Source organism: Heteronotia binoei, chromosome 8 (assembly GCF_032191835.1).
Source record: "Heteronotia binoei isolate CCM8104 ecotype False Entrance Well chromosome 8, APGP_CSIRO_Hbin_v1, whole genome shotgun sequence".
NCBI lineage: Eukaryota > Metazoa > Chordata > Lepidosauria > Squamata > Gekkonidae > Heteronotia > Heteronotia binoei.
In genome coordinates this window covers 64,197,886-64,269,974 of record NC_083230.1, presented here as the reverse complement: position 1 = coordinate 64,269,974, position 72,089 = coordinate 64,197,886, and the positions used below count along the sequence as shown (strand labels likewise).

The window sequence follows — 72,089 nt, the reverse complement described above, 5'->3', positions numbered from 1 at the left end:
TGTGCCGGATGGTGGAGGGCGTGTAACCCATCGTAGCAGCTGTGGAGGCCGCTCCAATCCGGAAAGAGTGCGTCCCAAACTTGAAGCCCTTCAAACCCAGCCTAGCCAGGGCCCTGCTTGTCACAGCCCAAAACTGATATTTGGTGAGGGGGGATCCATCATCGTGCCTAAAGAAGGGGCCCCCAACTTCGCCCCTAAGCTGAGCATAATGCCTAATAGCCTTAACCGGACACAGTTCCGGTAAGGCGCACAGTCCAATCGTGATGATGGATCCCCTCTGCCATTGATCAGTCTTGGACCGCCGAATTGTCAGAACAATCTGACTCTGTTCAATTTTAGACTGTACTACCAGCTCGCTAACACGCAAAGCGCCAAAAAAGGCCAACAGCGAGGCCACGTGAAACAGTGCCGCCTCAAAAAGGAAAGAACATACGCTCGGCCAACTCCCAAACAACCCCTTAAGAACAGAAGGGGATATGGGTTGCCTGGCGTCCACCCGTGGACTGCGCTCCCTAGCCCAACCCTCTAGCATCTTCCTAACCCTAAAATCACCCGTATTCTCTGAGAGCCCATGGGCTTTACTAACAAAGGCCAATGCCGCCAACTGGCCTCTAATAGTTTTCAGCCCCAGGCCTCTCCCTTTCTGATACACACTAAACTGCATGATGTGAGCCGTCGGAATCGGCCAACAATCCAGCAGTGCAGCGGCACTCCTAAACTCCCGGAATTGGGAAACTGCTCTATCGTACGCCCTTCTAGTACTAGGAGCTAAAGCCAGCTGAATGGCCCTACCGGCTTCTGCTTCCCAAGCCGCCAGAGGTCCAAGGGCATTCGCGCCGGCCGCGGGTCCGCTTCTGGGGCCAGTTGCCGAAAATGCTCCATCTGTTGGCGAGATAGAGCGTCCGCCACCCCAGAAGCAGACCCGCGCGTACGTGCCTTGCCAGGAATAAAATATTCAACCAAAGGCAACGTAGGGTGAATGACCTGACCAGGTTCATCACCAACACTGACTTGGAGGTCAAGGGGTTGATAACATGTATTACAGCCATGTTATCGCACCACAGGAGCACCGAATGGTTGGCAAGCTGTTCACCCCAAAGCCAAACGGCAACCAAAATAGGGAAAAATTCTAAAAATGTCAAATCACTGCAGAGTCCACTGGCCAACCATTCCGCGGGCCATTGCTCCGCGCACCAGTGCCCCCTAAAGTATACCCCAAACCTGCTAGCTCCAGATGCATTCGAAGAGATCTGCAGCTCGGCTTCGATCTTCAGATCCTCCCTCCAAAAGAAAACGCCGTTAAAAGACTCCAAAAACCCCTCCCAAACCTCCAGGTCCGCCCGCATTCCAGCGGTCACTCAGACCCGACGATGAGGGAGCCGCAACTGACTCATAGTGTCACAAAGACGCCTCAAGAATGCCCTACCTCGCGCCACCACTTTGCATGCAAAGTTAAGGTGACCCACCACCTGCTGTAATTCCAACAGCGAAACCTTCCGTTGCCCCCTCAGGGTGACTAACCGGACCTTAAGATCAGCAACCTTATTCTCCGGCAGTTGGAAAGCTTGCTGATGGGTGTCGAGCTCGATGCCTAAAAATGTCAGCACCGTACTGGGCCCCTCGGTCTTCTTGTGTGCCAAAGGCACCCCGAGTTCGAGGGCTAATTCTTGGAAGGAGTGTAACAACCTAGCGCATTGTCCTGATCCCGCTGGACCGACGAAAAGATAGTCGTCCAGATAATGTGCCGTATCGCTAAGCCCCGTCCTGTCCCTCAACGCCCATTCCACAAAGGAACTAAAGCGCTCGAATGCGGCACAGAATACCGAACAACCCATCGGTAGGGCATGATCCATGTAAAATTTCCCTTCAAAAGAAAAACCCAGGAGCTCAAAATCCTCAGGATGGACAGGCAAGAAGTGAAATGCCGACTTGATGTCGCATTTTGCCATCTCAGCCCCAACCCCGCAGCCCCGCACTACTTTGACTGCCTGGTCAAAGGAAGTGTACCACACTGAACATAAATCCTCAGGGATGGTGTCGTTCACTGACGCCCCCCTGGGGTAAGACAGGTGGTGAATAAGGCGATATTCACCAGGTGCCTTCTTAGGCACCACGCCCAAAGGAGATACCCTTAACGTGGGTACAGGCAGCGTATCGAAAGGTCCTAAGACCCTGCCCTCCTGGCACTCCTTAGCTATTTTGGCCCGAACAACGTGCTCAAGACCAGCCACTGAACGGAGGTTAGGAGCTAAAAAGGGGGCCCTAGTCCCCTTGTAAGGAATCCGAAAACCGTAAGTAAACCCATCCTGCATATACCGGCCATCCGCCTTATGTGGGTACGTACTCAATAACCTATTGAGTACCGTCAGATGAATGGTGCTGGGCCCCTGTACCAGGGGGCTGCTGTCCGCCACCGCCACCCCCGGGGCACTTACCCCCGGCCCTAGGCTTCGACCTGCTACAGGCGGAGAGGGCATGAGCCCCACTACAAAGTGGGAACTCATGTTTAAACTTACAGGGTTTCCTGGGGCACACACCCTTAGATGCGAATTCCCAGCATAACAGCCGAGTTTGAATCGGCTGCCTGCAGTAACGTGGGCCCCTGCAGTGAACTGTTGTTGTTGCTGTTTTTGTACCAAATGCTCGCTATCGGACCTATCCCCCGCGTTCGGCTTCACCGGGGACATCAACTGCAGCCACAGCTGCTGGTTGATCTGGTCCCATGGCAGCCCCGGGTTAACGGCGGCCCTCATGCGGAAGGCCTCATTGTATTGCAGCCATGCCGCACCGACGAAATCCGTATATGCCCGGTAAACAATGTCTATGTACTGGAACAGCGCGGCCGCGCGGGCCGGCTGCACCCTAGCAATGACACCAGCATAAATAAAAAATCCAGGCAACCAGTTTGCCCATGTCCTATCCACCTTTCTACGTTTTAATTTCTCTTTTTCCTTCTCATCGAGCTCATCCTTACTCTTCTTTTCAAGCTCCCTGAAAAGGAGGCTGAACACATCAACATACTCCCCATGGAGGATTTTTTCACGTGTAACAGCCGCTAAATGATCCCCCAAAGGCAATGAAGTGTCGCCATAAGGAAGGATGTGAAAAGGAATACTGGCATAAGGGTTTGGTGGGTAGAACCACCCACCACCCTGGACCCCAGGCCACACCCCCTGCCCTTGAGCATATTGTTGCCTGCCCCAGGGCAGAACGCCAGGGGTGGGCGAAGCAGCAGGGACTGCAGGTGTCACCACCGAGCCCGCCTGCTGGCCAACGATTGGGAAACCTGCACTGCCTAAGGGGGCTGCTCCCTGAAGACCCCAAGCCCATGGCAGCCCTGGGCCCCGCTGCTCGGACGTCCCAAACTGCCCGATACCCCAAGCTGCTCCTCCCGTTGCTGGCGGGGGGAGGGGCATTTGTATAGGGCCCCACAGCCACCCCTGTACCGGCTGAATAGGAAAACTCCAGGGGTCTGCCGCACACCACCTCCGGACGCGCTGCCGCTCATCAGCTCTCACGACGGACCCTCCTCTGGATCCTCCTCCTGGTCCGGTTCTGGCTGTGGTTCAGGCCCAGATGGCCCGCCCTGTAATGCAGATAAGCGGGCCAGCACTTCTGACTCAAAAGTCAGCTGCGCCGACCGTCCAGATGTGCGGCGACGCCCCTCCCAAATGGGAGCACCCATAGCCACCCTTTCCTGTTCCAGGGCCTCCAACTGGTTCATGATGGCAAGTCGCACCAGCTCCCCTTGCCCCGGCTCCTCAACAGGATTCGTCTGCTGGCCCCGCCCCCGAGATGGGCGAGCGGGCTGCTTTCCTTTGGACTTGCCCTGCCCCTTCTTAGGCACCATCCGGATGCCCTTATTCAACCACCAGGCCACGAGACTAGCAGTGCTAGCCTATCCCCGATGACCAAAAGCTCCCCCTGCACACTCCCCCAGACCAATGATACAGTAGCCAAAGGGGTGCTATAATGGTGAGTTAACCCCTATCCACTCGCCCAGCCCAAGGGGAAGGGAAGCCCAGTGCCAGCCCTGAGCAGCCGCCCAGAAACCAACGAGCTCCACAAACTTGGCGAGGGGGGGGGGGAAGGTGACTGGCAGAAGAAAGGTGACTGGAAAATACAAGCCCAAGCACTGCACTGCACCCCTTTAACAGGGAAGGTGAGCTCCAGCCACCCTGGCCTGGAAGGGGGAGTGGGGGAGATGTTAACCACCCACCAAGGACCACCCAATACCAATTATGGCCACCAAAATTAGCCAACCAAATGGCTTCATGCAGCAGACAAAATGGCCACCGCGCGCGCTTTTTCAACCCCCTTGCCGCCCAGGACTTAAAATGGCCGCCGCATGCGAACCACCCGCCGCACGTTTTACCCGGTCCCAAGGGACGAAGATAAGCTGGCCAGCGCTCGTGCTACTCGACCGCCGCTTGCGCTCCACTGCCGCCAGCGCCAAACCGCCGCACGTTCCTCCAACTCCCCCAGGCAGCGCGCTGAAAAGCCCCATCCTCCGCGCGCTCCGCACGTGGCTCTCCAAACAGAGAGCCAAGAGAACTGCGACGTTCTGGGCGGGGCTGGGGCTTATATAGCCCTGACGCCACGCCCAGCTCCAGACCCGGATACGGGCCTATAGCTCTGCTCCTCCCTCCTTCTGAGGGGGCAAAGACGGCCCCCAGCCTGAACGCCGGCGAGCCGGCTTGGCTGGGAAGGGGCTGGACCAAGTTGTGCTAATGAGCCCTAGAAACCTTTTTCCCTATTAAATGGCCCCTGAAAACAATAGTAACAGAACCTGCAGTGCACTATTTGCATTAAAATTGGAGAAGAGAGCCTGTCAGAGCTTCAAAACTTTGTCTGCAAAAAAGTCCACAAATGAGTCACAGCTAAAGGCCAAATCAGTATCACTTTGGAACTTTCCCATCATGGAATTCAGCTGTTGAACCACTCTAAATAATTGCACTAGACATGAACAAACACAATGGAAGCAGTATTGAGAACCAGTTTTGTGTAGTGGTTAAGAGCGTGGATTCTAATCTGGGAGAACTAGGTTTGCTTCTCCAGTCGTCCACATGCAGCTGCTAGTGTGATCTTGAGTCAGTCACAAGTTTTCTCAGACCTGTTCTGTCAAGAGCAGTTCTTGGAAGAGCTCTCTCAGCCCCATCTACCTCACAGAGTATCTGTTGTGGGGAGGGAAAGGAAATTGTAATACGCCCTGAGATTCCAAGTGAAGGGTGGGGTATAAATCCAGTCTCATGTTCTCTTCTTCTTCTTAGCTGCTTTCATTGCCATTTGTCCACATACTGGTCCTTGGAGTTAATGGCACGGTGAACAATCACTGGCTCTTTTTTACAAACAGGTGTGTGTTCATACATGCAGGATGTACATGCATGCATTATAATAATACTTTTGTTCCCTTGTCCTCTTGAGCCCTTTTGTTGCTTGGCTCTAATCCCCTAACTGTCTAGCAGTCACTTGGGGGCAAAGGAAAGGCAGGCCACTGGCCAGGTAGGGCTGCTCTGGAGGGAGATAGAGAAAGGGGGCCACCCCAGGATCTTGCACAGCTCATCAGGGCTGCTCCCCCTCTGGCCCAGATGTTGCCCTCAATGCGGCTTCAAGGGAAGAGGAGCAGCTAGGGCTTAGCTGCCACTGGCCTCAGGTTCTCTCCCGAGGAAGGCTCCACTGCTCCATGCAGAAGAGGTGGCCCGAAAATACTTAGATTGAGATCTTTGCCCCTCTATGGCCTAAATGAGAACCTGGGCCTTTTATACTTGGTCATGGTAACTAAGCATTTTTGAGATCTGCAATCCTTTAAGGGAAGGTAGAAAGATCCCTGGGTCTACTGCATAATACGTGTGTATTAAATATAATGAGCTCTACTGAACTCATTTGCTTGTTCAAAGTGGAAGCCAGCCACACCTTCTCTTTTTCTACTTTTATGGACCTTGCATAAATATTTTCCAGTTGCTTTATACTTATCAGTATAAAAGAATTTTTGGTTACAAACTATGTAATTTCTGTATCACATTAAAGAAAAATGTAAGATAACCCTATACCATGTTCAGACTGTTTTAATTCATTGTACAAGTTATTTTAAGTTTTAAGTTTTTCATTTTTATTCTGTATGCACATTTTAATTGAATTAATGACTGTATATTTTAATTTGTACTAGATAATTGTATATTTTAATTTGTACTAGATTCTCTGGCAAAGCATATAGCAAAATGTGTAGGATATAGAAGATCTAATAATACTGCTCAACCTTGCTTGTTGTTTTTCTTTTCTCCTGTATGAGTTCACTGTGAATTGAGCTACTGAATCAAATAGGGTTGCCAAGCCCTAGTTGGGGGCAGGGGATCCCCTGGGTTGGAGACCCCCCACCCCACTTCAGGGTTATCAGAAAGCTTGGGGAGGGGGAAGAGAAATGTCTTCTGGGCATTCCATTATATTCTATGGAGACCAATTTCCATAGGGTATAATGGAGAATTGATCTGTGGGCATCTGGGGCTCAGGGGGCTGTTTTTTGAGGTAGAGGCACCAAATGTTTAGCATAACATCCTGTGCATCTCCTCAAAACATCCCCCAAGTTTCAAAAAGATTGGACCCGGGGGTCCAATTTTATGCCCCAAAAGAAGGTGCCCCATTTTTCATTATTTCCAAATGGAGGGAAAGCATTTAAAAGTCATGCAGTCCTTTTAAATGTGATTGCCAGAACTCCCTTTGGAGTTCAATCATGTATGTCACACTTTTGCTCCTGGTTCCATTCCCAAAGTCTCCTGGCTCCACCCCCAAAGTCCCTAGATATTTATTGAGTCGGACCTGGCAACCCTAGAATCAGACTATTGCTGTCTCAAGTTCAGTATACGCTGACTGGCAGCAGCTCTCTAGGGCTCACATGGAGGTCTTTCACATCACCTGCTACCTTGTTCTTTTAATCCAAGGTGCTAAGGATGGGATCTGGGACCTTCTGCATACAAAGCAGATTGTTGCTAAACCAGTGCTCCTCCCGTGAATCCAAAGTGATTCAGGATAGATTATGAACTACAAGCATGGCTGCAGGGTATCAGTCACATTCCTAAACTAGTATTGCAGCATAATTTCTTGTACCTTTAGAGTCTACAGAATTCAATTTTGAGGCCTTCTACCTTACATTTTATCTTACTCAGTTCTATGTTTCTTCTAGATACTAGTTTTAATGATGGTTTGAGGTTTGGGAACATAATATTATGAGCTAAACCTATGTTTTACTGGATCAAGCATATCATTTCCACATCCCGGCAAGAGAGAACAAGTCAGCTGATCTCATCAGTACAGGCCCACACACCTGGTACCTGGTACTGGTGGAGCAGCTGCCCTAGGGCTACTCAGATATGTATTCGCTCTTCCACCATGTAGCTTGGCTGCACTACACAACCTATGAAATCAGTGAGTCAGGGCTGCCAAGAGCCACTCCAGACAAAGATTCCACCTGTCCTATTCCATATGACCCTGATTTAACCACATATCAAAATGAAACGAGTCACTCAGCTTGCTGTTACCATGTTTCTATAATTATAAAAAGATCTTCATCCAGCTATTCATTTGTGGCAGGTTTTCTGCCATCTTCTGGACATGGAACAAGGATCACTGGAGATGTATGTGTGGAGGGGGGAGGTATTTGTGAATTGCCTGCATTGTGGAGGGGGTTGTACTAGATGACCCTGGAGGTCCCTTCCAACTCTATGATTCTATGATTCTAGGTATTACTCATCAGAAAATAAAGCTAGGAATGCTAAAATTGGCCATGAGTTTCAGGATGATTGTGAGAGTTTCCAGGTCAAAAAATGAAAGGTGTGGGAACATCCTGACCAAGGTTATCTAGACAAGACACCACCCCTCCCCCCATGCTTTCACTTTCCCAGGCTTCTTCCCACCCCCAGTCAGCTGGCTGGCGGGGGGAAGCTCCGCCCCCACAGCCACCATGTGACTTTCCACCTCTGGAGGCTCCAGTTTCCGATTGGAAAGGCTTCCTCTTGGAATGGTGTGTCTGTGTTACTTTGAAGAAGCTGGCAGCAACTCGTGAGTAGAGATGTCAATCCCTCGCTTCAGAGTCACCAGAAACGGGGGTGGGGGGGAAAGGAAGGAAATGTCTGCTGGGCACTTCATTATTCCCTATGTGGAGATGGATTCTCATAGGGTATAACGGGGAATTGATCTGGAGGTATTGGGGGCTATGGGGGGGCTGTTTTTTGAGCTAGAGCACCAAATTTTCAGTATAGCATCTAGTGCCTCTCCCCAAAATAACCCCCAAGTTTCAAAATGAATGGACCAGGGGATCCAATTTTATGAGCCCCAAAAGAAGGTGCCCCTATCTTTCATTATTTCCTATGGAAGGAAGGCATTTAAAAAGGTGTGCTGCCCCTTTAAATGTGATGGCCAGAACTCCCTTGGCATTCAATTATGCTTGTGACACCCTTGCTCCTGGCTCTGCCCCCAATGTCTCCTGGTTCCACCCCCAAAGTCCCCAGATATTTCTTGAATTGGACTTGGCAACCCTAGTTCTACTGCAGACTAACATGGCTACCTTCAGAAAATACCTTCGTTCTGGAACAAAGTTTATAGTGTAATCCTAACCAGAATACCTCTTCTAAACCCAATGGATTTTGAATCACATTAACTCTGATTAGAATGGCACTGTTAGAGACTGTTATATATATATATTTAGTTGGTGTTCACATTACCATTGTTTTAAAACATTCCCCATTCTGACAGTTCTAGACTATTAACAGGGTTTTCTAACTGACAGAATGAAAGGTTGAGATTTAAACCAGCTGAAGATTTTCTTTCCCTTTCACTTTAAATATAATTTATAACATAAAAGAAAATTGTATAGAAGGAGACATGAATATGTGAATGAGAAGATCTGAAGATTTAATCTTGAGGAATTTGCCTCTGGGTGATCCACAAATATAATAAAAGCACCTACTAAACAGAACAATAGACTGGCATGGCCTAGTATGCAGCAAATTGTCTAACAATAGTCTAGCATCTCAGAGTTTTATAGTTTTGCCTGCTAATCTGTTGATGAAACTTCCAAGCAAGTGTGCTTTTGCCCTTATCGACTTTGTATATGATATCGTTATATGTGTTTGCTTGTTGCAAAATGGAATATTACACAGTCCATGAAAGTGTCTCTGTTAGGTACTTTCTTCCACTCATTGCCATTTCTTATTATAGTCTTATCAGTTTCCTCTAGAATATTGCCTCTAAGCCAAAGGGAATAACCAGCCACAACAGAGTTTTTAGTTGTACTGTCTCTGTGTTGTGTGCCATCAAGTCACTCTGACTTTTGGTGACCCTAGGAATTAATGACCTGACCTCCAAAGCATCCTATTATTGGTGGTATTGCTCAGGTTGTGCAGAATGAAGGCCATGGTTTCCTTTATCAAGTCAATCCATCTCATGTTAGATGCTCCTCTTTTCCTGCTGCCTTCAACTTTCCCTAGCATTATAGTCTTTTCCAGAGAATCTTATTTTCTCATGAAGTGACTAAATAAAATAGTCTCAGTTTAGTTATTTCAGTTTCTAAGGAGAGTTCAGGCTGAATTATATGAACTATTTAGAGCTCTGTTTCTACTTTACATTTTGAGACTGAGTGTAAGGTTTCACATATAAATTTTTTTCTTGTGCCAGCTTTCAAGAATTGAGTTGTTTGGGGTTTTTTTTTTGCGGGGGGGGGGGAGGTGGGTTTAGTAAGCATAGCCATTAATAGGAAAGTAAACACACCGGTGACTGCCTTACCTGACCTGATAGTTACTTCTAATACTAACAGTGCAATCACTCCTTAAAGTCATGTATTCAATTCAATTCCATTCCAATAACCACAGGTAAACTCATTTGTCACCAGTGAACCAACTGAGTTGCATATCTCCTCTTTTAAAATGCTGAGATGCTGTTACAAAAAAAAAAAGCTGTTGACTATTTTTAAACACTGAAGATGGAAACAGAATGCAGACGAACATCACTCTATATTTTCAGCACGGTTTTCACAGAAGTTACCTGCATAAATCCACATTACTCATGGACAATTTGCAAAGCTATCGCTGTACAAATTTTATGAGTGTCAAGACCAGACCTCACCCAAGTGCTTGTCTTTGAATTTAAAATCTAAAATGCACCAATTGGTCCATGATGACATCAGACACATAGTTGGAATCTGAGTCACAACTCAGTATGGTTGCTCTATCTTATCTCACAGCCTTTGTCTGCTGTAAATGATGGTCTTCTATAGACTTATATATGTTCAGTATTCTGCCAGTTCATTTTGGGTTAGATCGGGGTGTCAAACTAATTTGTTATGAGGGCCAGATCTGACATAAATGAGACCTTGTCGGGCTGGGCCATGTTAGGCCGGACTGTGTGTGTTCCTTCTTAAGATTAGGTAGCAGACATATAAACTTTATAAAGGACATAAAGGTAAAGGTCCCCTTTGCAAGCACCAGTTGTTTCTGACTCTGGGGTGATGTTGCTTTCACAATGTTTTCACGGCAGATTTTTTATGGAGGGGTTTGCCATTTCCTTCCCCAATCATCTACACTTTCCCCCCAGCAAGCTGGGTACTCATTTTACCGACTTATCACTAAGATCGTGAGCAGGGAGCTCAGACTTCAGTACTGCAGCTTTACCATTCTGTGCCACGGGGCTCTTATAAAGGACATAGACAAACACAATTATTATTATTATTTTAAAAAAAAACCCTTAAAGTAAAACATGCTTAAAACATTAGTACTCATTGATCTTAAAGGTGCTTTCTTTGTATTTCTCCCATGGGATCCAGGGAATTGGGCAAAGGAAGCTTCGGATCTTTTCTTCCTTTCATAGGGGACCAAGAGGGGGAGGAGCCTCAGCCAATAGAAGGAAGAGAGGCATGGCTCAGTAGCTCTTTTATGCAATTGAGAGACCCTAGCAAAGCAAGCTCTGCCTCTCCCCTTCCTCTCCAAGGAAGGAGCCTCAGCCAATGGAGAAAATAGAGGTTTTGTTCTGTAGCTCCTGTTTGATTGAGCAAGCCTGGCAAATAAGCTGTGATGCAGAAGAGAGCAAGATAGAAGGAGAAGGAAGCAGATGACAGCCAGTTGCTCAGGGGCCTGATAAGAACCCTCCAAGGGTCTGATTCAGCCCCTCCCAGGCCATATTTTTTAAACCCTGATTTTAGAGCATACTTTGCCAGCGATTTGAGCCCTGTGGTGCAGAGTGGTAAGCTTCAGTACTGTAGTCCAAGCTCTGCTCACAACCTGAGTTCGATCCCGGCGAAAGCTGGGTTCAGGTAACTGGCTCAAGGTTGACTCAGACTTCCATTTTTCTGAGGTCAGTCAAATGAGTACCCAGTTTGCTGGGGGTAAAGTATAGATGACTGGGGAAGGCAATGGCAAACCACCCCATAAAACGTCTGCCAAGAAAATGTCATGATGTGATGTTGGGTCGGTACTGACTTGGTGCTTGAAAAAGGGACTACTTTTACCTTTTTTACCAGTGATAGAACAAAAAAATTTGATCCTGCTCAAGAAAGAGGACTGGTATACTCTTTATAAAAATTAAATAAATATTTCCTTCATGATCAGTTGCTTGTATCTTTGGAGAGCATTGTGCCAGTCATTGAACAAAAGGTTTGGTAACTATTTAAGAAAAAGGACTGGCTTGCTCCTTATATTAAAAAGTTCAATTGCAACATTAGGTGAGTCTCAATAATAAATGTTCCCTTTAACAGTGAGGTTTCACAATTCTGAGAATGAAAAAAGTTTCAGTTGATTCATGGTCATTAATATGCACAATATCAATTCAGTAACAACCTTTATTAGAATATTATGTGTTTTTTAAAGATAGTTCCTTCTTGAAGGCTCAGTTGCTTGCACTTCTTGAGGACATTTTGCCAGCAATAGAACAGAAGGTTTTGCATTTACTTATTAAGGCTGTGGTCACACTTCAGGCTTGCAGTTTTACATGAGAGTTGCCCCATCAACGGGTACATTTACCCATATGTCAATCATTGGATGCTCTGAAACAGCAACTCTGGCACAGAAACAGGAGAGAGGGGTTTGGGGGGAGGGATTTGTTGTTCATAAAGAACTCTCCCAGGGACTCCCTATTCAGAATGACTACTTGGCCATGGTGACTGACAATGCCAGGGGCAATTATGTGCTTATGTGCACATCACTTTCTGATCCAAAGGGGGGGAAAGGGAGATGGAAACAGAAGGGAAGGTTCAGAATTCCCAAAGGGCTTGACTTTGCAAGACAGGAGTTCAGACAGCCGGAAATATGGTGTGGAAGCATGGGCATCCATAAAGACTGGACTTTTCCTGGTGTCTGTTAATTCCACTTCAAAGATGGGGCCGAATGGGGTGGCAATAACTAGGGCATGGAAGGCAGATGTTGCTGTCTGATCATGCTCTTTGTATTATGCAAGGGTACTGCAACAATATTGGATCAAACTGCTCATGTCACTACAGCTGTCACTACGGCTTGCTCCTTAGGTAAAAGCTTATGGTAGCAATAGGAAGGTCACAACAAAGCAACAAGAGGAACGTAATAAAGAATGAAAAGTTCTGAAGAAGTTGTAACACAAAGGCCGTTTTCCCACTCACGTTTTACTGGCGCCACGACCATCCTGACGCCGGCGAATCTGCCTGGATTTCGCAACAGAAGCGCCGGCGCTCCCAGAAGCGCCGGCGCTTTCCGTCGCTAAGCCAGCGCAAACGTTTTCCTGCATCTTTGCGATTTCCGTTTGCGCTGGCTTAGCGACGGAAGTAGCCGGCGCTTCTGGGAGCGCCGGAGCTTCTGATGCGAAATCCAGGCAGATTCGCCGGCGTCAGGATGGTCGTGGCGCCAGTAAAACGTGAGTGGGAAAACGGCCAAAATGACTTTACAACTAGTTACTCAATGCAAGGATAAGCCCTTTTGAAAATTGTGACATAAGATTATTTTAATGGTTGTTATTGTCATTTTTCCATGTTAATGATAATTGCCAAAATAGTAGCCTATACATTACAGTGGTAGTTTTTTTATTTAGTATTTATTGACAAATACCATGTGAAAAGGTTTAGTGGCACCTCAAAGACTAACAAATGTAATGTGATAGACTTTTATGAGACAGATCCATGTTCCACGGGGAAAATTCAATATAATGAAGAAACATGGGTTGAATTTTCTTAAGAGGGAAGCAAAAGTTACATGAAGACTGTCAAGTTAAAAGGCAGAAGTGAGAAATTCAGAATCATCCCTAGTTTCCACAGACCTGTGCTACTTCTTTAAGCTGAAAGTTGTACCTTAGTGATTCTACCAAGAAATATGCAGGACCAAGTTCAAACAGCTTTCTATCAATGCTGTTGAAAACCTTTTTCATCATTAACTTTCAGTAAGCTGAATCAGAGATGCTCTTTATAGCCAGTAAGCGCCAGGCATGTTTCTACTAGAAAAACACCAAACTATTTAAGTGAAGAGTTTTACAAGTACCATGTGACAGCTATCTAGTATTCATTTAGCACAAATAAAATGCTTTGAGCAGAGTACTTTAGATAGTGTCCACAATACAGTTGGTTTCCACACTCTATTGAAAACTATGACAAATAAGTGGAACCTTTTGGGAGATAGTATGTACAACCACAATGAACATTCAAAAACAGTTTTTATATCTAAACAGATCTCAAGGTCACACACTATGACATAAGCTGGAGAAATGTCAAGTCTCTTGAGAAGATAACAGATTTGTTCTTTCAAATATAATCCATAAATATTCAATCAGAAAATGTTTTTAGATGCAGCTTTTGTTGATATTACATCACTTTCTCCCTCCATAAACAGGAGTGTCTGTGATTCTAACTTTTGTGTATGGATATTTGCCACAGCTTACTCTTTCGTATGCTATACAAACTTTTACAAGGGTCATTTTGGGTCAAGAACAAATACTTTACATACATTATTCCTGCAATTAGTGGTGTCACCTGCCTTGCTGTGGTGGCTTTTAAACTGTGTCAATCTTGTCTGGGTAATTAAACTTTTAATTATTATGGAAAGACCAGTTACATGTCTGGTTTTAATGGTTAATTTTGCTCTTTTTCTGCATTCAGAATGTTATAATTATTGATCTTTACAAGAAAATAAACCAGCAATTTGCAAGAGGTTTAGTTGTAGCTTCATGCCCTTCTATATGGTGGGTACTGTGATGATAAATTAACTAACAATTGTAAAGTGCACTGCTTTGTACAGTGACTCTAGTAGCCATAACCACAACAGTCCTCTCAGTAAATTCAGACATTATTGCATCCATCCAAGAAATGGTGGAGTAGATAGCAGTTGACCTTTCTTCTAAAAAGAAGCCTTATGTAAATTATTATATGAGACATGTTACTTCAGGTTGACAAGGGTACATACAGTCTGTAACTTCCTTGCTCAGTCAGCATCATTGTCCATGGCCAGTAAACAATGAGGAGCCTTAAGCAATGGCTTCTCTATTAAAGTTACACAATCAACACCCAACTAATCACTTTGAGCCAAATGAAATTAAGTAGGTTTCCTCTGTGCTCTAAATTTCCATAATTCTTGTCTGGGATAAATAGGATGAAATTTACTGCTTTGTTATCCCATTTCTGGATGATCTTCTCTGAAAATACGGATACATACTATAATATAGTGGGTTCCATGCAATGACAAGACACTGTTGTAGTGATCTTAGCTCTTTTATTAAGTACAGCATGCTAAAGGCTGAACTCTAAGACTGGCAAACTGGGCCAACTATATACATTTCAAGGTTCCTGCACTAGGACGTCATTGGATCATTCAAACCAGCAGGGGGCCCATGATTGGAGCAGGGCAGCAGGAATTTGGATCCTGCTGCCCATTGTTCCTGAATCCCCAAGCTCAGTCCTGCAGGCTCCAATGAGCCAGGCAGGAACCTATTGATACATACTATTGATTAGCATACACAACATCCCTCCCCACAAAGTCTGCAAGCCTTAACATACATAGTCTCGGAGGTAGGCAGGCTTGTGGTGCTCCTGCATGGACTGCCTGAGCACCGAAGTGGACAGAGGAGCAGCTGCTACTTCAAGCATGGTGAGTGGAGGGGCTGGTGATGTTGGGGTCTCAACTGGCAAGGCAGAGTTCTCAGCCACCGGCGACTTGACCCCTGGACCGACAGACTGGCCTAGGTTTTGGCCAACTCAGTCAGCAGGGGTGGCAAGGATGCTGGTTGGGCATCTGGGCTATTGTCATCGATCTCATCTTCCATGGTCGCCTGGGACCTCAGCTGGTTGATGTGCCACCTAAGGGTGGACCCACCCTCTGTGGTCACCTCGAAGGAGACTGACCCTAAAACCCTAGTGACCCTGGCTAGAATCCATGCTGGACCTCCCCCAAAGTTCTTGGTGTAAACTAAGACACTTGTATCAAACTCAGGGGGTGCCCGGAGCACCTCCAGAAACTCTTGTACATCCAGGGCTTGGTCTGGGTGTAGCCAGTCCAATAGGGTGGACACCCTCCAGTCCATTAAGAGCTCTGCTGGGCTTTGGCCAGTGGCCATGCAAGGGATGGAATGCTGGGTCCAGAGGAACTCTATTGTGTGATATAGTGTTTGGGACATTGCAAATCCCAGGAGACAGCAGAATAAAAAAGACAGATGAGAAGGTCACACAATACCAAGACCTAGGAATAGAGTTAGAGTACCTTTGCAAGAAGAAGGTTACCATCATGCCAGTTGCCATTGGATCCCTTGAAGTCTCAAGAAACACTTAGACATTCTGGGTATTGAGCAAAAACACCAGCTCAGCTCCAGAAGACAGTGTTGCTTGGAACAGTAAGACCCCTAGATCTTGAAGGTACCTCTGCAATTCCCAAGAACTTGACTAGATCTTGAATTGTAGAACACCATCTACCAGTCAAATATCTGACTGTGGCAATTAACAACAACAACAACAGAACAGGAATGGAAGGGAGTAATAGTGCATTCTATCCAAGCAATTACAAATAAATACTGTATTACTTTGAGAGAATTTTATGGAAATTGAGACTGGGTGTCTGTCATCTCTGGTTCATTCTGTATTAGCATCTTTATTCCTTTATTTGGTTCATTTTCCCACAAGGCTTTGCAGCCTAGCTGTTCATAGGCATTGCTTTGTCTGTGCCCCCTTTGCCTAGAAACACAGCTTACATTCCAAAATAGATGGGTACCAGGCATAATCTAAACCAAGGCTCTTTTTCTAGCAGGAGCTCCTCTGCATATTAGGCCATGCCCCCTGATGTATTTTATTTATTTATTTGATTTATATCCCACCCTCCCTGCCAGGGCAGGCTCAGGGCGGCTCAGGGTAATGTAGCCAATCCTCCTGGAGCTTACAGTAGACCCTGTACTAAGAGCCCTCTAAGCTCTTGGAGGATTGGTTACATCAGGGGGCATGGCCTAATATGTAGAGGAACTCCTGCTAGAAAAAGAGCCCTGGTCTAAACATACTGATTGCCAGGCTGGGAGGCACCTTAGCCCCTCATCATGAGTTAAAAGCTGTCTATGGTTTCTTGACCTAACAGATAGTAATCTTTTTTTGAACAATGTTCAGATGGTCAACATATGTGGGGTTTGGTCTTGACAAGGTTCGGCCCCTTCCCAGCCGAGCCTGCTTGCAGGCCATAGGCTGGGGGCCGTCTTTGCTCCTCCGGAAGGAGGGAGGGGCAGAAAGGATCACCCGACATACGGGTGTTTCGCTGGGCGCGGAGTCAGGGCTATATAAGCCCCGGCTCCCGCCCAGCACGCAGTTGGATTTGGCTCTCTGTGGGAGAGCCTCGTTGCGGGTGCTGCTGCAGGGCTAGGCCTGGGCAGCGTCGGGGGACCTCACGCGCTTGCGGCGGCGGGCGGAAGCGGCGCAGCGAGCTTCTCAGCGGATCAGCTGTTCGTCGGGCGGCTTAGTGCTTGCGGCGGCGATTGGAGCGGAGCGGAGTCTCGGGAACAGCTGTTTGGCGGGGAGGCGTTGCCGGCGAGACGCGCTTGCGGCGGCTGAGTAGCGCGCGAGCGGCCCACATTTCTCCTCTTTGGGGGGAGGCGAAGGTTGGGGGTGGCCAGGAAGGCGGCGGGAAGCGGCTCCTTTTCAGGCGGTCTTTTTCCCGGGGGTATTTTCCTCTGGGGGTGGGCCTGCTTGCCTGTGGTCATAACCCCTTCCCCCTCCCTTTTTTCCCCTGGTCTCCCTTTTACCGCGGACACAAGGCCCGGGGCTTGTGCCTTTGGAGCCTTCCCCTCTGGATATTTTTTCATTGCCTGTTGGGGGTTGTAAGGCTTGAGGGGCAGTGAAATAGGCCCTGCCTTGTATGCTGTGGACCACTGGTCATTCCTGCCATTGCATTCTAGGTTTAGTGCCTTTTGGTGCTGGGGGGGGTAGTTGGGCCACCCCATTTTGTAGAGGCTGCATTTCCTTCCACTGGGGAGGGGTTGGTGTGGAGGGGGCCTCTGTTTGGCCGGTTTGTTTCAACCTTGTTGCATTGCTGGTCACTGGTTGTGCTATGGCTCCCAAAAAGGGACAGGGTAAGTCCAAGGGCAAGCAGCCCGCTCGCCCACCCCGGGGGCGAGGTCAGCAAGGAGCCCCAGTTGAAGATCAGGGCCAGAGCGAGCGGGTTCGCCTTGCCATCATTAACCAATTGGAGGCCTTGGAACAGGACCGTGTTGCCAGGGGTGCACCCATCTGGGAAGGTCGTCGCCGTGCCACCGGCAGGTCGGCGCGGCTGACTTTTGAAACTGAATTACTTGCACGGCTGTCTGCCTTACAGGGTGGGCAGTCTGAGCCCGAAACACCGCTGGAACCTGACCTTGAGGAAGACCCAGGTGAAGGCCCATCAGGCGTGCCATCGGGTGACGGGGCATCTGGAAGTGGCGTGCCGCTGCCTATTGGAGGCTCGGGTGTCTTCCTTGGTGATGGTGGTAAGCCCATTTCTCTGCCTGTTTCGGGTTGGCCTTGGGGCCCCGCCCAGCCGACCCCTCATTTGCCGGGTCCGAGTGGGTTGGGTTGGGGGCCGGGGTGGTTAGGTGCCAGCGAGCAGGTGGGCTCCGCTCAGCCATGGGCTTGGGGTTTTCATGCCCCTGGTTTGCTGTCCAACGTAGTTCCTGCCCCTATTGGTCAACAGGGGGGTGCTGGGGCGCCGCCTGCGGCCCCCCCCTCGCTGCCCACACCTGGCTTTTTGCCTTGGGGCGGCCAGCAGGGGGCACAGTTGCTGGGGACATGGCCTGCGACTCAAGGGGGAGGGTGGTTCTACCCCCCGAACCCCTATGCCAGCATCCCCTTTCACGCTTTTCCTTATGGTGACTCCTCCTTGCCGTTGGGGGATCATCTGACGTCGACCACGCGGGAGAGAATCCTCCGCGGGGAGTATGTGGACGTTTTTGGTCTCCTGTTTAGAGAGCTCGAGAAGAAGAGTAAGGACGAGCTCGACGACAGGGACAAGGAAAAGCTAAAGCGCAGGAAGATTGACAGATCCTGGGCAAATTGGTTGCCCGGCTTTCTGATTTATGCAGGGGTTATTGCAAGAGCGCAGCCGGCTAGAGCGGCCGCCCTCTTTCAATATGTAGACATAATTTACAGGGCTTATACGGACTTCGTCGGTGCAGCTTGGCTGCAGTACGACGAAGCCTTCCGGATGCGGGCTGCCGTCAATCCGGGAATGCCGTGGGACCAAATTAACCAACAGCTGTGGTTGCAGCTGATGGCCCCGGCAAGACCAAACGCCGGGGATAGGTCTGACAGCGGCCACCTGGTTCAGAGATCTCAGCAGCAGCAGTCCACCCCAGCAGCCCGCGTTCCAGCGGGCCAGCCGGTTCAAACCCGGCTGTTGTGCTGGGAGTTCGCTTCCAAGGGGGCCTGTCCCAGGAAGCCTTGTAAATTCCGTCACGAATGTCCCCTGTGCAGTGGGCCCCATGCAATGTCGGCCTGCAGTAGATCTAAGCCGGGAACAGGCGGTAAGCGTCCCGGAGGCGGCGGCGGCGGTTCACAGCCACCTGGAAAAGGGGCCCAGCCCCATCCGCCTGCCGGCCCTCAATAGGCTTCTGGCCGCATACCCATGCAGGGTGGATGCTAGCTATCTGCAGGATGGTTTTACGTTTGGGTTTCGGATTCCGTACAGGGGGCGTAGGGCCCCCTTTGTAGCTCCCAACCTTAAATCGGTGGTTGGTCTCGAACATGTTGTTCGGGAAAAAATAGTTAAAGAATGCCAGGAAGGCAGGGTCCTGGGACCCTTTGATGTACCGCCGGTGCCAACATTGAGGGTGTCCCCGCTGGGGGTGGTACCCAAGAAGGCAGCGGGCGAGTATAGGATTATACATCACCTGTCTTATCCCAGGGGAGCTTCGGTGAACGACGCTATCCCGGAGGAACTTTGCTCCGTGCGTTATACTTCCTTTGACCAGGCGGTCAAAGTAGTTCGCGGATGCGGGTTGGGGGCGGAGTTGGCAAAATGCGACATTAAGTCTGCATTTCGACTCTTGCCTGTCCACCCTGATGATTTTGAGTTGTTGGGTTTTTCCTTTGAGGAGAAATTCTATATGGACCGGGCTTTACCGATGGGATGCTCCATTTCGTGTGCAGCGTTCGAGCGATTCAGTTCCTTTTTGGAATGGGCGCTCAGGGTCAGAACGGGGATTAACGACACTGCGCATTACCTTGATGACTACCTTTTTGTAGGCCCAGCAGGATCTGGTCAATGCGGCAGGTTGTTAAGCTCCTTTCAGGAGTTAGCCCTCGAGCTTGGCGTGCCACTAGCACACGAAAAGACCGAGGGCCCCAGCACGGTCCTTATTTTTCTAGGCATTGAGTTGGATACTATCCATCAGACATCCCGTTTACCGGAGAATAAGGTCCTTGACCTTAGGAGACGGTTGGCCGCCTTGAAGGGGCAGCGTAAAGTTTCCCTTTTAGAATTACAGCAGGTGGTGGGCCACCTCAACTTTGCCTGCAAAGTGGTGGCCCCAGGCAGGGCCTTTTTGCGACGCTTTTGCGACGCCATGGGCCGGCTGCGCCTCCCCCACCACAGGGTCCGCGTTAATGCTGGAATGAGAGCGGACCTGGAGGTGTGGGAGGAGTTTCTTGAGTCCTTCAACGGAGTTTCCTTTTGGAGGGAGGACCTGAAGATTGAGGCGGAGCTTCAGATTTCCTCGGATGCTTCAGGCGCTAGCGGTTTTGGGGTATATTTTAGGGGCCATTGGTGTGCCGAGCAATGGCCGGCTGACTGGTTGGACAGCGGGCTCTGTAGAGATCTCACGTTTCTGGAATTTTTCCCCATCTTAGTGGCTGTTTGCCTGTGGGGGGAGCAGCTTGCCAACCATTCAGTCCTGTTTTGGTGTGATAACATGGCCGTAGTACATGTTATCAATTCCTTAACTTCAAAATCGGCGGCGGTCATGAACCTGGTTAGGTTTTTTACCCTGCGTTGCCTCCGGTTGAATGTTTTATTCCTGGCAAGGCACGTACCTGGGGTATGCAACGGTGTGGCGGATGCTCTGTCTCGCCAACAGATGGAGCGTTTCCGGCAGTTGGCCCCAGAGGCAGATTCATGTCCGGCGGAAATGCCCGCGGAACTCTGGAGGCTTGGGAGCAGGAAGCCGGTAGGGCCATTCAGTTGGCGCTAGCACCTAGTACAAGGAGGGCATATGCCAGAGCGACCGCTCAGTTTGGTGAGTTTAGGGGGGCCGTTGCACTCCCGGATTCTTGGCCGATCCCTGTGGAGCACATCATGCAATTTTGCGTGCGCCAGAGGGAAAGAGGCCTGGGGTTAAAAACTATAAGGGGGCAACTGGCAGCGTTGGCCTTTGAAAGCAAGGCCCGCGGCCTCACGGAGCCCACTAGGGACTTTAGGGTTAGGAAGATGCTAGAGGGCTGGGCCCGTGAGCGGGTACGGCAGGTGGACGACAGACAGCCCATATCCCCGTCTGTCCTCCGGGGATTGTTTGGTGGTTGGGCTAGGGTCTGCTCTTCCTCATTTGAGGCGGCGTTATTCCACGCTGCCTCGCTGTTGGCCTTCTTTGGGGCCCTGCGCGTAAGCGAGCTAGTTGTGCAGTCAAAGGCCGACACTTCTGGGAGGGCGCTCCAATCCGGAGATGTAAAAATCACCAAGGGTCAGCTGGTTCTGACGATTCGCAGGTCCAAGACTGATCAGAGGCAGAGGGGAACCGTCATCAAGATCGGCATGTGTGCTTCGCAGGAATTGTGTCCGGTCAGGGCCGTTCGCCGTTATGCCCAGCTCAGGGGCGAGGCCCATGGTCCTTTTCTTAGGCATGTCGACGGTTCTCCTCTTACCAAATATCAGTTTTGGTCGGTCACAAGTAAGGCCCTGGTTCGACTGGGTCTTACTGGCGTCAAATTTGGGACGCATTCCTTTCGGATTGGGGCGGCTTCTACAGCTGCTGCTATGGGCTATACGCCTTCTGCCATTCAGCATATCGGCCGATGGCGCTCGGCGGCTTATAAGTCTTATGTACGCCCCCTGGTCACCTAGCCGGTAGGTGGGGGGGGGTTGGTTAATTGTTGGGCATGTTGCTGACTGTTGTTTGTTTTTTCAGGTGCTGTGGCTCGGGGTGAGAGACGGCGGGTTCTCATCTGCGGGCACAGCATGGTTTTTTGGGCTGCCCATTTCTCCAGGCGATCTCCTGTGGGCACCCAGCTGGGTCTCAGTGAATGGGCCACAGTCGAATGGCTGGGTCGTCGGGGTCTGCGCTGGCCCGGCATCATGCCACTCTTGTTTAGGGAACGGCAGGCATTACCTCCACACATTCTGGTCGTTCACTTGGGGGGGAACGACCTGGGGCTGCTGCGGGGGAAGGCCCTTTCCCAGCAGGCGTTGGCTGACCTGCGCGAAATTCGTCGCAGGTGGCCTGGGGTCATTTTGGTATGGTCGGCAATTTTGCCGCGTAGGGTGTGGAGGTACGCCATTTCGCCGGGTGGAATCGAGCGGGCCAGACGCAAGGCCAATAGGGCCATTCAGAAGGCCATGGAGGGGGGACTGGGAATATACCTCCCTCATCCGGCCATACGGGTCGATCACGTTGACCTGTATCGGCCAGACGGTGTTCATTTATCTGATTTGGGCAACCGGGCCTTTTTAGACGAAATTCGGCAGGGGGTGCGGTTGGCTCTGGGCCACCCGGTGGGGCGCTAATGCCTAAGCAGAGGCTTGGCATTGGCGGTGGCTGGATTAGGTTTGGCCACAGGGTTTTTCCAGGGGAGCACCTATGGCCTAGCACCTTTGGTGCGGTGCTCTGCAGGAACCGTAGATGGGCTAAACGGCTCAGTACGGTGATGCAGAGCACAGGGAGCCTCACCTGGGTGGATCTTTCCATGGGGATCGTTCCAGCCCGGTTGGTGGTGGCTGGAGGCCTGGCCGCTCAGTTACAACCCGATTACGGCGGGTTTGGGCTGGGGGCAGGGTGGCTCGCCCTTTGGACAAGGCGGGGTCCAGGTGTTGACCCCAGGGCTTGTCTGGTTGGTTTTCTCTCCCCCTGCCAGGTATATTTGTTAACTTTAATAAAGCGGCCCGGTTTAAAACCCAACAACTGTGTCTGCCTCTTCTTTCCGACTGGGGGGGCAAGGTTCGGCCCCTTCCCAGCCGAGCCTGCTTGCAGGCCATAGGCTGGGGGCCGTCTTTGCTCCTCCGGAAGGAGGGAGGGGCAGAAAGGATCACCCGACATACGGGTGTTTCGCTGGGCGCGGAGTCAGGGCTATATAAGCCCCGGCTCCCGCCCAGCACGCAGTTGGATTTGGCTCTCTGCCCGCCCACCCTTCCCATTGGCAGTACAGGTGTACACCGGTCGCCTTTTGGGGCCAGGTAGGAATTTTTTCACTCCCGCACAATTGGCTCTTGCTGGGGGTGTTTTTCGCCTACCTTGTACTGCCTAGTAGGTTAGTTTTGTTGAGTTTTAGTTTGGTCGCTGGCTGGATTAGGTTTGGCCACAGGGTTTTTCCAGGGGAGCACCTATGGCCTAGCACCTTTGGTGCGGTGCTCTGCAGGAACCGTAGATGGGCTAAACGGCTCAGTACGGTGATGCAGAGCACAGGGAGCCTCACCTGGGTGGATCTTTCCATGGGGATCGTTCCAGCCCGGTTGGTGGTGGCTGGAGGCCTGGCCGCTCAGTTACAACCCGATTACGGCGGGTTTGGGCTGGGGGCAGGGTGGCTCGCCCTTTGGACAAGGCGGGGTCCAGGTGTTGACCCCAGGGCTTGTCTGGTTGGTTTTCTCTCCCCCTGCCAGGTATATTTGTTAACTTTAATAAAGCGGCCCGGTTTAAAACCCAACAACTGTGTCTGCCTCTTCTTTCCGACTGGGGGGGCAAGTTTGTCATATTTTTGTTTGACAGCACAAAAGGTATATAATGCCTATGTCAGCTTTTGCTCAGGGGTTACACTGCAACACTATGTTTCGATTCTGGTTGGTAGACAGGAATATATTTGTATCTTATGTGTATACAGCTTTACTTAGTGAATTTTTTTTTATGCATTAAGGTTTCTTATATTTGCTTTGAAGAGCTCCAGTTGAGAGCAATTGTCTGTTGTCTGTTTCCCTCACTGAAGGGATTCAGTCTCTAGCCAGTCTCTGTCCTACTAAATTGAACCCTGGCAAGGGGGCTGGGGTCTCAGGCTCCACCTGAGCCCCAGGATTTCCCCTAATTATTACACTCCAGAAAGCACTAAAATTCAGCCAAATACTAGTGTATTCCATTCCTTGTATCCAATCAATTAATGTACGTATTCTTTTTTCCTTCTCTGGTCAATCCAGTAATTTTGCTATCCAGGTTTCTATATGTTGTGGAGTTAACAAGTTTCTAGGTGTGATTGATAAGGTGTCTGACAGTAACAGTAGCCTTTAAAATTAACTATATCTGATCCACTGAGATTTCCTACATAGAAGGCACATAGCCTAAGAGTAGGTTGAGAGATGATAATTGAGCAGTTGAATCCAGGACAAACTTACTATGTTTCTTCACGTCTCATCAAAATTGGACAGGGCAACTCCATAAATTATGTGAGCTCACTGTATGAATCTTCTTTTTGTTTGTATGTTGCCATCTTAGGTTTGGTAGCTCTAAGAACAGGCCTTCTCCTACATTCTATTTGAAACTCACTGAACACTGATTCCAATTCTACTTAGAGGCATGAATTTAAAGACTTGTGCTCTATCGAATTAAAAAAAGGATAGTAATAATGGAGGGTCTCATGAGCTAAGGCATCAGGACCAAATCTGGTCTGGCATGAAGGCAGTGTTGTAATTGTGGATATTGCCAAAATGCTGCCTGGAGGCTCAAAGTGTTTAAATCTGTCATCATTGTCGAGTAATGGAAAGCCTGGATTTAGCCTAGACATTCCAAATGATCATGTTTTGCCCTGTCTTTACACTGGGATTGCCCCATAGGGTAATGCGTCCATGATAGGAATCAGCATCTAAAGACAAGCCCAAATGTCTCCATGCTCTCCTAGCTGCCATTATATGGTTGATTTTCTCAGATTTTGTGCATCTAATGTTTTCTAGTCTTGTCAGGGGTAAGTTTACCAAAAATCAAATCTAGCTGTTTCAGTCCAGTCCTTTCTTGCCAGTCTGTTATCCTGACATCTCACCTGTGCATTGCAATACATTTTAAGACAAGGGAGATCCGCTCTGACCTCTTAGGATTTTCAGTTTCCAATACACTATATGTAGTATTTTGCCTATTTTGCAGTCTTCCTATAAAGGTGTCAAATGTGGAATCTGAATGGTGGGAAAGAAATTCCTGGATGATATAAACATAGAATAACATTAATTTTGATATGTCAGTTTTCCCCAACAATGTTAGTAGCTGTGTTTTCTGTCTACTCAAGTCATCTTCATGTTGCTTCAGAATAGAAGCAAGAGTTAAGGCAGAGGCAGCCAAGAAGATCACATTAGTCAGTCCTAAGGGAAATCAACCCAGACTGTTCCCTGGAAGGTCAGATGCTGAAGCTCAAATACTTTGGCTGCCAAATGAGAAGGGAGCACTCACTGGAGAAGATCCTGATGCTAGGAAAGACAGAAAGCAAAAGAAGAAGAGGATGGCAAAAGATGAGATGGCTGGACAGCATTACTGATGTAACAAACACGAATTTGAGCAGACTCCGGAGGATGATGGAAGACAGGAAGGTCTGACATGACTTTGTCCTTGGGGGTCGCAAAGAGTCCGACTCGACTGTGTGACTGAACAACAAAAGCCAACCTTTTCTTTAATGAGAATACTCCTGTGTAATTTTTTTAAAGTACTATCCTCTCAGCATGTTACCAAGTTTTGTTCCAATCTGGAAACAGAATATAGACTAGGCAGATCACCAGAAAAAGTCACCAGCTAAGCAACACAATTAAATAAAGGTTTGTTCATTTTTAAACAGCCTAGAGCAGATCTGTTCACATTTCCCCCCTGGGTCTTCTATGGCAGTGGTTCCCAACCTTTTTGGCACCAGGTACTGGTTTTGCCGCCACTGCCGCCACCACAGTCCACCCTAGGGCCCTGAGCCTGCTCCGGCAGGGGAGGGCGGGATATAAATAAAATTTTACATTACATTACATTACATTACATAGGGTTACCAAGTTCAATTCAAGAAATATCTGGAGACTTTGGGGATGGAGCCAGGATCAAGGGTGTGACAAGCATAACTGAACTCCAAAGGGAATTCTGGCCATCACTTTTAAAGGGATGGCACACTTTTTAAAATGCCTTCCTTCCATAGGAAATAATGAAGGATAGGGGCACCTTCTTTTGGGGCTCATAGAATTGGACCCCCTGGTCCAATCTTTTTGAAACTTGGGGGTATTTTGGGGAGAGGCACTGGATGCTAGGCTATAATTTTGCCTCAAAATGCAGCCCCTCCGGAGCCCCAGGTACCCGTGGATCAATTCTCCATTATTCCCTATGGGAATAAGTCTCTATAGGGAATAATAGAGTTCCCAGCAGACATTTCCTTTCCCTTCCCCCCCCCCACACTTTCTGATGACCCTGAAGTGGAGGAGGGCCTCCAATCTGGGGGATCCCCTGCCCCCACCTGGGGATTGGCAACCCTAGCCTGACCCCTCCCCTCCTTTCCCCAGCATCACACTGTGTTTCGCCCCCCCCCCCCCCACCCTCGCAAGGAGGCTTGGAGGAGTCAGCCCTACCTGCTTTAGCAGGAACTGGGCTGATTCTACAGCATTTGAAGAGCAGGCTGGAGAAAGAAGAGTTTTGCCCCCTCCCTCACTTCTGGAAGTGAGGGGGAGAGAAACCTCCTTCAGCACGCTATTGAAATAACTTAGAATTAGCCCGGTTCCTGCTGAAGCTGCACAAGCCTCATCACAGCACCTCTCTGATCGCGCAGCGGGGGCGGGGCGATGAGGCTCAGCTCTACCGCTTCAGCAGGGCCTGGGCTGATTCTAAGTTATTTCAATAGCATGCTGAAGGAGGCTCCTCCCCTGCTCACTTCCAGAAGTGAGGGAGGGGGTGAACCTCCTCCGGCCTGCTCTTCAAATGACTTACAATCAGCCTGGGCCCTGCTGAAGCAGGTAGGGGTGACTCCAAGCCTCCTCGCTCTTCTGCTAGTGGGGGAGGGGGGCAGAACATGGCACGGCGCTGGGGAAAGGAGGGGAGGGGGTGGGCCATGGTGCCTTGTTTTGCATGGGGGAGGGAATATGGTGCTGCTTTGCAGTGCTGCGAAGAGCATGTGGGGGGGCGGCGGCAGGGGGAGGTGGCGGTGGGCGGTGGCAGGGAGTGGCAGCCTAGTTGCTAATGGGCCACTGCCCAGTAGTGGGCCACGGCCTGGGGGTTGGGGACCCCCATTCTATGGGATGCATAAGTTATTTTGCAGCAGCCAGTGAGCTACTGTAGCTTCTCAGCTACCTGTTGGACACCTCTGCTTTAGGGTATTTATCTGATATTTTGTGGTACACATTTCCTCTTTTAAGAATCATGCATCTTTCAAAATGAATATGGGAAAATGTAACGAGTATGTCTAAGTACTTTAAAGTGCTTTATGAATTAGAGAAAAATATTATAACAAAGATGATCCTAAGAGGAAAAAATTGGAAGTTTGATGGGAGAACTGAATCACTCTCAATTGCCTCATACAAAGCAGACTGTCAATCATCTGTAGGTAGGGATTCATCCAACTTTTTCATTTATTCTTTCCCAGTTTTTCCTCCATACTACAGTTCCCATTCCACATAACGTTTGTTCATGTAGGTCTTAAGATTCTTAGTATTGTTTCAGTTAGTCAAAGGCAATCTTTCCTATTCTTTTCCTAAACAGAAAGCTGATTGGCTCCAACCCAATAGTCTATAATGCAATTGAGGAATAAGAAGCATTCATATTACGTACACACCATAATTCTCAATAGGTAAGTCATTAGGAATGACTTATTTGTCCACTCACCCCTTGAATGCAACACTTCACAAGTTATGAGTTAAACTAGGAATTTTATTTACACATAAGCTGATCTACACCATTACATACATCTTAAAGCATAGGTTGAATTGAGTTTGCAAAGTAAGCTTCCTAACAGGGCAAACCCACCCTGGCTCAGAGCCAGGTCTGGGAGCTCTCAGACCCTACTGTTCATGGTCCACCCACTAGTGTGTTGAAGGGATGGGAGCATTTACCCCTCTCCCTGACAGTGAAGCCTTAATTCTGGCCATATGCTCCCCCAACAGCTGGGCTACCAGTGAAGCCTTTAGGTAGCTCAGTTTATGACCCCCCCAATTGGTGATATCTTGGGGTGCTTGCCAGCTTAAAACCCCTTCAACCCATGCTTTTCCCATCATCCCTGTTAGAGCCTAACCAGTGATGCCAGGTTTATTTATGCCTCACCCCCTCTGACTATGTGCAGCAGGTGAAAAAAGGCCCAATTTGAGTGAGGCCCCTAAAATTCCTGCTCAGCCCTATAACTGGTGACTGGCTAATCCCACATTGTCTTAAGAGCGTGGGTGGGCGGGTAAGAAGCTCGCACTCACCAGACTGGTCAGGGGATGGTGGCTACTGCCAGACTTGGCCAGCCAGCCACCCCATGATTGGCTACCTCCCCCATGCTGAGCCTGCATAGGCTCTCCCCACCCCTTGTAATTCCATCTGAGGGAGTGGGAGGTGGGCAACTGCTGCGGTTGCTCCATGGCTCCTCACTGTTTTTTGTCAGAACTCATTGTGCTACTTGGGTTTCTTAATAGCAAGAATTTTAAGTTTCCCTTGTTACACTTTTTGTAAATTAGCAGATTTGTTCTGTTGATGATATAAAACTAGGAACTTTGTTTTTGTTAGAGAAGAGTTGTTCAGTTTTCATATGGTAGCTGAGATACTCTAAATGTTGAGTACTTTACAAGATGTCCCTTTAAAGTACAAATGAAATACAGAGAAAGCCCAAAGTCAAAAGGTTTTCAGAACTGAACAATACTATATTGAAGTGGAATGTTGATTTATTCAAAGAGAGAACATAGGATTCTTAAACACAAAAAATTGCTTGAAAGTACAATATATTAACAATTGGCTATGTACTTATATTGGAAAGAAGTATAGAACTGTTAATTTTAAAAATCAATACTATATTAAAGTGGAATGTTGATTTATTCAAAGAGAGAACATAGGATTCTTAAACACAAAAACACTCATTGTCTGTATTGTTTCTGAGGCTTAAAACAGCCTTGGGGAAGCAATTTCTAGTCAGGGAGATTGCAAAGGTGAGTTAAACCAGGGTTGTAAAAGAGATCCCCCAGCATCATATGCAGTTTAGCTCTCAGATAGTTACAATGCAATGCAATTTGGTTTAGGGTTGCTGTACCAGTCTTGTATCAAATAAACTCCCATCTTTCCTTCCCTGCCTCATTATTTCTCCTTTTTCACTTTACATTATGTATTACATCAGCCTTTGACACCAGTCTGTTCACCCCTGGAAATTTTAGCTTCTGCTAAGGACAACTTCTGATGTTGAAGAAAAGGGAACAGGAAATGCAAGTGATTCCCACTTCTTGTGTTTCTACTTCTCCATTGTTTTCCCATATCTTTTCCTGTGACATGATGTGCATGGAAAAGAACATATGCTTCTCAAGTCAGGCAGAGAAGAAAGAGTTTCACTTTGGACATTATTTTATAGAGAAATGATACAGAAGACAAGGAGCATAAATGATATATGATTCTTGTTTCCATGTTTTATTTTAGAAATGTAAAAAAGAGGCAACTATCACTTGCATTTCCTTTCTTTGCACAGCATTCCTCCCTAACATCTGAAGCTTCCTGCACCCAGAGCAAATCTTCTTAAACTGATTTACTGGAAATCCTGGGATTCATCCTTGTGGTTTTGGCATCTGTGCCCATTCTAATAGCCCTTTCAACCCCACACATGAGCAATCAGCAGCTTCTATCTCTTTCCTTGCACTAACCCACTCAAAGGCACTTATGCAGCGTACCTGTCATATGCACGGTCTGACTAGTATAGCCATGCAATGTCTTGTTTTGACTACGCTGTGGAATGGGATTAAGTCCAATAATTACAAAAGTACATGGATATTTTCCCTCAGTTAGTAGTTAAACCCAGAGGCCTGATGTTATAAATAATTTGATCAAAAAAGGCTGCATTGTTAGGCTTAGAGTATTTTTTTTTACTGTGCTCATTCTTTCCCACACTTACATTAGATAAAGTACAAGCAGACACTTAATGTTCATTGTGTTCATCTTTATATGGCATCTGTTTTTAATGGTAGTTTTGGATCAATGGTTTTTAAGTTTTTAAAACCTATTTTAGCTAACATGGTGCATTCTTGCAACAAGCTGAATTTGTAAGCCCTAAAATACACTGTTCTAAAATGTAAAATATTATAAATTTGTACCCTGCCCCCATGTCCAAAGAACTCTAGCAGGTGTACATGAACACATGGGAAGTGTGCGATTGCAATAAAAAAGGTCAACGCCATGCTGGGAATTATTAGGAAGGGAATTGAAAATAAATCAGCCAGTATCATAATGTCCCTGTATAAATCAATGGTGCGGTCTCATTTGGAGTACTGTGTGCAATTCTGGTCACCGCACCTCAAAAAGGATATCATAGCATTGGAAAAAGTCCAGAAAAGGGCAACTAGAATGATTAAAAGTTCGGAACACTTTCCCTATGAAGAAAGGTTAAAACGCTTGGGGCTCTTTAGCTTGGAGAAATGTCGACTGCGGGGTGACATGATAGAGGTTTACAAGATTATGCATGGGATAGAGAAAGTAGAGAAAGAAGTCCTTTACTCCCTTTCTCACAATACAAGAACTCGTGGGCATTCAATAAATTTCAGAGAGTTCTGAGAGAGAGCAGAGAAGCTCAGAGATAGCAGAGAATAAGTGATATAAGCTGGGGAAGTTGCTGAGAATTTCTGAGTTTGTGTGACTGCTGAAAATTCTGAGTTTGTGGTTGCTGGGGAACTGCTGTCTGTGTGGTTTGAGTGGGCTGAAGGTGAAGGTGATTGTTGCTGATTGATTAGGAGTGGCTGTGTTCCCCACCCTCTTTGCATTATTAAGCTGAGCCTTGCCAGAGGTGCGAGCCTTTGGCACAAGCTAAAGGGCTCTTGGCCTGTGGCTCTTAGCCTGGGGGCTGTGTAAGGACCAGGAACCCAGATCCCTAATTTCCTTGTGCTCCCAATAAGGTAAGTTGACCCTCCAGAAGGGGAACCACATAATCAAACAGGATTTAAAGGGTCTGTATATTTTTTAAAAAAGCTATCATGAAGGTAGAATGCCAGCAGGGGGGTGGGGGCTTTCCAGTGTTTTGCAGTGAGTGTCACATGTATGACACCCACAGGACAGAAGTCTTGGGTGTGTTCTCAATGCAAGGAGCTCCTGGTCCTCAGGGAACGAGTTCATACCCTTGAGGCCGAGGTGACTGACCTGGAGAAGCAGAGACAGTCAGTTAGGCACTCGAGGAAGACTCTTGGGGATGTATTAGAATGTGGCAGCCCCGGTGGGAGGGTCTTGGTAGTTGGTGATTCGATCCTTAGGCAAGTAGACAGCTGGTGGCAAAACTGTGTACTGACCGTATGGTGACTTTCCTGCCTGGTGCGAAGGTAGCAGACATTATGCATGTAGTAGATAGGCTGATAGACAGTGCTAGGGATGAGCCAGAGGTTGTGATGCATGTTGGTACCAACGATGTGGGGAAATGCAGTCATGAGGTCCTGGAGGAAAAATTTAGGCTGCTAGGCGGGAGACTTAAGGCCAGGACCTCCAAGGTAGCCTTCTCAGAAGTCCTACCTGTCCTACCCCAACAGCCTAAGAAAACTGTGGCTCCATTTTGTTTTGTCAACCACTGGGCCAGGCCCACTTACAAGGTAGGGAATCTTCAAGGTTTTATAGAGCGGCACCTCACTTTCTACTCTATTCCCCTCTCCCTGGCAACCCCCATATACTCTCCCCTTTATCTGCTTCATTCTGTCCTTCTCAACCATTCACTAACCTACCTTTAATGTACCTCCCATCTCCACTTATATTTATTATTTATTTAGTATTTACCTCACTTTTACTTCTTTCTCCACAGTGGGGACCAAAGCTGCTTATATTATTCTCCTCTTCTCCTTTTTGTCTGCATAACAACCTGTAAGGTAGGTTAGGCAGAAAGTATGGGACTGGTCCAAAATAACCCAGTGAGCTTCCACAGCAAGATGAGGATCTGAACCTGAGCCTCCTAGACCCTAATCTGAAACTCTAACTACTGCACCAGGCTGGCTTTCAATAGGGTGGAAGTTGTTGAAAAGTAGCAAGCAATCAGGTTTAGTTGAGTCATTCAGCCAGCTGGCATCAAGTCAGCTGGCATCAAGTCAGCCAGAGGTTGCTGCCAGACCTAGGTTTACAAACCTCCAAGTGGGAGATCTCCCAGAATTATAACTGAACTCCAGATGACAGAGATTTGTCCTCCTGGAAAAAATGGTTGCTTTGGATGGTGGACTCAATAGCATTATATCATGCTGAGGCCTCTCCCTTCCCCAAATGCTGCTATCCTCAGATTCTTCCATAAAATCTCCAGGAATTTCCCAACCTGGAGCTGGCAACCATAGTCAGGCTTGGCCTTGATGAGTCTTCCCTGAAAGGCTAAATTAGGCCTGGAAGGCACCCTGCCTTGCTCCCTCCCCCTGCATTTTGAGGACATAATGAAGCCTGGAATCTGAAACAGCCACTGAAGGAAATTGTTGCTTAAAGCTACAATGACTCCATTTATCATTTTTGGATTTTTAAAAAAACTCCAGCATTTATTTTTCCCCCTAGATTGCATATCCCACCCTGAAAATTCATAGACAAATCTGTCCTGCCCTTTCACACAGGGCCGGATTAACAAATAGGCTGAGTAGGCACCAGCCTATGGGCCCCTGCACCTCTAGGGGGCCCAGGCTGGGTTGTTTCTTTCTGCCTCTCCCCTGCAGCTTTGTCAAATGAGCTTTTGAGAAGGTGCCTGCAGGAGATATTAGGAGATAATTGGCAAGGCCCCCCCCCCCCAAGCGTCTAGGGGCCTCCACAGGGCTTAATCCAGCACTGCTTTCACAGCTCCCATCACTGGGTTTAAGTATCCTCAGATTTAGCTATTAATATATCAACAAGGGCAAGCTGCAAAACTAGCAGGAAGGTGAATCCCATCTCCCCCCCCCCCCATTGTTGAACCTGCATCAGTATAGCCTAGCCACTCAACTTGTGGCAGTGACTGGGACCCATTCCAAGCATGGAGCAGCTCCCAGCACCTGCTGCTATTGGGCCCCAAACAGCTTCCAGAGGCTGTGGCTGCTCTTGCCAGGCCCAGAACAGTTCCTGGCATCTGTTGCTGCGGCAGGGCCACCACAACCTCAGCAGGGCTCACAGCAGCTCCTGGTATTTGCTGTCACAGAGGCAACATTGGTGTATTGTCTGCACATGCGCAGACAATGGCCGTTTTCCCACTGACCTTACTCCGGAGCGATGTCCCTCTTCACCGCGCAGAGTCTGCACTGATTTCCCACCAACTGCTGCGCACAACCAGGAAGTGCCGCGGCTTTTGTGTCACAGATGTAAACCGCTAAAAACCAGTTTACATCTGCGACGCAAAAGCCGCGGCACTTCCTGGTTGTGTGCAGCAGTTGGTGGGAAATCCGTGCAGACGCTGCACGGTGAAGAGGGACGTCGCTCCAGAGTAAGGTCAGTGGGAAAATGGCCAATGCTTTTTTAAAAAACAACAACATTTTTACTTTGGGGGAAATTTAAACATTTCAGATTTTTCTGTAAGCCTGGGGAGTTCCCCAAGTTTGCTGAAAAATCTGTTTAGTGTCTGTGTGCCCTTGATCCATGGATTTAAGTATCTGCAGATGGGGGCCACACATCGCTGATAGAATATAGATGGTTTAGAATTATTTAGAACATTTGAATATGGATATATTGCATGTATGTATCAGGAATATAGTCAATAATCTGTTTCAAATTTCGCAATTTTTTGAAACTATTAAAATTCTAATATAGAATGTTATTTGTAACTAACCTGTAACTAACCTGTAACTAATCTGTTACAGGCATTTTTTTTTTTTTAACTTTAGTATGATTCCATTTTCTGGTCTCATTGACCTTCAATTAAGCTTTAATCTGTCCCATTTATTAACTGCTCACTGGAATCTCATAATATGAGATGCAATCATGACAAAATGTAATCCTTCCAGTGCATTTACTGAAGTTCTAATCATGTCCAGAATAAACTACAGTAATGACTTGCATGAAAGGCTGTTTTTGAAGGCAAAATACAAGGAAAACCAAGACTATCTGGCACTTAGCCAATAAAGCAATTACAGTCTCAAGGAGCATCATATTATTTTAAAATCGTTATATTATTATATTTTGCCAACTAGAAAAAAATTAATAAACGACAAAAAGTTGCCAGAAAAATCTAAACAATATTATACAATAATCCTCTGAGTAGTACAGGACTTGAACACAAACTGCAAGGATTCTTATCAAAAGATCTTTGCTGGACTATACTTTTGGACTTTTAAGTATTGTTTGATAAGGTTATTTGTAGTCTATGTTGAAGTCCTGTAGTATATAGGATTATTGTATAATATTGTTTATATTTTTCTGGTAACTAATTGTAATTTATTAATTTTTTTCTAGGTGGTGACATATAATAATATAAAAAAAATGTAAAAAAATAGATACTGCTTGAGATTGTAATTCCTTTATTGTCTAAGTGCCAGATAGCTGCAGTTTTCCTTGTAGCTTGCCTTTACTTACCATGTCTCTTCTCAATGATACTAATATTGAAAAGCTGTTTTTGAAGACCCCAGAACCCCCCTGCTGATTTGAAATGCTGCAGACAGCTTGCTGAAAGGGTCATAGGTATACACAGGCCTCAGATTCAGCAGGAGCTCACAGGAGCGCAGCTTTCAGAGGGTTTCCCCCTCTTCCTTCCCACGTACCTTGTCCATTGAATAGTAGGGGAAGCAGCATAACAATCCCTGGATTAAGAGAGCAGCAGCCAGGCAGCCACCAGGAGCTTTGCCACACCCCCAGCAGCCCTCATTAACCCCTGGAGAAACCCACATTACCTTTCCTCCACTTCTTATGTGATTTTGGGCAGCAAGTGGCTTGCTGGCCTTTTGACTGTAGGGTGAGGATGGCCAAGGAGAGCCCCAGGTGAGTGAGGCCTACTTTGGCTGGCTGGATCTCTAGCCAGCCCAAGCAGGCCTTGCTTGCCCAGGGCTCTCCTTTCTCCAGCCAATTTGCTTTTGGCTGGTGGGGGGGTGGTATATGCTAATGAGTTATGCTAATTAGATCTGCCACCTATTTTTCTACAAAATGTTCCTGGGTATACAATGCCTATTTCGTCTTTGTTTTTGAATGCAATTTAAAATCCTGATTTTAACCTCTGAAGGCCTAACTGCTGCTGGTTCAGAATTAGGCTTGCCAATTCCCAGGTCCCTGTGGGGGATCCCCTGGTTTTGCAGGCTTCTTCCTGCCTCCAGTCAGCTGGCTGGTGGGGGAAGCCCCACCCCCACAGCCACTATGTGCCTTTTCACTTCAGAAAGCTAGAAGAAGCTTGGAAAGGCTTGCTTTTTGGATAGTGTATCTGTGCCTTTAAATCTGTAGGGGCCAGGTTGAATGGGGGCAGGTTGAGCTGGCAGAACAACATGGCTGCTCCCAAATAGCTGTGAAGCTCCCAGACCCTCTGTTTGTTTTACAGTGTTTTCAGAAGTCATTTGTATAGTAAAAGGTAAACAAGAACTTTTAGTTTCCCTGTGTTAGTCTGAAGGACTTGGAATTTCAGCAACTCATGAGTAAATTGTCCCAGTGACACCACACAAGTGCGGGATTGAAAACTGTTTATTTTGGCTGGTGTGTGTGAGAGAGAGAGAAGACAGATGTGCAGCTGCTTGAGGATGAGGAAATGAAGACTGTATTCAGGGGAACTGCTCTGCTGTATTTTTACTTATTTATTTTAGGGAGTATGAAAGTCTCCTGGCTCCATCCTCAAAGTCTCCCGGCTCTACCCTCAAAGCCCCCAGATATTTTCTGAATTAGATTTGGCAACCCTATTCAGAATGCAACAGCTCAATTATTCTCTGACAGGAACAAACATATCTTATATAGCTTGAACCAGCTACATTGACTACAGTGTAGGCTTGCAGGCATTGGGGGAGAGGCAGTTATTTCAGATTTTATTGTATTCTATATGTTCAAAATTTAAATTCATTGGCCACTTTGAGCCATAGACAAAAACAACACACAAATATTGTAATGAATGAATGGTGCCTGGTTGCAGAATGGAGGATTGCCTTGTGCACCTGTCTACCCAAATATTCATGGATGGCATTTCTCTGGATTCCATTACACTTGATGATGAGACAGGTAAGTGATGAGAAAGAAGGCATTTTAACTTATGGTTGTGTATCTTTATACCACTTCCCCAGACAAATCTGCATGACATATTAGTTGTGTACAATCAGATAACAGAAAAAGACATTTTGTTTCCTAGTGTTTATGGCTAATTCTCATTTCTGCTCTTGTTGGAGATTCTTCTACTACTGTTTTCATGAACAGGTAATTTATAGATCTTATTGTCATCGTACTATATGCCACTTTGAAATTTTCTGAGAGTGAGAAGTGGAGCATAATTTATTATTATCATTAATAAAATAATGAATCAATCTAATCTAGCATGTACAGATGACTTATTTTGGTAATATGAGTTTATTAACAAGAGTTCTATACTAATTGTTGAAAATTATGACTATAAAGCAGACTTTAGATTCTAATTTAGTTGCTTATTATATTTGAATAATGTTTCATCTCAAATGATAATATGCCCTTGTGTTGGCTTTGCAAAAACTTGTTGTTCAACATGACTAAAAAGGTGATGCAGAGTAGACACTATATTACAATTTTCCATTTGTTTAAAATTCCCAGTGGTATACAATACATCATGCTTAGAAACTAGATTTATTTGTAAATATATTAGTCCAATTAATTTTAAGTAGGAAAATCACAATCCAGAAACAACAGTGGCAAAAAAGATACAATTATGATATCATCTCGGTCACTTTCCATTTTATATTTCCCACACAAATAAGATTTAAGGGTGAAATAAGGTCACCATCAAGCACAGTTACTTATAAACTAAATAAGTACTACTTTAATTGCTGAATCAGTAATATGAATTTCTCTTCAGTATGTATGGTCGTCTGGCTTTGTTCACGTGTAATTGCCGTTTCAGAATGTAAGGAGTTTTTCTCTTCATCAGGTCCTTATCTTGGCTTGAATTCTCTGGATCATAAATATCTTGCTGAAGTAACTGTTGGTAGTAAGAAGAGAATATGGGAGGTTTGTTTTCCAGTGGAATGGTACTGTGTTAGGAGCAGCACATCCTTCCTAACCCCTTCAAATCATTCTACTGCTTGGCACCATGGAATACAAATGTATTGTTCAAATGTATGTTACAATGGCTCATGTCCCAAAGCGAACAAAGTAAGAGTCAACTGCACATTTAAGACCAACAAAGTTTTATTCAGAATGTAAGCTTTCGTGTGCTCCAAGCACACTTCATCAGACTGAGCACATGAAAGTTTACGTTCTGAATAAAACTTTGTTGGTCTTAAAGGTGCACTTGACTTCTATTTTGTTCTTCTGCTTCAGACCAACATGGCTGCCCACCTGGATCTATCTATGTCCCAAATAGTTGCTCATGTCCCAAACAGGGCTTAAGCTGAAATAGACAGCCACATGCCTGTTCCTAACCGGATATAGAATAACAGGTTGAAACAGGTACTTTGAGTAACTCTGCAGCCTCATCCAGAAGCTGGGGATACACCTTTTAAAGTTTCACCACTATTTTCTATAATGGGCAAATCATCACTACCTCTTATTTACGCACTTCCATACAGCTGATTGTCAGGATTTAGTTTGTTCAGAAGGTCCATTGTATTTGTTCAGAATCAGTAGTTATAAAGGCCATGATAATTTAGGTAGAATATATATATATATATATATATATATATATATATATATATATTAAAAAAACATAGGTTTAAGATTATATATTTTGAGTGATGATATTTACTATTTATATAGGCTTCAGTGCTTTACATATATTATCTTAACGGCTACAAGGGATGTACAAAAAGCCCCCCAGTTATTTTGGGGGTATATTGAACCCAGTGGCGGAATGGGTCTAAAAATATTGGTTGCCAGGAGACAAATGGGGCCCACCCACAACTATAAGGCTATCATTTAATTTTTATAATAAATAAAAAAAATTCAAAAAAAAAGTGGAAAAAAGGTACAATTAAAACTTTTGCGATATATATATATATATAATTACAGTGTATATATATATATATTGTACATTTGACTGGCAATATGCAGTAGATATTAATTGTAAATACAGACTGCATTTTCTCCAGGGGAGCTGATCTCTGCCAGCTGGAGGTCAGTTGGAAAAGTGGGAAATCCCCAGGCTCCACCTGGAGGTTGGCAATCCTAAATACAATGTAAATTTTAGTTGCATTACAGTAATAATATTGGAACTTCTATTATATTTTCAAGCTACTAAAAGGATATTAATATTTTTAATATATTGTCTAATCACTTCATCAGGGGGCCATTTCCCATGGGGCAAGCTGACACCCTGGCCAGTACGCCACTGACTAAACCCAAAACATATTGGTATTTCCTGATATTTGGATTCAGGAAATATTTGGGAATCCTGATTTTTAAAAAACTCCATTATACCCTATGAGGACCATTACAGTCAATGGTCCCCATAGACTATAATGAATAATCAATTTTGGGGCATATGGGACTCTGTAGGGGGTATTTTTTGAGGTAAAGGCACCAAAATTGCAGCATAGCTGCTGGTGCCTCTACCTCCAAAAATGCTCCAAGGTTCAAAAAGATTGGACTGGCAGTCTAATTCTATGGGCCCCAGGAAAAATGCCTCCATCCTCCATTGTTTCCAATGGAGGAAAAGAAGGCATTTTAAGGAAGCATATTCACTTTAAATGCCTTCTCCAGGCCGTGGTTGCACCTGGAAAGTGTTTAAAGGGACTGCAATCTCTTTAAACACTCGTTAACACCAGCTATCCAACAGCTCCAGAAAATCCTAAAATATTTTTGGGATTTTTTTTTGGCCATCTCAAACAGCTGAATAAATACCCCAGCTGCTATATGGCTAAAGAACCCCAGAATAATAAAGGTAAGGTATTTTGGGGGGCTTTTTTCTGGCTCAGATAAATGACATGTATACCCCTAATGACTACCATGAAAATCAGGGAAGAAAACAAACACAACTATACAAAAATGATGGCAGTTTTTCAGACCTGCTGCTTTCATTCCCTGTTTTTTTTCTGACTGTACTGATCACCAAGCAGGGGTGGAATTCTAGCAGGAGCTCCTTTGCATATTAGGCCACACACCCCTGATGTAGCCAATCCTCCAAGTGCTTACAAGGCTCTTTTTTGTAAGCTCTTGGAGAATTGGCTACATCAGGGGTGTGTGGCCTAATATGCAAAGGAGCTCCTGCAAGAATTCCACCCCTGTCACCAAGCATATCAACAAACTAAACACTGGGTCAAGCTGTCAATCTTTCCCCTCCCAGTCTCACTGATGAATCACCCTGCTGCTAGAGATTCAGATGGGAAATTTCTTATCTCAATCACTTTCCTGTATAGTGTTAATTTTTGTCAGTTGGTGAAGAACAAGGCAGAGGAGACTGTAGCTGCCCAACAAAAGTAACAATGTCTCCCTCCCCCCTTATAGCACTCAATAGCAGCTCTAGCGAATCCAGTCTGCACCACTTAATGGGCTCAAGAGAAAATGTTCTCTTCCTCCCCTAGGAATGGGTATGAACTGAACTACAAAGCAAAAATTTGTGATGGATTTTGCCCTGCCCATGGTTCACAAACAGACGTTCATGATGGGTACACTGTCATGAATTCCCACAAACTTTTAGAATGATTTGTGTGGTCCTTGGTGGTTCATGGATGGAGCAGAAACCCCTGGTTTCTGTTCCCTGCAAAAGCCTCACAAACAGCAGAGTGGTGGGGAGGCTCTTCATGTTGCTCAGCTGTTTCAGACTGTCTTCTGCAGTCCTTTTAAAGTTTAAATACCCCAGCTGCTCTACGGCTAAAGTTTAAAGGGACTGCAGAAGACAGTCCAAAAGTGCTGCTCAGTAGGGAGTGCCTCCCCACCTCTTAGTTGTTTTTCAGGCTTTCTGCAAATTACATTTAAAGGGATTATGGTTCCTTTCAACAGGGTTTGCAACAAACTGGTTCTGTTTGTGAACAAGCCTCCTAGTTCAGTTCCTGGTTCATCACTCAACCATGAACCAAACTGAACTGCAATTTCCCAGTTAGTGCCTATCCCTGTCCTGCACCATCCAGTACTACAACCCACTCCAAATCAGGCTTGCTCCCATTACTACTTTTGTACCCGTAAATAAAACTTTGAGATATCATACTTAATATGATATGTAAAATAATCTTGTCCAGATGTCACACCCTTTCTCTCAGATGCCTTTGTACCTGACATAGATATTTAGGAATTATCTCTAATTATTCAGGAGAAAGTATTTGGCACTTGTTTAGTGTCTTGTACAGCTTTATTTTTCACTCTATTGAACAGAGGCCCAGATGTCACACACTTTCCCTCAGACAGTTTTGTACCTGACATAGATATCGTGGCCACAGTTTTAACAATGGCCTTTTTTGCAGCTGCAGGGCAGGGTGGTGAGATGAAGAAAGGCTGCTCTTTCTTCAGCTAGCACAGTGAGCTAGAATAGAGTTGGGAGGCCTTCTGGGCATGCCAGCCAGTTGCTGGTCACCTAGAATGCTCCTTGGGGGGCTGTATTTGGAGTGGACTTGAGAAGTACAGGCTTCATTCTGGTCTGCTCCTGCCCTTTTTAAGGTCTCACAGCCCTGTTGCTCAGTTGGCTTCCAACACCCCTCCCTCCCTCCCTCATGTGCATGTTCTTAGTGCTTTCATTTAATTTTGCTCTGTTCCATGTCACAGCTTCATGGTGGTTTCAGGCATTGGGCCAGATCCATTTGGGATGAGGCTATGCCTGCATGTCCACCTCCTCCCAGGGTGGGTACCCCCTTAAGAGGACTCGGGGTTTGAGCCTTGCAGAGGCTTGCACCCAGGTGAGAACACTGGCATTTCACTCCAGGGTAGAAACCCAGGATATCAGTTGGGGAAGGGTTCCATCAGCCAACAGGTAGACCAATTGATGCTGGATCCATGCCCTATATATGCCAATTTACCATCTCCTGTAATTGATAAAACTGGCCTATTCATTCCTCTTGGTTCTCAGTATAAGACTTCTGTATCCTGCTTTCTCCTCTCAGTCACCTTTTCCTGCTCTTAGGTCAGCAAATTTAGGGATTATCTCTAGTTACTCAGGATAAAGTGTCTTGTACTGCATTATTTATCACACAGCTAAACAGAGACCCAGCAATAAAAAAACCATTTCATAAAATTTTATTTCCAATTAAGTCCCATAAATTACCCCTCATAGTTTATATCTAAAATCAGACCTTATTTTGGGCAGGAGCTTGCAGAATCGAAGCTCCAGAACCTCTAAATTTTATTGTGCTCTTCCTTTCCTCCCCCTTGCTTTTGGGTTCCACTGTATAAATCATCTGTGGGAATTTTACTGAGCTCTAAGATTTGACAAACTTTCTAATATTTCCCCCCACAAAAATGGGAAAATAACCAAAACATATCAAGCAGACAAATGGAAATCTTTATCATGCCACTGTGGCCACATAGGAAAAATGGGGTTTTGTGATGACAATTATAATCCAATAATCATTTTAAAGTAGATGCTGAACTGATATAATTTAGTATACCTTCCGGTGATGTCGGGGGTTTGTGGCATATGCAAAGTTGTGCTAATGAGCTCCAGTAGCTCTTTTTCTATGAAATGATTCCTGTTGAAAATCATAAAATTTCTCTGAACTTAAAAAAAAAGTTAGAATTTTTGATAAAGCTATGGAATACATTTTGCAATACAATCCTATGTGTAATCTAAATGAAATAGATATAATTTAGTTTTCTATCACATTCCATGTAAACAGCTCAAATGTTCTTCAATAGTAATACAACACACAAAACAAACTAGAATGCTCAGGTATCATAGCTAGGTTTTACCTCCCAGTGCTGAAAGGTTCTGCTTTGGCAAACTTTCTGCAGCTGATATAGTGTTAACATTGCTTCCAAACTTAAGCTATCAAGAGTAGCAGGGAATTGTCTTCTGGAAAGGAGGTCCTCTTCTGTGGCCTCACCCGTTTCCTCTTCTTGGTTGTTTATGTTGCTTAAAAGGTCACAAATGTTTAGAAGGGTCATTTTCCACTGAGGAAGCTTTGCTTTGTTTATCTGAAAGATTCAAAATCCCACAGTATGTCATATGGTCATCATCAGTCATTATGTATTGAATGTCAGGCATATTGTCAAAAGCTGCTAGAAAACAAGGTGTGGAGTGAGCAATCCTGCATAGGAGGCGATGTAGCAGGGTTTCTTGGACCGCAGGAAATGCTACATGGAAAGCACCTATTGATATTGTAAGACTTCACTAATGCTCCTAAAATGTTAACCTTGCAAAAAACAAGGGGTGGTGGTGATCAACAGCAGTGAGCTATTGGCTAATTCTGTGATACTTATTTCCAAGATCAGATAATTCTGTCAACAGGTTGGTGATGCACATACATGGTGGTCCAACTCTGACTGCTCAGAACCCTGGAGGCTTCCTCTCCACAGTCAAGAAACTCTACAAAGACTGAAGCACTGGCTGGTGGCTGATCTTCTCTATTCCTCCCTATGGATAGAAAAGGCTTACCACAAGAGAAACAAAAAGAGAGAGAAGGAAGAAACTAGCCAGTTTTCTCTCCTTCCGATCAACTCAACTTTGTTCAAAGAAATTAAAGAAGGCACAAATACTCTGAGCTCCTCCATCATTTATCTGTAGATAGGGAGTTCATAAGCAGACATATCCCCAATCCAACAATGAGGTGTCAATCAGAACTCCATTTTAGTCACTCTGTGTGCCATTCTGTAGATTCCATTCCTTTCTATTCCATTCCTTTTGAGCTTAAAGGCCAACAAACCAGCCCTGTGATGTACTTGGATACTTAAATCTGCACAAATCAGCTATGTAAAAAAATTTGAATAATATTTTTATCATGGTGTTTATGGAGATTAAATCCTATTTTTTTTCTCCATCACATTGTGACTTTGCTGTCATTTTGTACTGCATTTAGACATATTTGTTATTGCATTCATGATATAACTAAACTGTCAAATTATCTTGCAAGGCTAGGACAGGTTTAATGCCAAATTAACCTTGTTTTGAAGTGTCTCTCTTGATTATTGAAAATTACCACAACATGGGCAGAGAATCTGAATAAAACATCTACTGCAATTTCAAGCTTAAACTCTGCTTCATGAATACTAGTCAACTGAAAAAGCAATAGCATATGAGTATTATCATGATACTATGCAAGAAAAATGTATGCATTGTCATCCAGTGTAATTAGGTAATTATTCAACAGGTGCATTCATGTCTGCAGAATGGGTAACTGTACGTTCCAAGCCTTTGCCCAATCAAGGACGAGTAAAGAGCCAAGTTATTGTCAGTAGGAAGCCATGCTGGTGATTCACTGGGGAAAGGCTTTGAATGTAGTGCACTTTCCCCAAAATCTGTCTGACTTTCTCTTCATTATTGGTGTAAGAGGAGGCATACTAGATTACACTAACAGCCCATCAGATACCTTGGGAAGGTCTATAAGCAAGGTAGAGTTGCCAGAGCCTTTACATGTTGTTTTCCACCTGCGCTGGAATTTACAAAATTCCTACTTCTGGAGGCATGTATCCTCCAGCCTAAGTAGTTCTTCCATTAGATTAAGAAACACTTACATTGGAAGAAGTCTCCTTAGTCTGAATAAATGCCAAAGGTTCCATGTAGGTAGGATAAATGCCAGAGGTTCCATGTAGTCAGCATGGCTCATAGATAATTCCTCCATGAATGTGTCTAATAGTGTGTCTAGTAATGCCATTCTAAACAAATATAAACTTTCTAAACCAATGGTCTTCAACAGGATCATGTAGGCCTTCTTAGGATGGTACTGTAAGAAACATTTTTTTTAAAAAAAAAGCCAAATAAACTAGCGGCCATCATTATATCCTGATGCAGTGAATTTCATAAGTTAACTACTCTTTGAGTAGGAAGCATTTCATTTTATCTGTCCTAAATTCTAGGCAATCAACAATCTATTCACCCTCTTTTATAAAGTATTTATTAAAACTAGTAACTGAACCAATGATTGTATTCTTCCTTCCCATCCTTTCTCCATCACCATATACATATCTAAAGAGGATTTTGTTTTTATCTGGATAAAAATAAGAATGCTCCCATATTATCCAGCACTGTTTCACGTGTTGAGTTTGGAGAAAAATTCTAAGATACTTTCAGCTTCTCTGGTACTGCTTTGGCTTTTTTTCTCTGATACAAATACCTGTACTTTTGCGCTTCCTGGAGCTATTTCAGGTCAGAAAATGTCAAAATCCCCCCTCCCCTCATACTGTGGTCTTGATCTAAATTGGGCCTACACTTGCCTTCTACACAAAGAAAAACCAAATTCTTAGTGTTCCATTCACAAAACTCCTAATATCATTTAGTTTGGCCCCTGGGAGAATATGGTAAAAGGAAATAATATGAAATATATTTTCAATCAAGCATTCAGTAAATGTAATGTTATCTTCCTTTGAAGAAATATAATGCCTTTGTCGTTTAACTTTTTTTCTTTCCTGAGATTTAAACTTAACATGTTTAAGTATACAGCCCTGACCTGGATAGCCTGATTTGTCAAATCTCAAAAGCTAAGCAGGGTTGGCTCTGATTAATATTTGGATGAAAGACCACCAAGGAATACCAGGACTGCTACACAAAGGCAGCCAATGCCAAGCCATCTCTCAACATTTCTTGCCTTGGAAACCCTATGGAGTTACCTTAAGTTGGTTGCAATTTGACAACATAATAAAAAAGTATACAAGAGAGTTTGTCAAGAAATCGTTGCTGAAAGTTCTTGGAGAGAGAAATATTTATATTTAAGTTGGAGACACTTTATCTTTGCCCATATCTTCTTTGTTATTTTTTTTTTGAAAGTCTTAAAATACCAAATACTAAACCATGTCAGTAAAGAATATTCCTTTCCCCACCTCTCACAGGGGAAAGGAAGTTGCCTTGGCTTTTAGGAAGTGCAGGTGATTATGTGAAATGTTCAATAAGCCATTTAAAGGGAAGAATTCCTTGGCAGTCAGGCAAAGGGGTTTGAGCCCCAAAGTTTTGCTGTCAGCCTGGAGTATGTTTGAGCTATACTGCAATTCTTTCAATAAAGTTGTGCTCTTGTTCAGTCCAAGCTAACATGACATGTACTCAGATTCAGCGGGAGCTCACAGGAGTGCAGAGAGTTCCACCACCTCCTTCTGAGAGTTCTGCCTCCTTGTCCATTGAAAAGTAGGTGCAGCTGCATAACAATCCCTGGATGAGTTCCACCACCTATTTTTCTACAAAACGACCCCTGCATGTACACCTTCTGGAGGCTAGAGGCAAAAGTGAACCATCAAACTGACCTGCTTCACCAGGATATTTACTTGCTCAACATCAGTTCAATAACTTCTTTTCAGTCATTTTCTGGAGACAGACTACACACAATGTTGCCTCTTCCAATGTGTTTTTTAATCCAAAACAGGAAGGAAATATGAACGAGTCTGTGGGACATAGAATTGATTTTGTCCACTTCAGTTTCCAAGATAAAAAATGTTGTCCCCAGACTGTTTTCACAAAATTTCCCATTCTACTAAATCAAAAACAAACTAAAGAGAATGTAAAGCTTTCTCTTTCCCTGTTCTATGACATCATTCCCTATTAGAAATAGTCTCCTGTACTTTGTAACTAAAATATTGGTGTGGGACCCAATTATGGATCTCCAGCACCCTCATTATATCTGATAATAGATTTGGGTTTGGGGGTTGGAAAAGGTCTGACACAATACAAGAAACCCAAAGCGTTCCTTAATATTCCTTTAAAAATGTACTGCGGCAGCTTGAACCATTTAATGAATAAACACTCTTGGTTTAAATCAAGAATGTAATAAATGGTACTTATTTAAATGAAACTTCATTGATTAATTTAGGACACATTCTATATACAGCAGCATTGAAATCCAGAGTAAAGAACCCTGCCTCAGTTGGAATAATCATGCTGTAATTATATGATAATACAAAGCATCACACACAGCCCTCAGGTCCTATCCAATGTGTCAAAAGTTTGAAAATTCTCAAAATCATTTTTGTGTGTGAAATGAGTGGGATTGGGGAAACCACTAGCAATGAACTATTGCACTATACTATGCACTGCATGAAGTAACCATCGTAATTGAGGTATAAATCTATTTAAAACACATTTTAACAAAGGGACAAATGAGATGCTAGAAGATCCATGATTAGATCCAGATCTTTTTAAAACATCCTCACAGATATATATGAAAATGAATCTGCCAGCTGTTAGATTTTGCTCCTGTTGAAAGCAAACTCCTGGATTAGTCTTGTGCAAAGTCATGGTGAGAACTGTATAACTGCCTATGTTTGCAAAGCCCACAGAGAAGATGTTGCACTTGGTAGAGCAATTTATGTTCTCCACAAGAAAAATTACTTGTTCTCTTGAGTGAACCACTGGTGTCCCAAGAAATGCAGGAGGCACATGAGCATTCTGTATTTTCTACAAACTGCTTACACATATGATGTTGTATTCTCTACATTCCTACATTTTTGTATCTTTCAATATATTTAGTGATGCCTCTGTGCCCTTAGCATTCATTATGTCTGTGGTGGAAACCAAACAATGGTAGCTTCAAACCGAAAGGGGGGGGGGGATAAATTAGCTATCCACTATGGGATTGACTTCACATATGACAGACTTCACATTTCTGGGATCCAAGTTCCCTGCAGATGGTGACTGTAGCCATGAAATTAAAAGATGTTTGCTCCTTGGGAGGACAGCTATGGTGAACCTGGGCAGTATAATAAAAAGTAGAGACATCACCCTGCCAACAAAAGTGTGTATAGTCAAAGCAATGGTATTCCCAGTAGTAATGTATGGCTGTGAGAGCTGGACCATAAGGAAGGCCAAGCGCAGAAGAATATATGCTTTTGAGATGTGGTGCTGGAGAAGACTCTTGAGAGTCCCTTGGACTTCAAGAAGATCAAATCAGTTAGTCCTAAAGGAAATCAACCCAGACTGTTCCCTGGAAGGTCAGATGCTGAAGCTGAAGCTCAAATACTTTGGCCACCAAATGAGAAGGGAGCACTCCCTGGAGAAGATCCTGATGCTAGGAAAGACAGAAGGCAAAAGAAGAAGGGTACGGCAAAAGATGAGGTGGCTGGACAGTGTTACTGATGTAACAAACATGAATTCAAGCAGACTTCGGAGGATGGTGGAAGACAAGAGGGCCTGGCATGACTTTGTCCATGGGATCGCAAAGAGTCAGACTGAACAACAACAAATGGGATTTTCAAGAAACCTGGATAGGATCCAAGGTTGTTACTTATGCTGGCAAAACAGCACTGGCCTAAGTGGAGGATGGTGGGCAGCCCTTTCTGTTGATTTTCTCTTCTCGCTGTAGACTCCCACGTTGTCCCCCATGCTGTTTTTGAGGATCTACTGACTCCCAAAGAAGAGGAATTTCAGGAGGTTTGATGGAGTGCAGTATGAGTGGGGATGCATATATTAAGTGCCAGATCCAATACAAGAAATATCTGGGGATTTTAGGGGTGAGGCAGGAGACATTGGGGGTGGATCCAGGAGCAAGGTTGTGACAAGCATAATTGAACTCCAAAGAGAGTTCTGGCCATCACATTTAAAGAGACCACACACCTTTTAAATGCCTTCCCTACATTGGAGATAATGAAGGATAGGGGCACCTTCTTTTGGGGCTCATAGAATTGGACCCCCTGGTCCAATCTTTTTGAAACTTGGGGGATGTTTTCAGGAGAGCCACTAAATGCTATGCTGAAAATTTGGTGCCTCCATTTGGTGCCTAGTCATTTCAAAATGTGAGCTAGCTTTATTTTGCAAAGTCTGTTATTTGCTTGCAGAGAGGTAGCAGCATTTATCTTAATTGTCAAAGGGGCTGGCAATTTATAAAGGGTTCTTCTGTATATTAGAAGCTAGGAGTTTGCAAAGCTTGTTGAAAGCCAAGATCAAGATGCACTACATCAACAGCTTAACAAAATTCATGGCAAAATAGCAAACTGTTTTGCAAAATGTGAATTGATTTTTCAAAGGCCCACCATATGTAGTCAGTAAAGTGTTTCTCTTTGATACCAATAGCTTGATCTTTGAAGTATCAATGACCTTCTTTAGAAAAGTTCAATAGAGGTGATGCTGACCAGAACCCAAATGCTGATAATCATTGTTCAGAACCATGAAACTGAGAGTCTCCAATGCAAAGTGAGAGCAATTATTCATATTGGCAGTTGACTGAATAAAGAATGCCTTCCTCTCATCACAGAAGCACTTCACATAAATTGCTTCTATTTTAAATAACCAAACTATTTTATCTCAAGTTTCCTCTCAGGTTCACCTCTATTTGCAGAGCATAAAGATTCCCCAATTTTTAATGTCAGTTGAATTAACTTATGGTGATCCTATGTGGTTTTCAAGAGATCTTCAGAGGTGGTTTCCCATTGCCTGCCTCTGTGTAGCAGCTCTGGACTTCCTTGGTGGTCTCACATCCAAGTACTAAAGAGGACCCACTCTGTTAGTTTATGGGATCTTATGGGATTTGGCTAGCCTTGCCATCCAGGTCAGGACAGATATTTAAAAGGCAATTTCAAATCATGAAATAATCCCAAATCACCCAGGATAAGAGGTACAAAGGCTCATATTTGATGAAAAGTGTTGTAGAACATGATACCTTTAAAATAAATAAATAAATCTTTATTAAAAATAAGATCTTTGACTTACAAATGCATATGAAGAGCATAAAATTATATAATTCAATAGCATTGCAAAAAATAGTTGAAAGAAATACTGCATAAAATAGCATAAACAGAGAAATAATAACTAAATATGAGCCAACCAACCAGAACTTGATACAACTGAACTTTGCAATGTGAACAGTTTATACCAAGACCCTAGTTTTCAGTTTCTATTTTCACTTCTGTTGAATCTTAGGGTTTGTATAATGTGTTAATTAATGCTGAGAACTGGTATGCTCTCTTCATACTACTTAAGGCTGCAATAACACACAATAATGCACTTTCAATCCACTTGAGTGCATTGGATTTTACTGTGTGAACTGTAATCCCAGGTTGTTGTTGTTTTCTTTTTTACCATCCTACATATAGACAATAGCTCCCTTTTTTATTATGAAACATGACATTGCCAAGAGCCAATTAATCCCTTGACATCATTTCCCCCCCTGGTTTTTTGCAAATTTTATATTTTTTCTTGGCAGGATATGTACATTGACTACAAGTATCAAACTACAAATGCTTCAGCTTGTAAGATCTTAGTTCCATCTGGTCAAAGATGGGAGCATAATTTCCCTTTCAATTGAGAACTGGTCATCTTCTTTAACAAGACTGAGTCTAATGCAAATATGAATGTTTCAGCCCAGCTTAATTGTCCAAATACAGATCTTATTCATCTAAAATTACACTGAAGACAACTTCATTGGAATCATCTTTCTAACAAAAACACCTCCCCTTTGGGCTAAGTTAATGCCAAGAAAGTGATGAATGCCTGTGTTGTTTTGGTTTATGTCAGAGGACAGCTATTACATGAAAGAAATGAAATCTTTTACTAATGCTTCTTCCTCTTCAGGTTGTTTAAGAGACTGTTCAGCTGATGGCCACAAGTGTTGGCAAAAGATGTAATTGCTCTTGTTAGAATGATTTCTAGAAAGTTATATATATATATATATATATATATATATATATATATATATATATATATATATATATATATATATATATATATATATATATATATATATATATATATATATATATATATATATACACTATATATGCAATGTATCTATATACATATAGAATAAAGCGATTCATGGCTGGAATCTTTAGGCTCTCAGAGGACAGAGATGTGTTGACAGACAAGGGGATCAAGATACAGCCAAAACCTTTAAAATACTTATAAAATTAAGACTGGACTTGAAAATAATATTTGAGAACAATGTTATCACACTGATTACCTTTAAAACCTTTAAAATACTTATAAAATTAAGACTGGACTTGAAAATAATATTTGAGAACAATGTTATCACACTGATTAGGCTTTATAACCTATCCACTTCTCACAAGGAAAGGATTCTTTCTTACTATGGAAGTACAGGGTATAAAGTACACAATCTGCATGTCAGTGATCATGCTGAAGAGTACAATATGCAAAAGATTGCGCAGAATGAGGACAATCCATTCTTTCATTTAGTTATGTTCCTAGTCCTCACTGTTGCAAACAAATTCCTGGAAATACGTTGTGGGGGCGGGGAGAGGGTCTGATAAAAGTATTGGAAATAAAGAAAGTCTCCCATGTGTTTTTATAATAGTGGAAGCTGCCCAGTTATAATATTTCTTTGCTTAGCACAATGTCTACATTTGGTGTTCATTTGGAGACACCCATTTTACATTTCTTTTTCTTTAAGTCCTTTACTTCCTCATAGATCCTTCCAAAGCTCTCTCACACAAAACTGTCTACAACATATGAAAACCAAAACATAGTGATGCAGTGAATTATGTGTGGTGGTTAAAAGTATGCATTATAGTATGCAACACCTCAGGAAGACTCTTCTTCTCTAGCAAAGGTTCCAATGTCATACTGAGGTTCTACCTTAATGAATTCTGCAAGATATTAAAGTATGCAAGAAAACAATTTATAACCCAAACAACTCCCACCAAATATTCCATTGCTTCATCAGTGACTGCAGGAGATTTACCATCCTCCAAAGAGCCTTCTTCCAGACTAAGAGCTTCTTCAGTTGAAGGAAGGCTCCTTAAGCTGGAGGATGGCTTCAGCCTTTGCTTAGTGGAGTGTTAGGACAGGGGTAGGATCCTCCCTGCTGTATTCCTATAGGAGTGCACAAAGACGTCTCTCCCATGTCAGCAGCTGCAAATAGCATATGAGTGAATGGAGACAGTGATGCCTTACACTCCTCTACATCTCTCTAAAAGTTCCCTTTTGATCTGGAAGGAGGGAAAGGGTTTTTTTCCTCTGCACTTTTAAGGGGACAGCCATGAACATGATATCATATAGGTTTCCTGCTTTCCATGTGAGGAACAATCACTGTGTGGATCCAGCCAATATTACTCTATTACAAAGCATTTTAAAGAAGTTCACTATCCAAAGATACCAGGAGTAATTGGATTTCAAATTACAATGATAATTATTTTGTATTCCTCAAGATGCAAGTTGAAACAAATAACTTTTTTTCCCTTGGGAACAGTTATTTGGTTTTCAGCAAAGTACAAAATCAGAGAAGAAATAAATCAATTTGGCTTAAATTCAAGTCTTGACATTTAGGTTATGGACAGTGCTACCAACCTGTCAAACTTAAATATTATACCCTGGATACAGAGGAAATTTTGTAATTAATCTGAACATGTTTTGCAACCTGTTCTTTTACTGTATCATAAGCTAATTTACATAATCTGACTGTTTTAGAGTGAATTAAATTAAAATAATAAGCAGGGATAGTCGTTGGCACCATGCCTTGAACATGGGCTTAGTAGGGTCCCCTGACTGGCCACTGGCAGTCAGTGTGGTGGACTCCATAGACCTTTCATCTGATTTTGAAAAGTCATAAGGGCTGGTCATACTTCAGATGATGCCTTGAAAAAATTATAATATTGAATATTGCTCTCCAAAATGTACAGTTATCTTTTCCTTCTTTCTTGGGGAAAATGCAATCATCTGTATATCAAATATGGTGCTCTGGAGTCTGCAAAATAAATCTTTAGACAGCAAGGTATTAGGTTTGTGTTTTCATTTCCAAATATATATGAGATATTTAGGCATGCTTTTTGGCTACATGCCTGTCAAAGCATGTGTTCTGCATTTTGATGTATTTGAGCCACTTGTGGGAAGGGCGGGATATAAATCCCAAATAAATAAATAAATGAATAAATAAATTTCCTGATTTTTTTATATATATATATATATATATAAATAAAAGCCCAACCATGGTGGCAATTCTGAGGATTTTCATTCGTTAGATGTGTTTTGAACAGGATTGGCTTACACTGTCTCTGCCGTGACATTGGCTGATTCTGCTCTCCCCCACCCACTGCCAGCCCCATCAGGCAACAACTCCAGCATAAGCCCACTGACCTTCAAAGGAGACAGTTCTCTGCTGACAGGGGGCTTACTGATTAGTGCTGCCTCTCCTCAGGGCCTGTTGTAGGAAGTCCAGGACAGTCCGTCTGAGAGCGGGCAAGGAGGTGTGAGGGTGTAAAACAGGGGGAAAATGTGAGGTGCCTGGCCCCCCAGATCTTGCCCCCCCCCAGCTACGGGCCTGTGTTAATGAGAAAACAGTAGGGTTCCTTCTCTTCAACTGAGGCAAAAGGAATGTTCATTCACAGCAGGGAGGGGCCCTTTCCACCTGCCAATACTCTTCACTCTTTCTATTCCAATTAGGCTACAGTGGGCTCATATGACAGAATGGACTCTGAGGGAGAGGCCTTTCCTCCTGGAGAACCACTGTTGCCAATATCCAGGTGAGGGCTGGAGATCACAGAGTTACAACTGCTCTCCAGATGGCAGAGATCAGCTCCCCTTGAGGTGGGGGAGGGGGAGTGAATGCCTTCACTTGGGTAGGTGGGAAGATACAAGGCTGGGGTGAGCACTCTCACAGAGGCCTTTAGAGATACCTTTCCAGAAATTCCTAAGCCCTCTGAGGGAGGCCTTTCCTCCTGGGGAATTACAACTGCTCTCCAGATTCCAGAGGTCAGTTCCCCTTGAGGTGGGGGAGAGGGAGTGAATGCCTTCACTTGGGTGGGTGGGAAGAAAGCAAGGGTGGCAGACACTCGCCCAGAGGCCTTCAGTGGTACCTTTCCATGTTGATGGGAAATTCCTCGTGATTCTGTGGTGGACTTGAGGGCATAGGAGTTAGGGCTTCAGAGTGGGGTCTGCTGGACCCAGGTCCTTACTGTGGAAGCTCACTGACTGATTTCAGACCAGTCACTGACTTCCAGCCTAACCTGTCTCACAGGGTTGTTGTTCAGATCAAAGCTGCTTTGGTTCCCTACCCCCCATTGTGGAGAAAGACAGCCTATGTAGAAGCTGCAGGGAGGGGAAGGAGATGTAAAGCTGAAGTCAGAGGGGCAGAAAAAGGGAAGGAGATAGGTTGCCATCTCCAGGTTAGGGAACTCCTGGATATTTAAGGGGTGGGGTTTGAGGAGGGGTGGAACCTCAGACAGGTACAATGCCATTTTCTTCTAGCGAACTGCCTTTACTTTGGTGGGTGGGAAGACAGCAAGGATGGCAGTCAGTTGCCTAGAGCCTCCTTCTAGAGCCCATTGTATTTTTTTTTCTCAACGGCTCTGACTCCTAGTATTATATTTTAAATACAAGGGATACCTCATTCCCAAAATGAAGGAACCATAATGTACTGATTTAGTATTCTTGGAATTATTTGTTTATATGGAATTGTTTGGCCCCACCCCATTTCTGATTATCATTAAGCATATGTTGTTACAGAGATAAAGCCAACTGCTTTGGTGTGGACTGTATTAGCTAAGAATGTAAACTATATATCTACAAAAGCATTATCATGTGATTTGGCATTAATTAGCATTCATCAGACTTGAAATATTTTTTTCTGGTAATGAATCTACATTGCTTCATAATTCCAAAATAGTTGTTCAGTGAATGTATCAATGCTATGAAATGGAAAAGTGATTTAAACCATCCCTTCACCCAGATTTTTACAATCCCTGAACTGGAAGACAATTTTGCACAATTGGGCATATCTTGCATTAATATTTAGATTGTATATTGTGCCTTACAATGGTATGCCAAAACATTCATGTATGCAATGAGAATTCAAGCATTCTGTGGCTCAAGAGTAATGGGGGCATTACCTTTGATGTATACATATTGGTCAATAAATCTGCTTCTATGGCTTTCATTTCCTCTTCTGAATCTGCAAGTTAATCAGAAACACATGCTTACTGTTCCATTGTAAATCACCAGCATTTGGGTTTCAACACACAGAATTTAAAGATATCCTTTAAAACGATTTCAGGTTTAAGCACTGGCAACAATAAAAGCTTGGCAAGAGTTTTGTTCTTTAATATATGTTCTCTGATTTATACACTCTCTTGGGAGAAATGCAATCTAGGAATGGAAGTAGCTTATTATTGGTCAACTGCAGCATTCTAGGGCTTAATCATCACCAGCAGGGGCCAAGGAGAACTTGCTGATTTTGTTGGGTGGGATTAGCTTTAGCCCTAATTATTTCAAGTTTCTACTGAGTTTAACCAGTGTATGAAGTGTTAATGACAGCTTCTGGCTTGGGGGGGGGGGGGGGGCGGATCTCAATGGTTACCAGTTAGTGGATATTTCTTTATATATATATATATATAAACTGTGCAGATGCTTAATCCAGTTAAGCAGATCCAAAATCTTTTTTTAAAAAAACAATCAATATGAGTAAGCTGGAAAGACATTTGTGATTGCTATGGGACTTATGGTTTTCTATAAAAGTGTATGACCCTTGGTAGCCAGTATGTTAGCAAGCCTTGAGTTGTACTTCCCAAGGGAGGGTCAGCCTGAAAATGAAAAGCATAGGTAAAGCAATGTATCCCTGTACTGAATAGCAGAAGCAAGTTTTATTATATTCCAGACCAATAATCTTAACTAGTCCTGATCTAAGCAAGAACTATTGTGACTAAGACTGCAACAGCATGAACATGGTGGAATCAGCTGCCGGAAGAGGTGAGGGCCCTGTGGGACTTGGCTCAATTCCGCAGGGCCTGTAAGACGACCCTCTTCCGGCTAGCCTACACCTAGCTGGGATAAAACTTGACGTAACTGGCCAGCCATCTGTTTATATAAAATGACATGTTATTGGTTTTAAGCTGTATTGTTTTATGAAGTGAAATGTTACTGGTTTTAATGTTTAAATGTTAATTATTTAATTGTTTTATATTTAAAATTGTTAAATTTATGTTGATTAGTTGTTGGAAGCCGCCCTGAGCCACTTGTGGGAAGGGTGGGATACAAATCCCAAATAAATAAATAAATAAATAAAAATATTAGAAATATAATAAATATATAGAGGACATTATAAATATATATGAATAGGATCAGATTCCATGTCATTCCATTGATTTCAGTGTGCCAAACAATGACTGACCTTTGCTGTATTGAGGGCAAAACATGCAAATAATATGAAGAGGCTTAATTTGTTTTTCAAGGACATCAGTAAACAGTCATTTAGCATGAATACTGCATTGATTATATTTGCTTAACAGTTAAGTTCACTCTATTATTATTCATGATATGCCCCAAAATTGTTATTAGTTGGACTTTAATCAAAAGTATCATATGGATAACAGCCTTTTGAATGCAATTCCCTGGTATTTAAACTCAATACCAAGACTTTTATTGAATGCAATGGTGATAAATTGCTTAAGAAACAAACACAGAAAGAACCCCAAAAGAATGAGGAATGGTTTTTGTATATATGAAAACATGGCCAGATCATGAACATAATTAAAAGTTGCCAGTGATATATCAGGATATTTGCATTGTTAATTTCAATGACGTCAGCAAGAAGAAGAAGTCACACCAATTTCACCAAGGAATGGAAAAACCAAACAGTGCTGCCATGGGAATAAATCTATTCACTCTGTGCCAACACATTTTACTCAGTGTTCCTCAACGGGGTCTGCACCATTTTAAAGTGTCGGTATTATTCCAACTCAACCAGCTGTGAGTCACTTGTAGAATTTATTGAAAGGAATGATGCTTTCAATTTTATTGGAACCTGGTCCCCACCTATTTAATCAAAAGTAGGACAGTAAGGAATTGTTGCCAGAGACCAAGATCAAGATCATTCATAATATGGTATTCCCCTATCACTATCCTTAGGTGTGAAAGTTGGACAATGAGGAAAGCTGACCTGAAGAACATTGATTCCTTTGAAATATGGTGTTGGAGGAGAGTTTTACAGATACTGTGGACCACCAAAAAAATCAAGTCAGTGGATTCTCGATACAATCAAGCCTGAACACTATAGAATGTGACTAAACTGAGGTTATTGTACTTTGGCCACATTATGAGAAGACAAGAATCACTGGAAAAGACAGCAATGCTAAGCAAAGTTGAAGGCAGCAGAAAAAGAGGAAGACCCAACATGAGATGGATTGACTTAATCAAGGAAACCACAGCCCTCAGGCTGTTCAGGTCATTAATTCATAGGGTTGCTATAAGTCAGAAGCAACATAATGACACATAACACATGCATACAAGTCCAACTAACATTCCCCCTGGTAAGAATATTTAGTAATGATCCAAAGCCTACTGAGGTCAATAGCAGCTGGTAGAAGTTAAACACTTCTTATTGTCCCAGTAATTTCACTGAAAGATTTAGCTATTTCCCGAATCTTATTATTGGAGTCAGTAGCTGGACAATGCCAAGAGTGCAATCAGGAAGAACTACTAGGTTCTCAGACTGAAGTATTTAAAATTAAAATATTACATTGCTTTTAGAACATGGTCCCCATCTATTATTGATGTTTGACTTAAAATAATTTGATTGATATACATTTCAGTTAACCATACAGTCTTCTACCTATTTATTTTGGAAGTCTAGTGGACCAAAGTTTGGCATGGAATCTGATGTATCTGGTTTTAAGTGAAGCGTCAGTAGCTATAATTGTATACCAAATTGTAGTTTTTGTCCTCAGTAGTACACTGCATAAGTTACAGTGAAAAATATAGATCACAGCATAAATATTTGAATTTGTGATGCTACATATTGTTGTTCATGAAAATATGCTGCAAGTTTTTGATTTAGAGATGGAATTGTTGGATCTTAAAAACTTATATATTTACTATACATTGCTTCATAAAATATTTCATGACTAGTGATAATGGATTTTGAAACACATGGAAGTGTGATAGGAACTAAATCCATTCCACTCAATGTATAATGTGTCTCATAGGACCTATAGACACTATTTAACAATATTCAGAATGTGGCTATTCCTTTAATTGTGTCCTTGGAGAATTTAAAATCAGTTGCTTGAACATAGCATGGCGAGGATTGCTTTGAAGAATTATCAAATTACAAATATACCCTTAATTTCTCTTTATGTAAGGCAATCTTCACCCACCTTCATTCCAGCCAATAGCTTTTCCATTTCCCATTAGAGCATTTGTCTCTGATCCTTGGCTTCCCATGAAATAAATGCATTGAAGGACATGATTCTATGCCATGGAATAAGCTTTTTGTCACCACAATAAATATTTCTTGCCCATTGTTTTAGAAAGGATATTCACTTTTGTTTAGCTTGGCAGTACACCTCATCCTTAAGAAGTAGGTAACATAGGTAACAATTCTGTATTACTCATTCCCATAACCACTTATAAAGCAGATAACTACTATTTTATCAATGGAAGAAATTACAGTACAATCTGAAAAATACTTTCTTCAGAGAAAAACCCTGTTAGAATTCTCAGTATTCCTGTTTAGGATTGCTCTTTCAGGAAAAGTATCTCCCCCGGGGCAGCTAAAAGGTGGGGAGGGGAAAGAGAGCCAGAAAGGGTAAAAGTGAGATATCAAATCAAATTACAATCCAAGTACAGTAAAAAAATTGCTTCTGTTGTTTAATAGTATGGGATTCTCTCTCTCTCTCTCTTTTCTATACCCAGGGAATGAGTACTCAGTGTATACACCTCCCTGGGTTTGGATGATATGACCTAATTCATAGAAACCTTTTAGTGGCTTTGGAGATGTGCCCGCCCCCCCTCCTGTAAGGGTCTTTCTTGACAGAGTGACAAGATCGCTGCGTAGTAGGTGGTTTGAGTGCACTCGACCAGTTTTTAAAAGGTTCAGAGAAGTCGTTTAGAGACTTTAGCGAAACATCAGAGACACAGTTGCGGGAAAGTATTTCTCGGTAAGTTAGGGAACGGAACCCAGTTCCTAAAAACGCCCTTCCTAAGATTTTTTTTTTCATTTTTTTTTTAAAAATGCATAATGCGAACATCCCCTTCCAAAGAAAACCGAAAACAAACCTCTGATTTACGTTTCTAACCTTTGAAATCGACTAGCCGTGTCTGTTGCACCTGTGCACATAGACTCCTCCCATGCTTCCAGAGCCCCCAATTTAGCTCAAATCGCTCAGAGTCCTCCTCAGCGAGAGCGTCTCTATCGAGTGGAAGCTGCGAAACGGAGCTTACCTGAGCACAGGCTCCACGAGGCGAATGCCAGCAGCAGCGCGCACACCAGCTGCATCCTCAGCTTTGCCATCCTCTCCTCTCTAGAAAGTAAAGTCCATACAAACAAAGGAGAAGAAGTGAGACAGACAGGGACAGAGAGGAGAAAGAGAGGACAGAGGGCCGGCTGCTGCTTCTCCCCTCAACTGCCCGGAGTTGCTTTAGGAAGATCGGGACCATAAAGGGAACGCTGGCCCATTCCCTAAGTATATAAAGCAAGGGGGCTGATGTCACAAGCGCATATCAGCCACTGCCTTTTAACGAGACGCCCACCCACCAACCCACCGCCCCTCCTCCTCCGCCGCCGCCTTCCCCCTTCTTCGGAGTGAAACTGACGCGTTTCTCTAATTGCGCTGCACTGCCTGGCGCTTCTTGACGCAGATCTAGAACGGGGCTGGGGTGGGGATGAGGGCTGTGCATAAGTGTTTCCGCTGACTGCGAGAAACAAAGCCAGATGAGACCTTTTCGAAAAGGATCAGAGCATTTAGTATCCCATCCCTAATCTATTCTGAGGAACTTCCTTCCAAGTCGGAGTATTACAATTATTAGTCGGAGATCCAGACGATAGATTTACAGTGAAGTCCTAAACAGAGTTAACAATCTTCTGAGCTCATTGACTTCAGTGGGTTTATAAGGGTGTAACTGTTCAGGATTACACTACTGGAGGGATTTATCCTTTTGTTGTTGTTGTTATTGTTGAATCTTTCCTCTAAGGAGCTTAGGTGGCAGTATCTCTTGACCATTGAATTCTTACAACATCCCTGCGAAGCAGGTTAGGTAGACAGGCAGACAGTAGTACTCTTTGAACTTGGGACCTCGGGTTCCTAGTCTAAGCTTTGTCAGATGCAATTATGCATGTAAATGTGCAGTATACATTCTTTTTACAGAGACAGATTATTGCTGTGTGTCCCTGTAAGTGATATCTGTATACACATCCACATGCTCCCATGTGCATAAATTTCTATTTGTTTTTCTGCAAATCAGATGACTAGAAGAGGAATAGGAAAAAAAGAACAAAGACAACTATGCACTTAAAAAGAAAATATTTAATTTCTAAAAAGATACATATTGGGTATCTGGCCTGCCTAGGGAACAAACAGTGTTGGGGATAGAAGCCTCACCTCCCCCCAACACCAGGCACCTGATTACAAAGAAAGATGTGCATTGCGGACATTCTCAGATATACTTGTATTTCAGAGCTAAATTCTAAGGAGCATTCATTATAAGTACTGGCTTTCTGAATTTTAAAAAGAACAGATTTATGAAAGTCTGTTTCTGGGTCTTGGGGCATACTAGACTGAATCATTTTCATGAAAAAAAAGCATATCTCAAAGCAATGTCTACTGATCCTAGGTATGAATGGATTAGTTGTTTTACACAGGTGTTAAGAAAAATATACTCAGCACATGCTTGGATGTATTCAGATCTTCATTATCTTGTTGAAAGTTTCTGTGATGAACTAAAGCACTTGGAGTAGGTTCTATGACTTGTAGTTGCAGTCCCAAACACACTTATACCATTTAAATCCCATTGGCTTCAATGGATTTAGAATGATGTAACTCTACTTAGAACTACACTGTCAGTTGCAGTTGCACAAAGTATTTAAAAGAATTTGGAGTCAAGTCACCAAAGGTAACCAAGGAACTCATCTGAATGTGCGGGTCACAAACTGATAATGAACCCCAAATATTGCTGTTTATCTTCTTTGTTGGAGGAAGCAATTCAATTTACTACTCTCTTAGTTTCTTTCTCTTTTTTTAAAGTGGTGTAAGAGGATGTTTATTTGGCTTTTCTTGGGGGGGAAAGAGGATTAATTTGACTAAGAAATCAAACTTCATTAGTAAGCAAAACTCTGTTAAATAATTAATGAGTTCATTCAGATACCATTTAGGCAAAAATAGTTACCTGCAAGGTTCAGTTAACCTTTGTTTGCTCACTCACTTAGCATGAAATATAAGTAGTGACAATCATTCAAGAAGGGGAACTATCTTCATTGGTTGCAGTCAAACAAGAGTCTGAGGAATCATAAAAGTAGACTAACAAGGTTTTACTCCTGCAATAGCTTCTGTGGGCTGTAGTCCAATAAACATTTTTGCTGGAGTACAATCTTGTCAATCCTTAAACTGCCACAAAACTCCCCTTTATTTAAGGAGTTGGATGGACATGCTGGCTTACGTTTCTCAAGCATTCTACTTTTCCTCCATTAGAGGGCATGATGTAAGTACAGGAAAAAACCAGTCTTCTGCATGTTAGAAATACAGTTTTCTCCTGCTCACTGTAAAAAAAACTATATATATATTACAGATAATGAGATGCAGTGGATTTACTTCGCAGCAGCTTGCTTCCTCTGTAACATTTCAGGTGCTTCACTTTCCTATAGTACATTATATTTATTTATTAGATATTAATCCCACTCCTTTCCCTGCCAAGCAGGACTCAGGGCCAGTGCCAGATTAAACCCTGTGGAGGCCCCTAGACAGCTGAAATCTTGGAGACCCCCCCCCTTTCAAATTATCTACTAATATTTTCTGCAGGCACCTTCTCAAAAGCCTCTTTGACAAAGCTGCAGAGGAAAGGCAGAGAGAGGCAAACTGGCCTGAGGTTCCTAAAGCTGTAGGGGCCCATAGGCTGGTGCCTACTTGGCCTATTTGTTAATCCGGCCCTGCTCAAGGCAGCTTTAGAATCTGCTTTACTATGTCTATGATTATTTATTAGCACAAATGTTACAATTAGTTGCAGAAAAGTCTTGGCGATATTTACAATAATCTGGGGGCATGTCACCAAAGGCAACTGAGAAACTTATCTGAATGTGCTGGTCACAAATGGCGAAATCTTCCCAAATGTTCTAGTCTAGAAGGAGGATAGACTGAACAAGACAATGAATGGATTACATATGACTCAAGAGAAGATTTCTCTCCAGTGCATTTTTATCTCCTAAAGATTCCACATGCAGAGTATAGGGTAGATGGTCATCATAACGTAGAGATTTTTACTGGGATCAGTTTAAGAAAAACCTGGTTTATTTTTAGCATAAAATATAACTCTTGGAAGAGTCTAGAGTTTTGTTTGCTTGTTTGCATGGTGGTTTTGCTGTCCAGTGATGACAAAATAATTTCTGCAAAGGCAGAAATGAAACTGTGGGGGCAGTCAAGATAACATGTTACTTTATGTGTACAGAAAATGAGGAATTATGTTCACTGTTTCTAATAAGCATTTGTAGATGGTTGAAATTGTTTTGCGATAAGGAGATTTAAAATATTTTTTTAAGAAATGTTTCAAAAACAGTTAAAGACTGGGTACGTCTATGTTTGATATTGGGAGAAGTCAGTAAATGATTTAATTGAAAGTATTGATACCAGGGAACTTTGAATTTACCTTTTTTTCTATTATGGATTTATTATAGATTTTGCCATTTTTAGAAATATCAATTAATCTGTATAAATTATTTTGGTACCATTTACTATATTCTTCATTATTTAGTGCTGGCTGGAACCAGTTCTGGTCCCGAAATGGAGATATTCCTGGTGCTAGCTTCTCTTTGTGTCTGTCCCATATTTTTAAGGTATCTAAGATAAATGGATTGTGTATTGTAGGTGTAGGACGTTGTTTCACTGAGTTCCATACTATGTTTCCAATAGGCTGGGCGTATGAGAGTCCTTCTATTTGAACCCAATCTGGAGATGTGTGATTTGTATTCATTAGTTTTACTAAAGAAGCTATGTGTGTTGCGTCATGGTATAGAATTATATCTGGGAACCCATATCCTCCTTCTTGTGGAGTTTTACAGAGCATTGAGTAGTTGATCATTGGGCATTTTGAATTACAAAAATTTTTTAGGAATAGTTTCTGGCTTTGAATTAGTGCTTTTCTAGGGATTTCTAGTGGCAAAAACCTGAATAAAAACATGATTTTGGACAAGAGAAAAGACCGAACAAGGTCAACTTTCTCATGCAAGCTAAATTGAGTTTTTTCCATGCCTTGAGTCTTGATTGGATAGATTTCTGAATGGGGGTCCAATTAGTTAAATATAATTCATCTAATTGAAGAGGAATTTGCAAGCCTAAGTACCTCCAATTTTTTGTGATCCATTTGTAGTTAAAATGTTTCTTTAAGACTATTTGTAACGAATCTTTGAGAAATATGAGGTACAATTCTTTTTTTTATTATTGTTTAAGTGAAGTCCTGAGATCTGGCTGAAGAGATTAATTAAATAATTTAAATGATATAGAGATGATAAAGGATTTGTGAGGTATAAAACTATGCCATCAGCAAACATTGATAGTTTGTAAGTATTGTTTGCAATTTTGACTCCTGATATGTTAGATTGAGAACGAATGAGAAGAGCTAAAGGTTCAATAACAAGGTTTAAAAGAATGGGTGATAGGGGACACCCTTGACGGGTGCCCCTAGTAGGAAAAATATATTCTGAGTATGCACCATTTATTCTAAGTTTGGCTTTAGGGGAATAATAAATTGATTTGATAGCAGTTATGAAGTTCCCAAAACCCATTGTCTGAAGGAGATTAATAAGATAACTAACTTCAATAGAGTCGAAGGCCTTTTCCAAGTCTAATGAAAGTAGAATTGATTATATTTTATGTGAGTGGCAATAATTGGTGATATTTAAAGTTTTCCTTATGTTGTCGGTTATGTTTCTTGATGGTATGAATCCTGCCTGTTCACTATGGATATATTGTGAGATGAATTGGTTAAGTCTTGATGTGAGAATAGTTGAAAATTTTTTAAAGTTCTGATTCAATAAGCTAATTGGTCTGTATGATTTCATGTCTGCAGGATCGCGTCCTGGTTTTGCATGATAATTGTTATTGATTCAGACCATGAGGCTGGGAGGGTACCATTGTTTAGCACATCATTGCAAACTTGCACAAGGTATTTAGAAAAGATTTGGGGAAAAGCTTTATAAAATTCATTGGAAAGACTGTCAGATCCTGGTGATTTGTCGCTTTTAATACTTTTTATTGCATCTGTAATTTCTTTTTCTCTAGTAGGTGCATTCAGTGATTCTCTATGTTCTTTACTCAATTTCGGGAGATCTTTAATTGATTTTAAAAATTGATTAATTGAGTCCTGAGAAGGTGAAGTTGATTTCTAGAGTGTACTATAAAACTTAAAAAATTGATTTAAAATTTGTGAATTAGTTGAGTATTTATTCCCTTGATTGTCTGTAATTAATTGGATTGGTTTGATTGGCGGTTTACAATTAACTTTTTGGGCTAAGTTGCATTTAGAATATGGACTTCTAATTAGATATCTAAATTTGGATTTTAAAGAGTCTTTTTTAAGGTCAGCCAGTTCTAGGGCTTCTAGAGCCTTGCATTGAGCTTCAAGTTTTTGGTAAGTTTTTTGGTTGCATGTTTGTTTGTGGAGGCATTCTAGGCAATCAATTTCTGTTAAAATCTTTTCTTTTAAACATCTCTGTTGTTTGGTTAGTAAGCTGAGATCGATATGATTTGACCCCTTATGACAGGTTTCATTGCTTCCCAAAGTGTGACATTTGAGATTTCCCCGTTATCATTTTCTTTAAAGTAATTTAATAAATACTTTTGTGATATCTGCCTTAAACATGTCATGCGAGAGAAGAGTTGGATTAAAAATCCATTGTTCAGAGGGCCTTAGAGAAGTTGACTATAAGATTTTTGCATTGACCCATGCATGGTCTGAGTATATTTTTGAACCAATTTCAGCTGAGAGAATTGTATTCACTATGTTTTTGGATCTTAACAGGAAGTCTATCCTGCTGTGTACCTGAAAACATGCTGAGAAATAAGAGTAGTCCCTAACTGTTGGATGGCATGATCTCCATATATCAAGGAATTCAAACTTGTTTAAGATAGAGAGTAAGTTAGTATATCTTTGAGGTTTTGTTCTTTGTAAATTGTTTTTTTTTGGAGGTTGGATCTGTCTAAGGATTGATCAATTATATAATTTAAGTCAGCACCTATTAATGTGTCACCATGTGCAAAAGTTTTTAAGTGGCTGAGAACTTCTATAAACAGTAATTGTTGCTCATTAGGAGCATATATTGACGCTATCGTAATCGGTTTACTTCTTAGTGTTCCTTTAATGAACAGATATCATCCTCTTGGGTCATAAAATGAGTCAGATAATATATTTATTTATTTATTTACTTTAAATTTCTATCCCGCCCTCTCCGCAAGCAGATTCAATAAAAAAAATTGGTTTGAAATTAGGATTGCAACACCTCTTGCCTTACTTGTGCCTGGTGCTTGATATTGATGGGAAAATTGTTTGGATTGGAAGATTTTGTAATTGGGTGATTTTAAATGAGTTTCTTGAAGACAAATGATGTCTGGATGTAGTTTTAACAATGCAGACTCAAATCTTTTTTTCTTGATTGGTTTATTAAGCCCCCTACAGTTTACAGTAAAAAAGTTGAGAACATCAGCCATTTGGAATGTGTAGAAAGTAGATGGTTGGAGTTATATCGTACAATACATTAAAAATAATATTATTTGGTGCTGCACAATATTGTATACAAAGCTTGTACATAGGTAGTGGCAATTTGTGAAAGGTCAACTATCTATAGAGTTGAAAAAGCATATTAACCAAGTACCCACTCCCTTTCCCCCATCCCCTTCCTTCTTCCAGTCCAAACAAAAACCATCCCCCCTTCCCCCAAATATCATCAAAGGCGTGGAATTTTATGGAACGTTCGCGGAGTTTTTGCTCTAAGACAAGAATTTTCTCGGTGGCTCAGTCTTCATGTTTTTGAAAAGCTTGGATGCTTTCCTGGTTAATAATACTATTTTCTAAGGTCGTTTCTGCTACTTTCTGGAGGGATGCCTGGATGTTATTTAGTTGTTCCAACATTGGTTTTAACATCTGATGTATTTGGGCAATTTCTTTTAGAATGTCTGTTATGAAGGATGTTAAAATGTCTGTCATACCTGGTTTAGCCGGTATTGTTTGATTATGTTCCATTTCTTCAGTTTTGTTCGCCATTTTGGATGCTGGGCCTGTTTGTTGTGTCTGTTTTCTTGCCGTGTTTGCTGAGTATAGATACGACCAGATAGTGGATTTTTGAGGAGATTAAGGTTTGTTTTTTATTGTCCCAGGCTTGGGCATGGTTTGCCACAGCCAAAGTGGATTTTTGCTTATTTTTTAAAGCATAGAGGGAAAGGGGTGAAGGGAGCTTGACTATTCTACGTCCACCATCTTAGCAGCCGATGCTCCACCCCCATTATTTAATTATACTTGATAAAATCACAACACAAATTGTTGCATGTGAATATGACATATTTTAAAAAATATAAAATATAGGTAATATTTATTCATTCTAATAAATGGAGATGAATGGTTATCTACAATTATAAATATCTATGGTGCTTTGCATGGTATTTTTCCTTGTGGGCTTCTTTCCATGTGGGCTTTTTTTCCTGCATGGGCTTTTTCCATGTGGGCTTCTTTCCATGTGGGCTTTTTTCTGCATGGGCTTTTTCCATGTGGGCTTATTTCTCTGTGGGCATTCTTCTGTGTGGCCTTTTTTCCTGTGAGCATTTATGACCGTGGGTTTTTTCTGTGAGCTTTTTTCCTGTGGACTTTTTTCATGGAACCGTTTATCCAATCCCCTCTTGAAGCTGGCTATGCTTGTAGCTGCCAGCACCTCCTGTAGCAGTGATTTCCATGTGTTAATCACATGGGTGAAGAAGTACTTCCTTTTATCATTTCTAAGCCAACTGCTCAGCAATTTCATTGAATGTCCACGAGTTCTCGTATTGTGAGAAAGGGGGAAAAGTACTTCTTTCTCTACCTTCTCTATCCTGTGCATAATCTTGTAAACCTCTATCATGTCACCTCTCAGTCAACGTTTCTCCAAGCTAAAGAGCCCCAAGCGTTTTAACCTTTCTTCATATGGAAAGTGTTCCATTCCTTTAATCATTCTAGTTGCCATTTTCTGCACTTTTTCCAATGCTCTATTTTTTTTTTAGGTGTGGTGACCAGAATTGTACACAGTACTCCAAATGAGGCTGCACCATCGATTTATACAGGGGCATTATGAAAATGGCTGATTTGTTTTCAATTCCCTTCCTAATAATTCCCAGCATGGTGTTGGCCTTTTTTATTGCAATCACGCAGAGTCTCAACATTTTCAGTGAGTTAACTACCATAACCCCATTCATTGCAGAGTCATGAAGGGTCATTAATTGCAGGGTGGGGTGGCAGCTTGATGGTGTTGTGGTGGGTGGTATTGGTGGGCCTGAAGGAGGAGATGACAGGTATCCACGGGGCCACATCCATGGAGCCACTGGGCTGGTGATGGAGGAGGAGGGGCTGGCAGCAGTGGGGGAAGGCCAAGAAAGATGAGACTAGAAAGTTTACAGAGGGGTCTGATTGGTGGGGCCAGGACCCCCCTGGGCCTCAGTGTAGCTACAGGCCTGGCTGTGACCTCTAGCATCTAAGATGCCTTGATTCGAACCAGCTGTGTAGGGAGGCAGGTGAAGCCTATGTCTGTATTTTAGAAAGTTTCTTCCCATCCTAACTAACTCATGTGTGAGCCTAAATACCACAATTGCTCTGGCAAAAATGACTCAGAAAGAATATTCTCCAGATTCCAGAATCCATGTTGCATGATGGCAATGATGCATACTACATGCAGGAACAAAAATTGGTACAATACTATCTGGATGAGGTTGGATGTGGCATCTACCAAGTATGTGTCTGCTGATTCACTCACTCCTCTTGTGGACCTTCCTGTCCCTTTGTCACCTCAAGGAAATGGAAAATTAAAGACTATGCAGGAAAATTTAAAGTAGAGGTTGGTACAGATAATGTTTGGACGTGGCTTATTCACTTCCTTCATGAAAACAGAGGTAATTTCTTTTGGATTAGTTACCACAGTCCCTGGACTTATGCATCCATAAGTGATACATATATGATCTGTGCCCACTGGAAAGAAGATAGAGAAATGATGTGACCAAGGGCTATTCCTATGGACTTGGTTTATATCCACAGTCCAACTAGGGTTATATACATTAAAATCTCATTGAGTTCAATAAGAGAGCTACGCATTTGTTTACATTTGTTCCAGTGACATCATTGGGGCTTAAATGTCCTTAAATATTACTTGATCATCTTCTATATATGTAAAAAATGTATATATGTGGCCCAGTCTTATTCTTTAAAAATACCCTCATAACTAAAATATTTTTGTTAAAATAAAAGGATAAAATTATTTCTTCATATTTGTGACTATTCTGAATATGCTGATAAACATATAAGATGTTATAAAACAACATTCTACATATAAATAGAACTCCTTCAAGAGTTCACCTACCATTTTGGTTGGCTTGGTGATTTTGCTAATTATCCTGGTTACTTGGGCAACCAAAATGATAGATGAATTTCTCTGGGAGGCAGGAATTCCACAAGAGTTTTGGAAGCTCTGTAGGAAGAATTTTGGAAGCTCTGGATTTTAGAATATGACTGAAGGAGAGATCTAAGGAAAATGAGCTACTCTGTCTCCCAAGTGACAGGGGTGGTGGTCGAAGGAAGGAGGCAGAGGATGTTGGAATTGGTCATTGGTAGTAGGAAGTTGCTCCTCCAAAATCTGCCACCTGTGCTAATTGTTTCAGCTAGTCCCTATATTCTGATATCTCAAAAGACTTGTTAATAACTGTACTGTATGTCTCACTACCTGCGACTTGGACCTGTATCCGTCCTGGTTGATATGTGCTAGCCGGTCGGAATTGCGAACCCTATTGCAGGAGATTATCAACAGGTCCTTGATTGAAGGAACCTTTCCCAGGCCCCTTAAGGAGATGGTGGTACGCTCTCTCTTCAAAAAACATCTTTGGACCTGGCCTTATTGGCAAATTATTGGCCGGTGTCGAACTTGCCCTTTTTGACTATAGTCATTGAGAGGGCAGTGGCAGTTCACTTACAGAGATTTTTGGATGACACTTCTGTCTTAGACCCATTTTAATCTGGCTTCTGGCCACACCATGGGCCAGAGATGGTACTGGTTGCCCTCATGGATAATCTCTTAAGACATCTGGATCAGGGAAGCTCGGCAATGCTGCTGCTGTTAGATCTGTCAGCTGCATTTGATATAGTCGACCACCAGCTACTTCCCTGTTGCCTCACTGACGCGAGGATCCAGGGGTCTGCCCTTCAATGGCTTACCTCTTTTCTCCAAGGTCAGGGACAAAGTGTGGTTATAGGGGAGCAATCGTCACAGAGGCACCCACTTGTATGTGGTGTGCCCCAGGGGGCAGTTCTCTCTTCGATGTTGTTCAACATCTATATATGTCGCCTTGCCTAGATTGCCCGGAGATATGGGCTGGGTTGTCACCAGTATGCGGATGACAACCAGCTCTATTTATTGATGGGGGTCAGTCCAGCTGCACCCTGGAAGATCTGGACATGGCACTGCAAGCTGTAGTGAAGTCAACTGAAATTTAAGCCAGCAAAGTCAACTGAAATTTAAGCCAGCAAAGACAGAGGTCCTGTGCCTGAGTCGTGGTGGCCTGGGTAGGGAGATCCCTTTACCAGCCTTTGATGGGACACCATTAGTGCCAGCTTCAAAGGTCAAGAGCTCAGGGGTGCTCCTGGAGCCTTCACTGACAATGGGGTTCCAGGTAGCAGCCACTGCCAAATCCGCATTTTACCATCCTAGGAGGATAAGGCAGTTGGACCTGTACCTGGAGCACAACGACTTAGCAACAGTGATCCATGCAATGGTCACCTCGAGAATAGACTCCTGTAACGCCCTCTACATGGGGCTGCCCCTGACTCAAATTTGGAGGCTGCAGCTGGTGCAAAATGTGCCAGCCAGGTTGTTAATGGAGAGACCTGTATGGGAGCACATTCAGTCTGTGCTGGAAATGTTGCACTGGCTGCCTGTGACGTTCCAGAGTCATTTCAAGGTGCTGATTATAACCTTTAAAGCCCTATATGGCCTGAGACCTGTCTATCTTCAGGACCGCCTTTCCCTGTACGTACTCCAGAGAGCACTATGTTTGGGGTTCCAAAATCTTCTTAAGATCACTAGACCAAAAGAAGCTCGATTATCCATCACCAGAATGTTCTTGGTAATAGTCCCCGCTCTGTGGAATCCCCTCCCCAAAACTTTAGGGCCCTGTGGGAGTTGTCACAGTTCCAAAGGGCCTGTAAGACAGATTTATTTAAACTTGCTTTCAATAGCTAAGGGGAGGTGGCTAGTATTCCACAGCACAGGCAATCTCATGGAACTGTAAGAACTGAAACCAAAAACATCAGAATGATCAGAATATCAATGCACATCTTGAACGTAATTATTGTAAAACCTATGTAAATGATTTTATTGTATATCTTGTTTTAAAATTGTATGTTGTTTTAACTGTTGTGAGCCACCTTGAGCACATTAGGGTAGGGCGGGATATAAATTTGATAAAATAAATAAATAAATAACTGAGGGTGTGAATAATGGCCATTATCTCCCCTGCCCCAAATAAATCAAATGATTTCTATGTCATCTGGGACTCAGGTGAATACTCTTTTCCCTAGTTCTAGGTTAACTTAGGCCTCCACACTTCTTTTAAATCTCAGAAAACCAAAGCAATCATTCTTTCTGTATAGCACTATGTTAGCATGCAATGAGAATCAAGTCTTCTGAGGGCTGTTCACCGATGGACACTGAGCAGGAAGGGATCTGCCATACCCCTCAATGACCTGCACATAGTCATGAACAATAGAAATAGCATGGCATGGGGGTGGGGGGTGAGTTTTTCCAGTGGATGAATTTCAGCCATTTTTATTGTGTATATGAATACTATCTATGTTCTTGATCCGGCCATCTAGAACAAGTAATAATTCAATGTGCTACATATTCCCTTTCAGCTGTTCTTTGGCTTTTTCTTCAATGTTGAGCTTATATTTAGCAAAAGAGTAGTCAAGGCTATTGACATTTCCAAATACAAAGTCTCTGGCACCTTCAGTGCCTCCGCAAACATCTTCAAAAGATTGTTGACATATTTACAAGGGCTTGGAAATGAAGATATTGATCTAGGCAGAAGTTTTCTCTGCTCCACCTGAAGCTGAACAGTCTTGTTCCTTGTGTCTTAAAGAATTTCAGGTGCTGGTACTGGTTGTTGTTGTTGTACAGCTATGTTCTATGGTGAGAATACTATGGGATTTCTATTGCATACATGAACTCGTATTGTTCCATTCTCACTTTAAAAGCAACATTATTAAGCCAGTGTAGTATAGTGGGTGGAGGGTCTGGCTAGACTCTGGAAGATCCAGGTTTAAGTGCCTACTCTGCCATGGAAGTTTACCAGGTTATCTTTAGTCAGTTTACCAGGTTATCTTTAGTCAGTTTCAGTCACAGTCCCCAATGCTAGACAGTTGTTTGTGTTTTTTTGAAGGCAGCATGAGATGGAAAGGAAGGAAAGCTGAAGCCCCTCTTGCTACCCTGCCATGCCCCACAGTCAATATGATCCCACCAGTTGTTTTAAAATGAGTTCTGGTTAGATGTGAAACACGAGTTGACCTGACTCCGGTTTCACATCTTGTATAATGAGACCCCCTGTGTGGTTCTTCCTTCACTTAATTTGGAGGAAGCCTTGTAAGGCTGGAAAAAGGCTTCTTGAAGGGTGGTTGAATCCCCACCATTTTCTGGGCTGGACAATAGTTATTTTGTGTTGTAACAAGCCCACACAGATGTACCTCTGGTTCACTCAAAACCCTTCATCTCTACATTTGCAGACAAATGTCTTCCCTTTATGCTGGTCATTTGTAGAGAAATTGGTTGTACAACTGCATATACTTTCAGATGAAGTTTTCTATGTTTGGGTGGGAGGGCCAGGAATGTTAATGCCTGGAAACCACATACACTCTATGACAATCTTCATGTGAATTCCTCCTAATCCAAAAGGCAGACAGGGGATCTACAAGATCAATCCAAATCAGCAACCTTAGCTTACTAAACTAGTTGGTACAGAAACAATAAGCACCCCCTTCTGGATTCCCACTAGGCATGGGAAAAACTCCTATTTGCACACATGGAAAGGAAAGAGAAGAGTGCGAATACAGCGAGACACTTATTTATTTATTTATTTATTATTTATTTGTTCAATTTATATCCCGCCCTACCCCACCAAGGCTCAGGGCGGCTTACAATACAAAGAGTTAACAAAGATCAATTTAAAATACATTAATAATTATACAATAAAATACATAAAAATACATAAAACTCACATCAATATGCACTATGCTACCTTTTCCTTAAATCAATTCTTCAAGTATTCCAGTGTTCAATATTCTGATGTTCAAGTTTAAATATTCAGGCATCCCGATATCAATTAATTGTATGCCAACCGGAAGAGGGCTGTTTTACAGGCCCTGCGGAACTGTTCAAGGTTCCGCAGGGCCCTCACCTCTTCTGGGAGCTGGTTCCACCAACAGGGGGCTGCAATCGAAAAGGCCCTGTCTCTGGTCGCTTTCAGACGGGCCTCCTTTGGCCCAGGGATTATAAGGAGGTTCTGAGACCCCGATCTCAGCACTCTCTGGGGAACATGTGGGGAGAGACGGTCCCGAAGGTAGGTAGGTCCCAGGCCATAAAGGGCTTGATGTGGTACAAAGCTGTTAGGCCAAAGGGTGAGAGCATTCCAGCAGCATAACTCCCTGAAGATTCTCACATGTTCGGTGGAGAAGAAGTTAGCAAGAATTATTAATCAAAACCCAAAATTTGGGTTATAATTCCAGACAGAATACCTATGGAGGAGGAATAAAGCTGGAGCACCCAGAAGTTCCTTTGCCTGGGGAGTCAAAACACTTGGCACTGCCTGAAATGAATATGATTTACTTTGGTAGGACACTATGAAGATCAGAGCCTTAATTTCACTGACTTTTTTCAAAACAGCACCATGCAAATCTCAAATGACTCATTCAGTAATGGGCAATACTTGCTCGGAATCTGTTCAAAATTTAGGCATGTTTGCTACATAACTGTTTTGCAAAATTGTGATTTATTATTTCATTACTTGTTAGTCAGGAAGGGTGATTAGTCACACAATGCACATGTTATTTCTTGAATGCTCTTGATTAGATAAAGAATACTGTTAAAACTTAAGATAATGAC

The 72,089-nt window shown here is 43.3% G+C and overlaps 1 protein-coding gene across 1 annotated transcript; it reads right to left on the bottom strand.

Moving 5' to 3' along the window:
- Positions 1-36,398: 36,398 nt before the first annotated feature.
- NTS (neurotensin) lies at positions 36,399-58,228 on the bottom strand. The gene is made up of 4 exons (XM_060244568.1): positions 57,953-58,228; positions 53,626-53,687; positions 41,623-41,847; positions 36,399-36,769 (listed from the first exon to the last, which is right to left on the bottom strand). Exons 1-4 carry the CDS (start codon positions 58,020-58,022, stop codon positions 36,623-36,625), a joined length of 504 nt encoding a protein of 167 aa, XP_060100551.1. The 5' UTR covers positions 58,023-58,228; the 3' UTR covers positions 36,399-36,622.
- Positions 58,229-72,089: the final 13,861 nt, after the last annotated feature.

Bases quoted from the DNA above. Each gene is read 5' to 3' on its own strand.
- NTS (XM_060244568.1), bottom strand. From the start codon at position 58,022: ATGGCAAAGCTGAGGATGCAGCTGGTGTGCGCGCTGCTGCTGGCATTC. The intron at 53,688-57,952 runs GTAAGCTCCGTT...ATTAACTTGCAG, and splicing joins CTCGTGGAGCCTGTGCTCAG to ATTCAGAAGAGGAAATGAAA. The intron at 41,848-53,625 runs GTAATGCCCCCA...TGAATCTTTCAG, and splicing joins CCAATATGTATACATCAAAG to ATAAACAAAGCAAAGCTTCC.